A 72089-nucleotide genomic window follows, 5' to 3' on the forward strand; every position below is an offset into this window, starting at 1 on the left:
AACCAATTAAAGAATATGAAAGAGATACTACAACACAAAACCCAAAATTTTAATCAATCCCATAAATTGAATTCAAATTTTCAAATCTTCTTTAAATTAAAATAAATTCTCATCAATTGAGTTTAAAAATGAATTATCTTAATCTTTACTAATTAATATTAGCCTCAAAACTCAAAATAACAACCAAATAATATAAGATAAATAAATAAATAAAGATTTCAAAATTTGCGTCGTTACATTTTCTTCTTTTCAAAAATGTTATAGCTCATCTTTTTCTTATACCAATATAGCATGACTTTTTTTTTAATCACAATTTAGATCATATTTGAAGTTGAAATTGGGTCTTGATTATGCTATTTCCTATATTTCAATTTATATATTTATATTGTGGTATTTAAAACAATTACAAAAATAGTATACTTACAAAATTACCGGCAAATAGTAATTAGAAATATAAAAAATTGTTTTAAACGTCAAATTACTTAAAATATTTTTAAATACATTAAAATATCACAGTTTATCCGTGAAAGATACAGATAAACAATCTATCATTATATATTAATGTCTATATTAAGTGATAGATGATGATGTCTATCATTGATAGACAATGATATTTTGCTATATTTATAAATATTTTGATTCATTTTTTATATTTGAAAACAATCTAATTGAAAATCATCTATCAACAAGAATAATAATAAATAAATAGTTCTTATTAGCATAATTCAACTTAAATGGAGCATGTATTATTATCAAACCTAACTCTATCGTACAAAAGAACTGTTCTATCACCTTCTAAATTAGAAATTTGATTCTCACTTCTTGTGAATAAATTTATAGAAACAAATTAATTTGTAATTAGTTGTCTAAAAGAGGATTAACAGTTGCTTTGGATTTTGGGATCTTGTTGATATATCATATTTTTTGAGATTGTTTTTTCAGAAAGCTAGGGTTATATCAATTCAAATCCTAAATTGATAATAGTATCTATTTAAATCTAAATTTTCATAAGTGTATCAATTTAAACTCTAAATTAATAATTATATCAATTTAAACGCCTCGTTAGCTTAAATTAGTATACTTTGAAAGTTTGGGACTTAAATTGATGTAATTATTAGTTTAGAGTTTAAATTGATACTACCCAAAAATTTAGAGTTTAAATGGATACAACTATTGATTTAGAATTTATATTGATATAATTTCCAAAATTTATGGTATAAATTGATATTTGTCCTATATTTTATAATTTTATAATTTTTTATATTAGAAATGACACTTAAATAAAATATAGTATCATGTAGATAAAAATGATACTAAAATTAAAATATATTATCATGAGAATACACATATATATAATCACACGTACAATATAAACTTACAACATTTGAAGATATAGCATAATGAATCGCTGATTATTTAAGCATATTTCAATAATCATAACTTTTGTTATCATTTTATAAATTATAGTTGGATATTCCTGTTTAAAACTATAAAAAAAATTACAATTTAAAAACCTAGTAAGAATAGTTAAATTGCATGTACTCATTAAAATGACACCATCCTAAAAGTTTAAAAGTTTAAAGAGCACATATATATTTTACTTAACCTAAGTTATTAATATTAAAAATATATAAATAAAAACTAATTTTACCTTTTGAAAAGTAGAACTTTTGTTAATAAATACTTTTTGTAATATAGTTTTTTAAGAAAAAGGCATATGAGTTTTCAAATTGTACAAACATGCTTTCTTTTTTTAAAAAAAAATGTTATGAATTTAGTGAAAGAAATAAATAGTGTAATAGATAGTGTCCACGTAAACAAATTTGTGAAATTGAGAGAAGTAGGGTACATCATGATTATGTCTCCACAAAGTCAGTATCAAAATAGTTAACAGCGATACTTCATTCACTAAAGAGTTTTTAATACTACGAGAATATCTCTTTCTTCTATTCATCATTTAATACGTTATTAAAATTATAATATTTGATTTTTTTTTTTCATGTTACACTAAATATTATTGTAGGGATAAATAATACAAAAATGTGAAGGGTATGGTTTTCTTCTTTTTTTTTTTTTTTTTTTTTTTTAATATCCTCATTGGTGGGTGTGAAGAGCCATACAATAGCTCACCAAATTATAAAATTACCTTTTCTATTTTGCTATCTGATGCCACCTCCACTCACTTTCCCATTACTATAATTCTCCCATCCATAGCCACCCATTTTTAGCCTCTAAAATTTTATATTATATTGAGTTTACTTTTATGTATTTATATGCTTTTTTAATCTAAGTATGTGGACATAAAAAAATGTTGTTCATGTAAATTTAAATCTTAACAATTATGTTTCTTTTTTTTTTTTTTTTTTTATGAATCTTGCTTCAAAAGTATATATATTATTAATGAGTAAATTGTTTTGAAATTGAGAGACACAATGGGAATATAAATATGAAAAAAAATTATAATATAATAATATTTTTATATAATAATAATAAATACATTAAAACTAAAATTATAAAATTGGACAATGAAAAATTTTAGTGGAATTTGGTGTGGATTTCTCACTAATGGGTATATCATTTTAAGATCCACCAAAGTCTAATATTTATAGGCAAAGTGGTAAGTAGGATGTGGACTTACATGGACACTAAACATTAATTATTACAATGGGTACATCATTGTAATATATTACAAGTGGTAAGTAGGATGTGGACTTACATGGACACCAAACATTAATTATTACAAGGCACATGGATAACATGAATGGTGACACATGACCTTTGGGACACTAAGCAATGTGCATCTATTTTTTATTATAATATTCATAATACTCCCCATTTGATGTTCATATATATATATATATATATATATATATGAAATATGCCTCGTTAAAACCTTACTAGGAAAAATCCAATGGGAAAAAACCTGTGAAGGAAAAAGATTACATATTTCATATAATACATACTCCAAAAAGAATACAATATATTTACTCCCTTTCATGAAAACATCACTTAAGATCTCTGAGTCGCCGCATTCCAATGTTGTGTATCTATTTTTCAAAAGTCGTGGTTGGTAATGCCTTTGTAAATAAGTCTGCCAGGTTATCCTTCGAACAAATTTATTGTATAGTGTTGTCGTCATTTTCTTCAAGATCATGAGGGTAGAAAAGTTTTGGTGAAATGTGTTTTGTTCAATCTCCTTCAATATCTCCTTCTTTGATTTGGGCTATGCAAGTTGTGTTGTCTTTGTATGATATTGTTGGAAGATTTATATTAGGAGACAAGCCACACGTTTCACGAATGTGTTGAGTCATTGACCTTAGCCATACACATTCTCGATTAGCCTCGTGAATTGCAAGAATTTCAGCATGATTTGAGGAAGTGACCATTATAGTCTGTTTCACCAATCGCCATGATGTAGCAGTTCCTCCACATGTGAACAGATAATCTGTTTGAAATATAGCTTTGTGTGAATCAGATAAATATTCAAAATCTACATAACCAACTAAATCAAAATTTGATTTTTTTAAAACAAGCCCATATCGATTGTTTCTCGGAGATAACGAAGTATATGCTTAATTTTGTTCCAATGTCTTTTCGTAGGAGAAGAACTATATCTACCTAATAAATTTACTGAAAATGCAATATCTGGTCTTGTATTATTAGCAAGATACATAAATGCATCAATTGCACTAAGATATGGTACTTCATGACCAAGAAGTTCTTCATTATCTTCTAGAGGTCGAAATATATCTTTCTTTATATTCAATGAACGGACTTCTATTGGAATATTTAATGGATGTGTTTTGTCTATATAAAATCTTTTCAAATTTTTTCCAATATAAATTGACTAATGAATCAATATTCCATTTACTAAATGCTCAATTTGCAAACTAAGGAAAAATTTTGTTTTCCTGAGATCTTTCATCTCAAATTCTTTCTTAAGATATTTTATTGCATTTGAAAGCTTTCAGGAATTCTAGTTATATTCAAGCCATCAACATATACAGTTATAATAGAAAATCTTGATTGTGATTTATTTATAAAAACACAAGAATATATTGGATTGTTTTGATATTCTTCTTTCAACAAATATCTACTTAGGTGATTTTACCACATCCCTCATAATTGTTTCAATCCATATAGTAATCTCTATAACTTTATTGAATACAATTCCCGGGAATTTGATGTATATGTTTCAGGTACCTTAAATCCTTCTGGGATTCTCGTATAAATATCATTATTAAAAGATTCATATAAATATGTTGTGACTACATCTATAAGATGCATATCCAGATTTTCATACACAGTCAGGCTAATTAAATATCTTAGTGTAATTGCATCCACCACTGGAGAATATGTCTCTTCATAATCAATACTGGGTCTTTGTGAAAAATCTTGTGCAACTAGTCTTACTTTGTATCTTATGACCTCATTATTTTCATTTCTTTTTCTCACAAATACCCATTTATATCCCACAGGTTTGACATCTTCTGGTATTTGAACTATTGGTCCAAAAACCTGTCGTTTTGAAAGTGAGTTTAATTCTGCCTTGATTGCTTCTTTCCATTGAAGTCAATCGTTTCTATGTCGACATTCTTCAACAGATTTTGGTTTAGAATTCTCATTTTCAAATATAATATCAAAAGCAATATTATACGCAAAAATATTGTCAATAACTACATTAGTTCGATTCCATCATTTTAATGTCATAACATAGTTTATTGAAATCTCATTATTATCTTTAGGTATTTCACTTCCCTCACTAATCATATCGAGGATTTCTTCATAGGTATTTACATCTTCAACCAAGTTTTTTTTACTTTTAATTATTTTTTGTTTTTAAGGATTTTTATTTTTGGAACTCACTAGTCTACCACGCTTCTGGTGTGTTCAAGACTCATTAATGACAACTTGTTGTGTTGGGATATCAATTTTTTATGGAATTTTTGCAACTGGTATATGTGAATTAGTTACTTTCTTTGCATCTGCAAATGAATTATTTTATGAACTTTAAGTTCATATTGATCTGTACGGGAATCTAAATGAGATAATAACAGTGCATTTCATGTAATTTCTTTTCAACTTCTTAATTTAAATTTGTCTCATTAAAATAACAATCAGCAAATCGTACAGTAAATACATTACCCTTCAGGGGCTCAAGATATTTAATAATTGATGGGGAATCATATCCAACATATATTCCTAAACTCTTTTGAGGACTAATTTTAGTATGTTGTGGTAGAGCAATTGGAACATATACTACACATCCAAAAATTCTCAAATGAGAAATATTTGGCTTATGACCATAAGCTAATTGTAATGACGAGGACTTATGATAAGCTACTGGCCTAATGCGTACAAGTGACGTTGCATGTAAAATAGCATGTCTCCATACAGATGAAGGATGCGTAGCTCTCATAAGTAATGGTCTTGCAATTAATTGCAAACATTTTATAAATGATTCTATTAAACGATTTTGTGTATGAACATGAGCTATAGGATGTTCTCAATACTTATCCCAATTGACATACAATAATTATCAAAAACTTGGGATGCAAATTCATCAGCATTATCAAGAAGAATGGTCTTAATTGTATAATCAGGAAATTGTGCTCTTAACTTAATTATTTGAGCAAGTAATCTTGATAATGCAAGATTTTGACTTGATAATAAGAACACGTATGACCATCTGTTGGTTGCATTTATTAATACCATAAAATATCTAAATGATCCACTTGGAGGGTTAATGGGTCCACATATATCATCATGAATTTGTTCTAAAAATGCAGTTTTGTCCCCACTTTAGCTGGTGATGATCTAATTTTCAATTTTCTTTGAGAGCAATCATCATATGATAATTCATTAGATTGAAGAATCTTTTGGTACTTCAATGGGTATCTATTTGAATTCTCAATAATTCTCCTCATCATTATAGATCCTAGATGACCCAATCGGTCATGCCAAATTGTGAATATGTCTAGATTCATGAACTTTAGGTTTATTGTTGCATATGTTTCAATTACTCATATATGAGTATAATACAATCCAGAAGATAAAGCAGACAACTCTTCAATAAACACTTTCATTTGAGACAGTGGATATGATATATAGATATTCCACATTATTATTACTATCAGTCTCAATATGATAACCATTGCAACGTATATCTTTAAAACTTAGAAGATTTCTCTTTGATCAACTAGAGAATAATGCATTGTCAATTGTAAATTTTGTTCCTCTAGGAAAAATAATGTTTGCTTTTCTAAAACCTTCGATCAAGTTTACAGAACCTAATATTGTATTTATTTTTACTTTCAACATTGTCAATTTGGAAAAGTATTTTTTATTTGTAAGTATTGTGTGTGTAGTTGCACTGTCTGTCAGACATACATCTGAAAATGATCCCTGTTTCTTCATTAAAAGAAAATAATTACAATAAGAAAAATAACACTTAAAATACACAAAAGTTACTTAAAAAAAACTTGAAGATAGATAAAAGAAAATAAAAATTTAATTGTAGATATTCTCAAAATCAAAAGAAACACTTAATGTGTCACCAACTATGCCAATTTTCTCTTCAAGAGATTCAAAGAAGTCCACCACATCCAAATTTTTCGTATGAGATTGGTCAAATATGTCATTATCCTAGTATACAAAATTTGCTTCCACATTTTTCTCCTTTTCTTTCATGGGGGCTTGATAGAGGTCAACTAAATGTTTTGACGTACGATTGGTACGTGACCAATACCCAATCATTCCGCATCGGAAGCATTTATTTTCAATACTCTTTGAACTTTTATCTTGTGGAGCTTTTTCTTTGTGATCATCATTTTATGTAGTTCTTTTGAAATTTATATGATTAGAAGGACTACTGCAAAAATAATCATTTTTTCTTCCTCTGCCATGGTCACAACCTCGACTGCGACCACGACCTTGACCACGATTATTCACAGCATTTATTTCAGGGAATGGTGTTGTTTCGATTGATCGAGATTCATGTTTTTCATCAATAACTAGTTATTTTGTTCGACCACAAGAAGACACGAAATTAATGCAGAATACTGTTTAAAACCTTTCTCTCGATATTGCTGATGCAGAAGCATATTTGATACATGAAATGTAAAAAATGTCTTTTATAACATATCAACATCAATAATTTTCTCTCCGCATAATAACAATTTTGAACTAATTTTAAATAATGCGGAGTTGTAATTACTTACTGATTTGGAATCTTATAGTCTCAAGTGCAATCACTCATAACGAGCTTAAGGAAGAATAATTATTTTTTGATGATCATACCTCTCTTTCAAATTTTTTCACAAGATATGAGGATCTTTTATTGTAAGATACTCCATTTTTAATCCCTCGTGAAGATGATGACGAAGGAAGATCATAGCTTTTGCTTTGTCTTGACTGGATGTCGTATTTTCTTCTTTAATTGTTTCTACCAAGTTCATAGCATCCAAGTGAATTTCAACATCGAGCACCCATGACAAATAATTATTGTCATTAATGTCAAGGACTGCGAATTCTAATTTTGTAAGGTTTGTCATGGCAACACTATCAAAAAATATTATATTCATATTAGAAATTTAATATATATTAAATATGCAAAATAACATTTAATTTATTAATTATAACGAAAAGGGAAAAACCAACATACCTTTAGGACCTACATTTAGCGGAGAAAACAACAGGAGCTCGTGTTAATAACGTATTATGAAATTGAGGAGCACAACGGAAATACAGATATGGAAAAATATAATATAATAATACTTTTATATAATAATAATAAATAAATAAAAACTAAAATTATAAAATTGGACAATAAGAAATTTTAGTGGAATTTAGTGTGGATTTCGCACCAATGGTATATCATCTTAAAATCTACCAAAGACCACTATTTATAGGCAAAGTGACAAGTAGGATGTGAACTTACACATGGCATTTGAGACACTAAGCAATAGACATCTATTTTTTCATTGTAATATTCCTAATACAAATAAGTTTGAAAGATATTCTTTCTAGATTGCCCCTTTTTATTTTTTTAAGGTGAAAAAGACTAAATGTATCAAGATTAAAAGCAAGAATGCAAAGTGCAACTCTTCCATATATGCAAAATTTCAACTTAATTAGGTGCAATCAATTATAATAATAAATTTATATGATATGACACTTTAACCGATTAAATTGAAATTTTTTGAAGTTCAAATATTAAATAGATATTATGATATATTAAAAAATTAGATTAATCATCAAAATTTAGTATAGATATATGTTAATGTTTCTAATGTTCAAGTATTTCTCTATTATTTAAAAAAGAATTAAATGATATCTTACGTTCGAACTTTTTCAATTTTATCATTTTTATTGATGTATGATTGAAGTTGACTAATAATAAGTTTATATGATATGACACTTTAATTTTGTGAGCTTGTAGAAATTTCTGAGAAGAAATTAGGCCACCTAAAAGAAAGTGGAACTTTTTGTCAAACATTTTAACATTTTTAGGAATAAAATTTATTTATTATTTTTTTTTTTTGAGAAGGAGGAATATAAAATTTTAATCTTTCATGTGGCCTAATTTCCTTTTGGCAAATCTTTTATCAACGGGTGAGCACTAAGATATAATTAAAATAACTTTTTTTTTTCAAGTACAACCACCAATGAGGGAGGATTGGCCAAATGGAGCATGGCTCATTGGCATTCAAGTCTATCAAAAACTATGAGATTCGTGGTGAGGAGTTTATTGGGATTGATGCTCTAAATAGAGATCCTTATAATTTTATCTAGGGGCAAACTGAGATGAATTTAAATCTAATTTTATCCTTATCAACTCATTATCATGCAATCAATTAATTAGGTGCAGCAATCGGTTCCTCTAATAATGATCTCTATTTGTAAGGATTACTGGGACGAAATTGGTGTTTAATTAATTTAATATTCGTGTTTCCACTAATTTTTGAAGTGTTGTGTGTTGTTTCTTCATGCATTTTGAGATGCATGCAGATCTTCATCAATTAGAATTCATTTTAACTAGAAAAATTAAAGTTGCATGCTGAAATTTTTTGAATAAGAAAAGTTCTTCTTATCATAAAAATACTAGAAATTTCCTCATTTTCCCTAAAAATTCAACTCATTTTGGATCCCATATTCCAATTTAAGATTCTAGAGGATAGTAGGGAAGATCAAGCGGTGGTCTACAAGCATTTGGAGTAAAGATTCAAGCTGGATTTGATGATCAGAGAGTTCTTCAAAGGTATATCTTCAAAACCTTATTTTTAGTTTATGAACTTGCATGTTTCTATGCTAAAGTTGATAGAATTAGAGTGCTTAAGATCCTAATTGCTTCCATTATTTGAGCATCAAACATCAAATTAAAATCATTCAAACAGTATCTAATTGTTCAAATGCATTAAACATAAGCATGCCAAAATAATTTATGCATTCAATAAATTCAAGAACAATCAACAAAGTTTCACAATCCAAAAATTACGTCAAAACCGTAAGGACCACAAATCAATTACTCATGGAAGCAATACAAATAAAGATCGTTCATATCCTATCCAAAATATGAAGGAATAGAAAATAAAATAGGAAATAAAATGCAAGCTGACTGTCGTCAGCAAGCTCAGGGTTGCCTTTCAACAATCTTCTCAATCCAACACTCCTTTGGAAGTTTCGAGACGTCGCCTCTGTCTAGGATTCGGCTCCCCGTGGAGGCCTTGATGGACGCTCACTAAAACCCTAAAACAAGCCTCCATTTTCTAGTCGGTAGAAACGTGATATTTATAAAAACTGTCGTAGCATCACAATGCTAGAATCAACGTAATTGCGCTTGTTTTTATTATTGTAACGTAAGACACAATGTAATTACTATGATGTGTTACGCTCTTTGGATAAGGCACGTGTATTTTCTCCGTCAAAGTTCGTAGCGTAGATATGCTGTGGATAACATTATTACGCTCTTATGAACCTTCAGCTACTGCCTTGTAGCGTAACGTTGGAGTGTAAAGGTATCGTCGCGATGCTCCCCTACATGTATGATTCTACTTTTCAACGTAACGCTACGCTCGATCTATGGGTATTTTGGTCATTTTATCCTTGAAATTACTTGTTCCAGTGCAATTGCTCAATTTCCTACCATTAAACATAAAAAGCATCAAAGATAACAAATTAAGCATAAAACTAACTAAATTCTAAGCCTATAGAACACACTTTTGTAGTGCATTTCACCATCACAAACTTAGAACTTTGCTAGGCTCGAGCAAAGAAAGAACAAGACTATAGGAAAATTCAAACAAACATACAAATGACTCAAAACCTTATTTGAAATAGGCACATTAGATCCATTAGCAGAAACATTTCAGGCACCTCCTTTAAGAGATTTCAAGGTCAAATCTTATCAACCTTCATGTGTGTGTGTGTGCAAGCATTTTCAGTTAAGTCCTAATTAGCTTGCCATGATTTTAAATGAATCTCTCTAATTTTCTCCCTACTCTGGTTCAATGAAACTTATTAGAATTTTCTTTATTCGATTGTGTAGCAAGAGTGACTACTCGATCGGTAATTTATTCTTTTTTTTTTTCAAGTCAAAAGGAGAATTTCTCGTGACATGCTACTTTTGTTTTGGCTTGCCCACATGGATTTCATGAATGACATTCAATTATGAGCAAAGTCTCAATTGAAGTATCAAAGCTTACTCACTTCCTATGCTCTAACAGGAAGGAGGAGTAATCTTCTTTTAGACTATTTTCTTTCTTTTTCTATTTTATTTTCTTTTATTTTTTTCCATCAATCTAGTATCAGAACTAAATAATAAATACAGAAGTTTCTAACTCATGGCTGGACCTTTTGAGGTGACAACCTAATTAATTCAAGTAAACACGTGTTTAACTAAAAAGAACTTAATAGAAGAAAGGCTATGTGCTCAAATATGCAAGGGATTCAAAGAGAGACTTAAAGAAAACTTAATTCAGGAGTACGTTGTCCTATTTCCACAGCAGATCATCTAATATACATATACATAATAACTCGCAGGCAATCATAGTCATCGCATACTCATCAAATTCACAATTAAACACATCATATTTTGCACTCAAAATCGAAAAAGTTTATCCAAAATTTAGCCACTCAAAATATTCTGTCAACTAACATGCATAAATCATTTTTCCTAATTAACATGTGTAGCAAGATAAAAACAACAAGACAAGCAAAAGTATGCAGTATTTCCCCCACCCCAAACCTAGAAACATGCAATATCCTCAATGTAACAAAAATAAAATAGTACAAGGAGCGAGAGAAAGTGGCCTGATTAATGAAGTAATCTACATATATCAGGTTTATGAACCATTACTTTATTTGAGGGCTCCTATAAAGCAGAGACTAGAAAATGATGAGATTGGATACCATAAGAGCTGAATAAAATTTAAAAAAATAAATTAAAACAACTGAAAGCAAATAAAACTTGGGTTGCCTCCTAAGAAGCATTGGGCTTAACATCTTCAGCTAGACGACATAGGAGACTATACGTCAAGGCATGTAAAAATTCTCATTTTTCAGACCCTTTCTTGCTCGAATAAATATAACCTACAAAGTCTTGTGGGCTTACCATCTTTTCTTGGACATCTGAAAGTAGAAAATTATTTTTGGTATTTCTAATATAGAAAAACTAAAAGAGGAAAAATTAAATGCAGATTCATATTTACAAAACTCATAAGAAAGATAAAATAAAGAATGGGAGGACTCTCAAGACATGGACAATAAGACTCTTCAACCTCAACCTTAATCACTTGAGCTTCCTCATCCAAATTAAGAACAATTTCTCTCTCAATTTCACCAACCTACTCTTAGGTTGACTCTAATGCTTCCAACTCATCCTCACCATGAGAGTCTAAAATAATAGACCTCCATATCTTAGTGACATTAGAAAAATTCTCCTTATGCAAGGCTCTAAATACATCAACAATTAGACTAAGTATATCTCTTATACGTTTAAATACTACCTCATTCACTACTACTTGAGCTTCTATCCTATCCAACCTCTCCATCTCAGACACATAAAACCTCCTAAGCTTGGACTCTAGAATATACTCTTTTAACTGGTCCTCTAATGAAGGTTTATCCTCTATTAGGATTGGATGAACATAATAACTCCTATGGTCATGGGAAGGATAACTGATGGGATAAAGGTATGGGTTAAAAGGTATTGGTGGTGGTGGTGGACCTATGCTAAGTTGGTAAAACCCATAAGGCCATCCAAAATTATTGTAAGACGTGATAAAGCAAATACCACAAAGAATCAACCAAGAGAATACTCAAATAAAACAAAAATAAAAACTAATTTAAACCCTAAAATAAAATTAGTCAAATCTCTTGAATATTAAAAAAGTCAAAACACAATTCCCCGACAATGGCGCCAAAAACTTGATGGGTGCAAGTGCACGCATCGATTTTATAATATAGTAAAATGGTGAGAGACTGAGTATCATCCTCTGAAAAATTGGTTTGACTCTTCTAGCTATCCAGAGATCCTTCTATTTTATCTAAGGGACCGAAATGAGATGAATTTAAAACTAATTTTATCCTAAAAGTGAATAAAAGATAATACTGAGACGAAACTAGATAAAGACACGTCTTAGGGTGATGATCTCATTGATGGATCAACTAAATTAATTATTTAGACCTTGAATTCATTTTATGCTAACCATAAACTTAAGAGTCTTTTATCCAAGTATCTTCTATCGAGCTCAACCATTTCTCGCATCTAATTATCAACACATTCTCATGCAATTAATTAATTAAGTGCAACACTAGGTTTCTCTAATAACAATCTCTATTAACCTCTTATCATTCTCATGCATAGTTGATTAATAGTTCGACTTGCTAGTCCTAATCTAAAGCTCTCTCTCAAACACGACATCAAATTAAAATCATTCAAATAATAGCTAATTGTTCAAATGAATTAAACATAAGCATGCCAAAATAGTTTATGCATTCAATAAATTTAAGAACAATCAACAAAGTTTTTGTTGGGGTTAATGTCCTAAATCTCATGGTCTTGTAGTTTGTAATTGTATTTGAACAGACATATTATTTATCTAATATAGTTTCATTGACAAAAAAAATAATAATAATCAATTAACTAAGATCTAAAGTTATTAAATGTAATTTAAACATGTATGTGGAGACATACAGGTGGATCATGTTTAAGTAATAACCTAAACGATGATATTGTCCACTTTGGGCATAAACCCTCATGACTTATATTTTTTGTTTCACCCCAAAAGGCATCATACCAATGGAGATAGTCATCCTCACTTATATACCCATGATCATCCTCTTATCTAACCAACGTAGGACTTTGGTCGCATTCCCAACACGATCTGTAGTAGTTGGATAAGGTTGGGTACTTTATCCTAGTGACACTAAGGATACTGCCTACTTTATAATTGTTATAATTATTGTAAAGTGATACAAATGATATAATCCTGATCATTCATGTGGAGACATGTAAGCAGGGTATCCTATATAAAGAGTTTGTATAAGATGAGATCACGAAATGAATAGTTTCAATTTATAACACCGTTGCTAGAAGAGACTTACATTTCACCAGGATGACCACACTTGACCTTAATCCTGACTGAGTTGTGAACTTCTGCTTATGAGGGCAGCCTTTGATTTGAATGGGTAAGAGTGATCAGTTTCGCCAACTCAATATGTCTACCATTTTGGGGATTCGTCTAATTGGGGAGTTGGGAACACAACTACACAATAAGAAATTCACTCTTTCCCTATTGTTAGGGTTAGTAGATAAATTGCTCCCTTAAGAGCTCATTTCGGGTCTTGAACAATGTGGTGCCACACCATTTCCTAGCCCAAGAGAGGTTCGGTTATAGTTGGAATATGACTGATTGTTCATTAGATAGATCAGTGGTACATAAAAAGTTAGATGTAACTGCACGAGTAAAATGGTAATTTTTACCCAAATGTACTTACGAGCAATTTGTGAAAGGTCAACGCACTATTGGTTGGTTATATCCAATGGACACATAAATATATCTATAGTACAAAGAGTGCAGCTGCAGGTCTTTAATGGAGTGATCGACAGTTAATGAAGGTTGATTAATTCAATTAAAGAGTTTAATTAATTAATCATATATCATTGGAGCTTCAATCTATAGATCTATAAGGTCCACTTGTTAGCTTAATAAGGATTGATAAGAATCAAATTAATTTTGGATTAATTTGAATTGTTCAAATTAATTAAAGAGAATTAATTCTATAAGATGCAATTAATATAATTTATATGATACATAATAATATAAAGTTTTAATAAGAGAAATAAATATTTGATTATGATTCAAATTTTAATTATATGAATGTGATTCATATAAAAATTATAGGTTAAAATTAATATGAATATGATTCATATTAATATTATAGGTTATATTGTGATAAAATATAAATTATAGGCTATATGTTAGATGTGATATAACATATATTTTAATATATATATATATATATATGTATGTATGTATGTATGTATGTATGTATGTATGTATGTATATGTATATATGTATGTATGTATATATATTAAGAATAACGAGAAAGAACTTTTGGTGGTATTCGTTCTGGGCTACTGTCGTGCCGTTAACTTCCATTCGAGTTTAGGAGAAGAAGTTCCATACGTGACACTTGGCTGTGGAGAGGAAACATGAAGAGTTAAGTCTTCAAGAATGAGTTTTCCTTTCTTCTCGGTATAATTCTCAATAGAAGAAACATGCTTAGTTGTTTTATGTCTATCGTTATTTTCGTCAACTCTACATTTATTGTTTTGTAAAACAAAATGATAGACACACATTCAATTGCTTCCGCTTCAGGGTATTCCAAACCCTTCAGTTTCATAACCCAAAAATTACGTCAAAACCCCAAGCACTACAAACCAGTTAATGAGTATAAAAAATATAAAAAAAATAATTATAAAATATTTACATTTTTTAAATATAATTTAGTTGTATATATATATATATAATGAACTAAAATATAAGAAATAATTATAAAACATTTACATTTTTTCGAAATAAAGCATTTACATAATTGAATACACATAAGTCCTTATGCAAGATTAATATGTCATTCATATGTTGCTAAAATTTTACATACAATATTATTTTTCACTAAAGTCATTTGTCTCATGTGGACTCAAATTCAACTTAATTATATTATTGGGTAAATATTTGGTTGTAAAATATTAAAAAATTAAAATAAATGTCTAAGTAAACAAAATTTATACATTATAAAATTTAACTTGTTTTGAATGTACAAATATATAAACATGCATTATGCATATTCAAAATTTGAAATTTTAAAATTCAAAATTAAAAAAGAATTAAATATATATTGACGATTTAAAATTTGAAAACTAAAATAATATATAAATCTGAACATTCAAAAATATAAAATTCAAAATTAAAGTAACTTATAAATTAAAAAAAATTAAGAAAAAAAGAAAAAAGAAAAAAATATAGCACAATTATTATAGAAAAAAAAATAATAAAAGTTGATTTACATTTGATTAAAGTACAGGACTGTGAAGACAAAGGATGCCCGAGGCGCACCCATCAATTTTTAATTTAAAGAAGAAACGAGAAAGTATAAAATAGAAATAAAATTACTTCTTAAATTTGACCTCAAACTTATAAACGTTTCTCAAATTTCTCGAAATAGAGAACTTTATCAAATAAATCTATTTATTAAAAAATGAGAAATAGAAACATAGAAACATTGAACGTTATTAAACAAGTCCTAAGGGATCTCACTCTGTTTAAGATAGATGAGTTACTCCTCCTATTACCAATTGGTTTAAAAATAGACTCTCATACTTTCAAATAACTTTAACTTAGCCAATTTAATTGCTTAAAGTTTATTTGATTTAACTTTTCAAGTGTTTAATTTTGAAAATAAAACATTTTAGAAAAAATTGAAATATTTGACAATTGCTCAAATTTTTTTTTAAATGATTAAAAGGCATATTTAAAAGTGATTCTAAAAATGAGTTTTTTAAAATGTAATATAAATAAATAATGATAAGAATATAGTGAATTATCTTCTATTCCCAAAAATAAAGTAGGCAAATCGTGAACTACCATGTCCACGAGTTAATAAATAAATAGTGGATTCCGTACACGATTTTGGCCTAAATCGTGGATCTCGTACACAATTTACCTATGTCATAAATTTTAAATATTGAAAATATTTTAAATAATATTCCCTAATTTACCTTATTTCGTACATGCAAATTGAAATTTTTCACTTCAAATAAAGAAGAAAATTGCCACACTAAATTTGCAAAACGCCGAAATCTTCCCAAATCTATTTGCAAAAATATTTCCAAATTTTAGCAATTCAATTTACCTAAAATATTCACATGTTTGAATTTTGAAATTTTATTTTTATGCATAAACATTCTTCAACATTTGAATAGGATTTCACCATTTTCAACAATAATATTAAGAATTTTGTGTAGCAATCTACATTTGTAAAAGATTGAATAAGAAATACATATCTAATATATATGTTAGATTGTATGAATAAAATAATATCACTTCTATATAATTGTGTATATTTCAAATTAAGATTAAAAAAAATAGGTATATGTGACAACAATGAGGAAAAAAAATTCAAGGTGAAGGAACATAAAGGGTAAAAGAGAACTAGAGAATTGATAGAAATATAGAATTTTTTAAAAACCCTATTTTTAATAATTATTAACAAAAATAGGGTTTAGTGAAAATTATTGATAAAAATAGGTGTTTAAATCGTGTACCCGGTATACGACTTCCTGTGACCTGGCACTGCCACATGGATAGTCATGTAATGTTGACCAGGTAATCGTGGTACCGACTTAGTGGTCCCTTAAATCACCCTGTGGCCCCTTCTCCTTCCTCCCATTCGAAAGCTCTCTCCCTTTCTTCCTCCTCACTATCGTCGGTCGTCAACTCCGCCACCATCTGCCATCTAAAATCTTGTTGCTACTGTCGCCATGAGCCGATCTACATCCTGTTGTCTCCAATTTTTGTCGCCGTCCACCTTAGGTAAAGTTTTTTTATTATTTTTTTCTAATATATGAATTTGTTCATAAAAAATAAAGATTGTTTCATAGATCTATCATTTTGTTTTCATTTGGGCTTATCTAAATGTATGATTTATGGATATACTATTTTGTTTTTATTTGGGCTGATTTAAATGTATACTTTATAGATCTTAGATTTGGGTTTTTTTTTTTTTTTTTTTTTTTTTTTTTGTAATTGGACTGTTGAATTTATATATTGAATTTATAAATTGGATTTTGTTGGGATGTTTTTTTTAGTGATTTTGTTGGACTACTTGTTGGGTTGATTTAAGAAAATATTTGGATTTTTTAAAAAAGAAGAAACAATTTTTTTGGTAGTATTAACATATTTTTTTTTTGTCAACTATAACCGTTCAAAAATTTGAATAAATATGTTGATGCATCCTAAAGATTTAGTCCTTCTTGAACCTGGAAATGATGGAGATAGTGATATTTATGTTGAACTTGATGAAGATAGAAGTGGGGAGCATGATCTTGAGTTGGTATCGTCAGATATGCTTACCCAAATAGATTGAAAAATTACTAATTCAACATGTGAACGAGGGTCAACTTTGGAGGAAAGGAATATATGTAGATAATTCTAATTTAATACAGAAAAAAATGTTATTTAATACTAAAAAAGATTTACAACTTGGTGTAAAAAAATAGACAAAACACTATGAGAATATTGTAGTGGAATCAAATCAAGATATTTGGTATGTGTGATGCAAATAGTGGAAGGATGGTTGTGATTGGAAGTTAAGGGCATGTCGGCGTAAACTTCATGGGATGTTTGAAATCACCAAACTTAGAGGGGAACACTCATGTTTGTATTCATAATTGACACAAGATCATTCACGACTTGATTCAAATTTTATGTGTATCGAAATCCAAAATTTGGTTAGAGCTAATCCTAGGATACCTGTGGCCATAAAGCAATTAAAAAACAATACGACTATAATGTTTATTATAGACGGGTGTGACAAGTCAAGATAAAAGCATTGATTGTTGTGTTTGATGATTAGGAGAAATCATATTCAGAGGTTCCGTATTGGTTGAGTGCTTTTGTTCATTACAATCTAGGAACACGATCGGATTGGTATTTTGATGTACTAAGTACGATTATTTTTTGTTGAGTTTTCTTGTCCTTCGATCCTGTAAGAGAAGGGGTCAAATATTGTAGACCATTAATCGAAGTCATCTCTATGGAAAGTATAAGGGAATTATTGACCGCCTTTTCTATTGATACAAATAGGCATATATTTCCCCTTGCTTTTGCTATTAGTGAAGGTGAAAATTCGTCCAGTTGGTCATGATTTTTGTGGATATTGCGTGAATATGTTATCCAACAAATGATATTTGCTTGATTTTTGATAGACATAAAGACATTTTGTTGCAATTAATAATGAGAAAAGTGGTTGGAGTGAACCTAGAGCATACCATTGATATTGTCTTCGTCATGTTGCTAGTAATTTCAATATGAAATATAAATCAAAGCAACTAAAAGATTTGGTGTTTAAAGTAGAAAATCAACACTAAAAGCGCAAATTCATTCGGTGCATGAAAGAGCTGAAACAATTAAACCCTGAATGTCTTGAATATTTTTTTAATATTGACTTAAAAAAATGGACCCAATAAAAAACAGTTAAATCAATTAAAAAAAATCGTGGACCGGGTCCACGATTATAGAAATGTGGATCCAGTCCATGAGTACGTCCTTGACCAACGGTGACGTGGTGCTGACTAGATTAAAATTTAATCGTGTATGGAGTGCACGATTTCCCTTCCCAAAAAGCTACCTTATTTTTGTCAATATTTTCCATTCTCACCTATTTTTAAAAATTCTTTCCCATATATCCCATTTTTTCTCATTAATTTAAAAATGCACTATATTCTTGAACTTAGTCCAAAAATATATTAGAAAGAATTAGTTAAACAAAAAAAAAAAAGTTAAATTAATACAATAAATATGGAGAGAGAATACCAACTATGTGGAAAATTAGGAAAGAATAATACATTAATTGGCCGAGTCAAATTAACACAATAATTGCTAAAAGATGCTATGTAGAGAATTAGGAAAGAATAGTGGAAGGGATTTTTTTTTTTCCTCTTAGACAACACTAATTTTTTTTAAAAAAAATAAAAAATAAAAACCTAATTCGTGACACACGAGTTGGATTGTTTATTATTTAAATGAATCTGTCACTATTCTATTTTTTTCATTTTTATAAAAAAAATCACATTATTCTTGAAATCAACCCTAAAAACGATAAAAGTATTTTAACTTTTTTCGGAGGAAAAACTCAACTGATGTAGGTGACACATTTAAATTCTAATTTCGCATATTGCTAAAATAATAATAATAAACAAATAAATAATTTATTGAGAAATATATAAGAAGAAAAGTTTAATTCCTCATTTTTCATGTTTTTGAAACTTAAAGGAAAAAAAAAAAAAAAAAGGTTGGTAAAGAATACTTTAGCCTATTTAGTCTAGATATGGAAAAGGAATCCACTTGTCTTGTCCATTTGGAGTTCAATAAAATACCTTCCTTTCATTAATATAGAATTTGCTGACACAAATTTCTTTTTCCCTTTTTCTTTTTTTCTTTTTTCTTTTTTCTTTTTTCATTTTTTTATTTTTTTTCATTTTTTTTCCTTTTCTCTCTCTCATGTGATGTGTGTCATTCTTGTTCAACCTATAAGAATCTCCTCTTTCGGTCGCCACCCTCTATTTTATTTTATGTCCACTAATTTTTTTTTAAAAAAAATTAAATTATCGTTTCTTTTTTGTTGTTTTCATGAGTCTTTGATTCATCTACTCGATTAGATTACTAACTCTTTTTATTTTCTAAATTTTAAATGATGTATTGTTTGTTGTATTCTTTTCTCTCAGTAATTAGTATTAATGACAGTGATTTAATATAAATTTAATTTATATGTTAACGATCACGTAATTAAAAAAAATTCGAGTTAATCAACTAAGTAAAAATGTATATTACTATACAAATGAGATTTGTAAAATTTAATAGTAAGAAACATCTATATGATTCTCTTGAATCTTTTATACGACTTAGAAAAATTGATAGATGCAATTATATTTATATTATTTTAAAAAGTGATTGACTGTGATAAAACGATTGAATAGTCAAATTTAATTACAAACTCATATTCAAAGTTTGGATATATAGAATTAAGGATGGTTTTTTTTTTTTTTAATGGAAAAGACGTTATTGCAAATCAACTATGCTAATAATATTTATCAAGGTGTTTTTTAGATTAAATGAATTACGTTTTTACAATATGTGAAATGGGATCGGACATTCGACTTTAAAATTTAATAATATAAATTTATGTCAATTGAATTAAAATTAAAATTAAGGGAATAATATTTTCTTTATCCTTAGGTTTTGGCTCTAGTTTCTATTTGGCTTCTAAGTTTTAAAATGGTACACATTTAGTCTTTAAGTTTTGAGTTTTGTTTCAATTTAGTCTCTAAGTTTCAAAATGTTATAATTTTACTCTTGGGATTTGAATTTTGTTTCAATTTGGTCCATGAATTTCAAGATTTTATATATTGACTTTAAATTTTCATTAAATACTTACTTTCAATCATTGACGTCAATTTCTATTAATTAATTAAAAGTAATTAGAAGTGAAATTTTAAAAGTGATAAAAATAGTAAAATTTAATTGATTATAATTATTTTAACAATTTTTAATTTATTAACATAAATTAACTAAAAAAAACGAAAAGTAAGTATTTAGTGAAAAATTGAGGTTAAAAATGTAAACTTCAAGACATAGGGACCAAATTGAAGCAAAATTCAAATGTCAAGTATAAAATTGTAGCATTTTAAAATCTATGGACTAAATTAAAACCAAACTCAAAATTGAAGGACTAAATGTGTAACATTTTGAAATAAAGACTAAATAGAAACTAGATCCAAAATTTAGGAACCGAACAAGTATTTTTCCTTAAAATTAACCAAAGTTTTTGTCATTTGTAGTTTAGTTTCTCTTTTTTTTTTTATCCTCATGGTGGAGAAAAAATCATGTGTGTGTGTGTTTTTTTTATTTAGAAAGGAAAAAGGTAATTTGTTTTATACTTATTATTTATTAATCGATCATTTTTTAAAAAATAAAGTTAATCTGATTGTGCTCTTGTTTTGAAAGAAAATAATTAATTAATTGTGCTCATCTGACCTTTACCAGAAAGACACCATTAATTAGTCCACTAATATTATATTATAGGGAAAAAAAATACTCTTTATTTTAATTTGCATTTCATCTCTAAATTTCAGAAAATCACACTTTTACCCTTAAGTTTTAAGTTTATCTTCTATTTAGTCTTTAAATTTTAGAATTTTACATTTTGATCCTTAAATCTTGAATTTAGTTTTTATTTGATCCTTAAATTTCAATATTTTACACTTTTGCCTATGAATTTTATTAATGCTCACATTAGTCTTTAGGCGGTGATCTTCAATTAACAAATCTAAAATAATTTTGAAGTGAAGTTTTAACATTAATTTTTATGTTGATAGAAAATTAGTTTAAAATGTAAATTTTGAATTCTAATCACTAAGTGAAAGCAAACTCAAAGCTTAAGGATAAAAATGCAAAAGTTTAAAACCTAAAAATAAAATGAAAATTAGACTCAAAACTTAAGACAAAAAAGAAATATCCTTATATTATATAAAACAGGTTAGGCTATTGTTAATATGAGCATATTTTAATAGATAAAGCACTCACTCTCTACGATAGTTAAGCTAAAAAAAACATGGCATTGAACAGAAATTTGATCAATATTGATTTTTTTTTTAAAATATCAAATATGCCCCTAAACTTTAGGGGTATACCAATGAAAATTCTAAACTAATAATTTTTGCGATTTAAGCAGTAAACTTTTGTTAGAAAATATTGCGTGAAACTTATCAATATTATCACTTAAACTCCTAAACTATCATAAGTGAATTAATTCACTCTTTATATTAAGATTACATTAGAAGAAAATCGTTAATACATCAATTCTTATACGTATGTAGACTTCTTCAAATGTCAGATTAATTGTAAAATGAACCATTATAATTGATGTATGAAATTTTAGAGGTTTAATTATAAAAAAATTATAAAATTCACATAATATCAATATGAAAGAAACGTAATTAAGGGTATAAAATTTAGGAAAAATTTCAACTTCTATCGGTTTCTAGTTTCTATTACCAGTAGGCACTGATAGATTTTTATCGACCTCTATCACAGAAGATTAAAATTTTTCTATTTTGTGTAAATAATTTCTCTTATTTTTCTATTTTTAAAAATCCCATAAATTTATACCCCTTCAAAAATACAAAGACTTTAATTCTTAGAATCTTAAGAGTTTTACTCGTGTAAATTGATATTTTTCTTTTTTTGTTTTTTATTTAATGATGAATGCGACGTTTATAAAATTAAGACACTAATTTAATGCAATTTGAAGGAAGATCAAATTTTAGATTTCAAATGCGGTTCATTTTTGTGTTAAATTATTGATGGAAAAGTACTGGTAATAATTAACTATTTTTAATGTCAAATTTAATAAATAAAATAGTTTTTTTTTTTTTTTTTTTACTAAATCATTTAAAAATTCAGAAAACCTAACAAAAAAAATGTGTGAACAACTAATTTATTTGATATGTTAATTGGGGTAGGTAGGAATTCAACGTTAAAACAAATTATTTGATAATATGATATAGATAAGCTCTATAATATAGAATCAAATTATTATAATGTTATTTATTACATTAATTATTCAAAGTTATACTTGTTATGGAGAGTGGTTTGTTTTTTTTACAGACTTTGATGTGCACGTTAAAGTTATTTCATTCATGAGAATTTTCAAAACTCTTGAAGTTGGCATAACCTTTTCTATGTTGAAACAGATTCTTTTATCATTTGAAATCTTCTAACAGTAAAAGTTAGATATCGTGAATGAAGTTCAAACGTTCGTTGATTCTATCCGTGATTTGATATGGTGTATATATATATATAGTTCGGTCTTTGAACTATAAATTTGTGTAAAAAAGATTTCGAACTTTAAAATGTATTTAATAAGTTCTAAAAGTTTCAACTTTATGTCTAATAGATCTCTTAATTTTAATAATGTCTAATCCATGTTCTCGGATTTTCAACTTTATGCCTAATGAGTTCTTTGACATGTTAAAACTTTGTAAAAATTATTGACACCTAAATGTGCAATATTGCGTCTAGTTGATATGTGAATTTTAAAAAATATATAATACGTTGTTAGTGATATATTAGACAACAAAATTGAGAATTCATGAAGCTATTTTAACATAAATGTAAAAGTTTATGGATAAATATATTAAATACTTTTAAAACTTCATGAACCTGTTATTATTTGTTGTATTCTAGTTTCATTTCATTCAATTTTTTATATGAGATTTAAATATGAATGAAATTTGAGAACAAATCTATATGGCTTGAACTTGAATCATTTATTAAATATTTGGAATAAAGTTTAGAATTTGTCCAAAATTTAATTCAAGTAAATGTTGGATTCTATCTTTCTTTTTTTGGGGGATCAAATTCTTTTTATTAAAATTTAAACAATTTGTATATTAAAATCTGGAAAGAAATCTTAATTTGATAAGATTCCAATGTAAGTTTGTTTATTTATTTATTTATTTTTGGCAAATTTCAATTTATATCCTTTAAGCTTTGCTATATCAATTAAAACTCTAAACTGGTAATTGGATTTATTTAAATTTTGAACTTTCATTAATATATTTACACCTTCCTCTAGATTGTTAACTAATATCACGTGGAACTTATAATTTCAATCCATTAAACTTCTAATTTTTCATAAGTCACTCAATTTAGATCATTCAATATGATAACATTTAGAAATCATCCATACATTGATTCTCAAATGTCTATAGATTTCTTTAAATACCGGTTTTACAAAATAAACAATTAGAATAAATGCATGAACTTAACATGCTAAATTGATTCAATTATGAAAGTTTAAGAGCTTTTTGATACAATTATAAGTTTCATGTGTGATTTTTCCAAACGAAATGTAATGAAATATCTAAATTGATACACTCACAAAAGTTCATGATTTAAACTGATATATTAATAATTTAGAGTTTAAATTGATACAACCTATAAAGATTAGAGATAAAAATTGATATTTTATTATTATTTTTTTCAATATTAGTGTTTTTTTTTTTTTTTGGAATTATTGGAAACATTAAAGGGAGGAAAATAATGAAAGATGAGAAAATAAAGTTTCTTGATAAATATGTGTTCTTTAATGAGCAATACTTAGATGCAACCTAGATTGCACCTAAATTCCATACTCCATTTCTTATAGCTACACAAAAAATATATTTTTTTAATTATTTAAAAAATTTGACACATCAATTTTTAATTGGGTACAACATCATTACACTTGAGTTTTTTCCTTCTTTAATATTAAACAGGAACACTCTGAAGTTAGTGGAGTGAAGTTACTTAATAACATTAAATTATGTGAACAGAAACATTTTAACCAACTCAACTAAAATTAATTGACCAAATATTCCATTCATTTTTTTAAAATTTATAGATCAAATAGACACAAAGTTTCGAACCAAACTAAAGTTGTAATTTAATAAGGAAAAAAACTAATAATAATAGGGAAATTATATTGTATGACAAATACATTTAAGAAACCAAAACTGGTGACTTCAACTTTTTTGTAATTGCAGGTGTGACAACCACATAACAATCATATAACAATTACATAGAAATCAGATAACAACCAAATAATAATCACATAAAAATCAGATAATAATCAATTTTTTTATGCAGAAGTTATTTGCCATATTTGCAAAAAAAAGTAAAACTTAGGAACACGCATCGAATTTATCTTTTATTAAAGTTGCAATTGCCCCATAATTATAATTAAATCTCTCTCTCTAAATATCTCTCTATATAAGTTACAACACTTGGGCGTTGGTTTTATGTTCTTTAATCTCTCTCTCTAACTCTCTCTCTCTTCACGGTGGTGGTTCGACTCGAGATCAGGAGGCGGCGGCGGCTGTTACATATGATCATAATCGGAGAAATGGTCCGGCGAGTTCGAGAGATAATATCGATGATTTTCTTTGCAGTATTTTCGAGTACCACCGGACTGACGCCGCCGTACTGGAGTCGAGGAGGCGGAGCGAGCTGCAGTCCCTGCCTGAGCTGGCGGCTGGCTGCGGAGGTGAACAATGTTGAGCCGTGGAGGACGGTGCCGGCGCATTGCTTCAGCTGCATCGGAGCTTACATTACCGGCGGGCAGTACCAGCACGATCTCCGATTTGTGGTGGAACAAATTCTGAGCTACGTGGATGGAATTCCGGTGGCCGGCGACGGATTTGATGCTTGGATTCTTGATGTGGATGATACTTGCATCTCCAATGTTGAATATTATAAAGTTAAGAGATATGGGTAAGCTTTTTCTACTCTTATTTTGGGCCAATGGAAAATTTTGGCCATTCATATGTTTTTTTTTTTAAAAAAAAAAAGAAATATTTTTTTTAAATTTTAATGTTAATCCGAACATAATTTAACTAGTTAAAATACGCTTTATTATTTACTAAAAAATTAAGATTTAAATTTATAACCAACTTATTTAAATGAGTTTGAAATTAAGAAGTGTTTCGATTTAAACAAGGATAACATTAGTCTTTTTCTTTTTATAAACTATAAATTAGTGGAGCTCGTGATTAATGAATTGAGTTTTATGATTTTGAGTTTAATTTCAAATTAGTTTTTTTTTTCACGGGTTGCAAAGTTTTTCTAATATAAAAATTCAAATTATGTGTTGGTGGTTGAAAAATTTTATTTTATTTTTTTTTCTCCAAGCATTTAAATTAGAAAAGTAACATAGAAAGGACAAAAATAATGAGGTTTTTTCATTAGATATTAAAATCAATATTTTTAAAGTTTAAAGACTAAAATGGATATTTTGAAAATCTAGAAGCTTAAGATAAGAGAAACTTGAAAGTTTAAGAATTAAAATGAGATTTTAGACTAATTTTAAATTTTTAACTATATTTTAGGCTTATTTTTAAGTTAATTTTTCGTTGTTTAATACAATAGTGACAATTTGGTCCATATAGTTTAACTTTTTTAATTTTCTTTTTTAAAAAAGAAAGTTCCATATAGTCTAAGCTTTTACTTTCGGTTTGATTTTATAGTTTTAATATTTTCAATTTAGTATTTATAGTTTAAGTTTAATTAAGTAAGTTGCATTTTTGTTCATATTATATAGTTAAATCTATTTTCAGTTTAGTCTCATAGTTTTAAAAGTTTCATTTAGTTCATGCCGTCTTAAATTTTAAATACCAATAAATAAATAAAACATGTCAAGTAGACAGTGGAAATTTGTAATTACAAGAATGGTTTGTAATTTTTTTTTTATCAAAGAAAGTAAATGAACATTACAATCACAAAAACAAAAGTGAAATTTGACCTAAACCATAAGTGAACATAATTAGTAATATAACTTCAATGTACAAAACTCACAAAATTATATTTTAAAAAATCTAAATCCAACAATGAAAATATTCAAACCTAATCATAAAATAAGTAACAAATTAACCTATGATATATATTAATTTTGTCATAGGGTCTAATTTAATGGCATTGAAAATTGAAAGTTATATTTGACTTTAAAAAATATTTAAATTACAAATTTGGTCATCAAAATTAGAAAGTTCGTATCCATCTTAAAAGTTCATGACCAAATAATGTTAGCATTAAAAATTATATCTTTAAAATTTAAGCCTATTTTGACAACCACTTTTTTTTTTTTTTCTTTTCTTCTTCTTCTTTTCTTTTTCCTAATTTGTTCTATTTTATTTTTATCAATTTATAGATTTTTAAAAAAAAGTGAGTATAGCTCAACTGACATAAAGTATATGTTAGCAACCGGTTTGTACTAAAAGACCTCTATGACTTATTTTTACCTTAAATTTATGTTATTATTTACAAATATAGAAAAATAAACCAAAATATTTATAAGATATAGCAAATTTTAGAACTATTAATGATAGACGCTGATAGTCTATAAGTATTTATAGACACTGATAGAAGATTGATAGACACTGCATCTATCATTGATAGTTATGAAATTTTGTTATATCTTCTAAATATTTTAAATATTTTCAAGAGTTTTACTATTTGAAATAATTTCTTTTTTTAAAAAGTAAAAAAACTGTAGGAAAGTAAAAGCAAAATAATTCAAATAAGAGGAGAAAAAATTATTGGAACAGGTGCGACCCATACGATCCGGTAGCATTTAGGTCATGGGCGATGGAAGGAGCATGTCCGGCAATCCAGTCGGTGGCGGAGCTCTTCACAAAGCTCATCGAAAGTGGCTTCAAAGTCTTCCTTATCACCGGCAGAGACGAAGAGACTTTCAGCCAAGTAACCGTCGAGAATCTCCACCGTGAGGGCTTCGTCGGCTATGAACGCCTAATCTTAAGGTATAATCAAAATCACAGTGTTCCTTCTCACACTACACAGCCATTCCATTCACCTACTGGAAATTTTCTTCTTAGGTCTGCGGCGGAAAGAGGGCGAAGCGCGGTGGAGTTCAAGACGGAGATGCGGCGGCGACTGGTAGAGCAAGGGTATCGGATTTGGGGCAATGTTGGAGATCAATGGAGCGATCTTCAAGGTAAATTTGTGGGAAATCGTACCTTTAAGCTGCCTAATCCTATGTATTTCGTTCCTTAAAATCTCAACTAAATTATGGATGGATATGTCGAAAGAAAATATCGACATTTATCCATTAAATTATTTATCGATGTAAATTTATAGAGATGTCGATAAAATATCTATATATCGTATGAATCAAAGCACTTATATGAACATTGTTTTAATTGATAAATAAATGTTATATACACTTTCAACCGGTTGTGCTATAAATTTAGTATCTATGTATAGTTTCGACATTGTTTTAAATTAGTTTTTATGGGTTTAGAATTTTCAATTTAATTCCAATGATTTTAGCTTCGTTTTAGTAAACTAACTATATGATTTAAAATGTTTCAATTTGATGTCTATGATTTCTGTCTGTTATTATATTAACTTTTTTTTTTTTTACCAGATATTAGTTTGATAATTTTTATTAGGTTAATTGTGGCATTAAGGTTTAGGATTGTGTTAAAAATGGAAGAAAATAAATTAGTTTTTGAAGTGGGGAAGATAATCTATAGATGATTTAGATGAGGTTTATAGACATCAAATTAAAATTAAGTTGAAGGCATAAGATCTAAGCTAAAAATGTAATAACAATTAAGACCAAATTGATTATTGTAACTACTCAAACTTTTCAAGGACTCAATTAGGGCTATTACCTAATTTATGCAAATTTAAAATCATAGCAAAACGATCATAGTGCATAAATATGTTTAAAATAAATATGACAACTTCGAAACTATTTACAAAGAGCGAGATTAACTCGAACCAAAATTCATAATTCAAGGTCCTCTAAAATCATTCATGACAAATAAATAAAAGTAATATTTAAAACTTTATTTAACGTCGAGTTGTTCAAAACATTAAATAATAGAAAACATATAAACTAAGCGGAAGTGTTGAAATCAAGTCCCAATGGCACAACAAACGAATTCCTCCCCTCATTCGCCAGCTTATATTTGCCCTTATCTGAAAAACATAACATAAGAAAGGGTGAGTATAATACTCAATATGTAACTCCATTTCCAAGGTTTGTCTGTGCATTCATGTCCAATAAATGCAAACATGTTGGTGGGACACACATATTTGATACCACTCTTAGGTAACACGAAGTTGTAATATGGTGTGGACCCATCGGTCCACGGAGATGTAACATAATGGTTGTGAACTTGTCAATTCACGGAGCTGTAATGTAGTTGTGAATTCGCCAGTTCAAGGAGCTGTAATATAGTTGTGAACCCATCGGTTTATGGAACTCTAATATAGTTGTGAACTCGTCAATTCACAGAGTTGTATTGTAGTTGTGAACCCATCGATTTATGAAGTTGTATTATTATGGTGTTAGGAGGGTAATCGAGACTTGCATTACATGGCAGTTTCATAGCATCAATAATATCCACAACATAAAAACATAGTACGTGTCTCAGGATCCTACACATATTCATATTGATCACATACAAAAGGCATCATGCTTCTAGAATTTACTTTATACTCATAACATATGATGCATCTCAATAAAATCCATTCAAAATTGACATCGTCATGTTATCTATGTCTTCGAGCTTAGAGACAATTTCAGTAGTAAGATTACTTACCTCAATTTATGTCCAAGCAAAATGAAATCCAAACTGTTCTTTATCCTTGAGTAAAATTCCTTGTACCAATCCCTAGAAACAAATTGAAGTTGACTTAAATTTTTAGGGCTTTTACCAAACATAAAACTCATGACCCCAAGAGAAACTTACCCAAACGTAGCTTGATACCACGTAAATTCCAAACTTTAATCAATAATTCAAAGCAAAATTCACCAAGAACGAATTCCAAATCCGATGGATGGCACTTTAACACCTCCAAAACTGGAATTCAAGACCAAAATATTATGGGTAAACATTAAATCTGCACTAAATTTAACGAGTAGTCCAGGTTAAACAAAACCCCAACAAATAAAATTCGCCAACACTCACAAAATACTCCCAAATCTTGCTAGACAGCAAGTTAATCCACCTTCAAAACCTCCAATATGCAGTCGACACGTGAAAGATTCAAGGATTTTAACTAAATATTAATGGGTCACCCTACAACTCATCCAAAAAAAAAAAAAAAACCCAAATCTCAAACTAAACAAGAACCCTACGTGCTCCTCAAACAAATCGGTGGCAGCAGCGGTGAAGGAACTCTTATTTAAGAGAACCTGCGAGCGGAAGCAAGATCTTTCCAAGCCCATTGTGAAAGAATAAATGCATTCACAAACATACAGAATAGTTATGCATATTCAAGAAAATTACAACATGCTTTCTTAATCAAATACAAAAGGAATTGGTAGACATACCCTTGAAGAACTCTTCTTCTGGAAATCTCTTGCTCTCGTGAGAATCGTCCGACAATATCTCGCTTTCGTGAACAACGTCTAGCAACCTCTCGCTGTTGTTACAATCAGGAATAGTCTGCTCCTAGAACAGCAACCCTTCGAAACTACCACTCGGCAACCTTGGTATTCTCAGAGTGAGAATCCAGGAGGTGTGGGCTCTATGTGAATTTGGTAGAGGGAAGGAGGAAGAAAATGATTGAACTACATGATCAAGTAAGTGGGAGAAAGGTTCTGTCTATCGCATAGACTGAGAATACTTGATCATTTAGTAATCTCTCGCTCTCGTGAGAATCGTCTAGCCAATCATCTAGCAATATCTCACTCTCGTGAGAATCGTCTAGTCAATTGTCTAGTAATATCTCGCTCTCCTGAAAATCGTTTAGCCAATCATTTAGTCTCTCGCTCAATCGTTTACACGATCGTCTAGCAAATCTCGCTCAATTGTTTACACGATCGTCTAGCAAATCTCGATTGATCCTTTAGTCTCTCGTGAGGACTATCGTATAATCGTTTAGTAAACGATTAGTGAAGCAATTAATGAAGCGATCGTTCATAAAATGGAAACTCTTTTCATTTTATCCTTCAATTCTTCAAAACTGAAATTAACCTCCCACTTGCACGGTTAATTGAGAAAGAAATAACCAACAAACAATTATCTTATAATTTTTTTTTTGTAAATAAATATAATAACTAACTTATCATATTATATTTATAACCTATAGTTTTAATATCACATCATATGTAACATTTAAACCATAGTGCTTTTCTCCTTTCTTTAATATAAATCATATTTATATAATTTCCTCCAATTAATGTATCTAATACATCAAATCAATTATATCACATATAATTGAACCAATTTAATTATATCATATATAATCAAATTCCCTCTTGTTAATTTGAATACTTCAAACTAACCTAAAAACTGATTCTCGACTTGAATCCATTGAGCAACCAAGGGGACCTTATGGACCTGTAGCTTGAAGCTCCAACGGTACGTGAATAACTGACTAAACTCTTTGGTCATGAGATCCACCATCCGTTAACTATTGGTCACTCCACTAAAGACCGACAGCTACACTCTTCGTACTACAAATATATTTCTGTATCCATATAACTAATAAACAGTGCGATGACCCTTCACAAATCGCTCATAAGTACAATTGGGCAAATTTATCGTTTTAGCCTTATAGCTACATCTAACTCCTTAAGTACCACTGATTCTTCTAATGAACAATATGTCATAGTCCTACTATGACTGAGTCCTTTCTTCCAAAGTGGTCACTATATTCAAGACTTCGAATCAACCCTTAAGGGAGCAATTTATCTACTTACCCCTACTTCGTGGAAGAAGTGAATTCCATCTTGTGTAGCTGAGTTCCTAGCTCTCCAATCAAACGAATCCCCAAAATGGTAGACTTGTTGAGTTGGCAATCTGGCCACTCTCACCCATACTAATCAAATGACCGCCCTCATAGGCAGGAGTTCCCAACTCACTCAGGATTAAGGTCATGTCATCTATGCTCATTTTAGTGAAATGTAATTCTCAATTATCAACGATGTTATATAAAGAAACTAATCATTTCATGATCCGGTCTTATACAAACTCTTTATATAGGATCTCCCGCTTGCATGTCTCCATATGAATGGTCAGGATCAGACCATTTGTAGCACTTTACAACACTTGTACCATCTACAAAGTGGGTCGTATCCGAAGTGTCACCAGGAGAAGGTATCCCTCCTTTATCCTTATACTACAGACCGTTTAAGTTATTACTTAAGGCATGATCCACTTATATGTCTCACATACATGGTTAAGTTACATGAAATAACCACGGATCTTCATTTATTGGATTTGAGTAAATGCATATAAAATAACATTTATTTTATCAATAACAATATGTGTACAAAATTTTTACAAACTATGAGACCATCGGGAGAATTAGGACACCAATCCCAATAATCTCCCACTTGTCTAATGCCTCGGGAGACCAATGTACAATATATAAAAACAGTACAATATACAATAAACAAGGGCATACTCTATACCCCAGTATCATCTCCCACTTGCCCTAGACAAGGTGCCGCATGTTCCGTAGACCCAGACTCTCCAGATGACCCTCGAACATTTTAGCCGTGAGAGCCTTTGTAAACGAATCAGCAACCTTCTGGTTCGACGCGATCTTCGTGACTATCACATCACCGCGATGCACAATCTCTCTGATCAATTGATACTTTCGTTCAATATGCTTCCCTCTTCGGTGACTTCGAGGTTCCTTAGAATTTTCCACAGCCCCACTGTTATCACAAAAGAGAGTGATTGGCAAAGACATATTTGGAACAACTTCCAAATCGGTAAGGAACTTCCTAAGCCAAACAGCCTCTTTAGCAGATTCACAAGCGGCTATGTATTTGGTTTCCATAGTGGAGTCTGCGATGCATCCTTGCTTGATGCTTTGCCAAACTACAACCCCTTCATTTAGAGTGAACAAAAAGGAAAATTGTACTACATAGCAACATTTTAGGTTGCATTTTGAAGATTGGCAAAAGAGAGTAATTTTCATAATAATAGCAAACTATATCATATCCATATGATCCCAGTTTTCAAAAATCCGAAAATGACCTCAATGATATTTGAACATACAGAGTCTGTGTATCTTGTAAGGATCAAATTCTTATCTCCATACACGAGCATATAGTCCTTCATTCTCTGAAGATACTTGATAATCGTTTTGATCGCCATCCAATGATCTAATCCTGGATTAGACTGATATCGACTGACAATCCCTACTGCGTAACAAATGTCAGGTCTAGTACACAACATTGCATACATGAGGCTTCCAACAGCCGAAACATAGGGAATCCGTCTCATTTCCTCAACCTCTTAAGGTGTCTTAGGACATTGTTCCTTGAACAAAACAATTCCATGCCTGAAGGGTAAAAAACCACTCTTGGAATTCTGCATCGAGTACCTGATCAACATCTTGTCAATGTACGATGTCTGAGACAAGGCCAACCTCTTGTTCTTACGATCATGAATGATCAGAATCTCTAGAACAAACTGTACCTCTCCCAAATCTTTCATTTGAAATTGGGCGGCTAGCCACGTTTTAATGTCAGTTAGAAACCCTACATCATTCCCAATGAGTAGGATATCATCCACATACAGCACCAGGAAAGCAACTGAGCTGTTGATGATTTTTTTGTAAACACAAGGCTCATCAACATTTTGATCAATGCCAAATGATTTAATCGCACTATATATCTAATGTTCCACGATCTAGATGCTTGTTTCAACCCATAAATGGACCTATTAAGCTTGTGAACTCTTTGCTCTTGATCTGGAACAATGAATCACTTTAATTGAGCCATGTAAATGGCTTCCTTAAGATTATCATTTAGAAAGGCAGTCTTGACGTCCATTTGCCATATCTCATAATCATAAAATATGGCTATGGACAGGAGAATCTTAATAGACTTCAACATGACAACAAGTGAGAAAGTTTCCTCATAGTTCACTCCTTCGACCTGGGTATAACCCTTTACCACGAGTCTAGCCTTAAAGATCTACACCTTTCCATCTACACCTCGTTTTCTCTCGTAGATCCATTTACATGCTATAGGTTTTACCCCGTCAAGTTGATCCACAAGTTCCCAGACGGAATTGAAGTACATAGACTCCATTTCCTAATTTATGGCTTTAGTCTACTCATCATTGTCAACATCTCTATTACTTGCTTATAGGACAATGGATCCTCAACTTCATCATCAGACATGATGTTTTGGGCTACAGTCAAAACCATGTAGCATTCTGGTGGGTTTGCAACCCTCCCACTATATCGAAGCAGTCTCAACTCTTGAGATGGTTGACTAGATAAACCGACATAAAATACTCTTATTGATCTATCAGTCTGTTCAACAACTCTTGTTGAACTCTCAGTAGTCTCATTATAAATCTCATTTAAAACAAGCTTTCTTCGTGGTTTATGATCCCTGATATGGTCTTCTTCCAAGAAGATAGCATTTGTCGACACAAACACCTTATTCTAACTTGGATCATAGAAGTATCTACCCCTTGTTTCTTTGGGGTAGCCTACAAAGAGGCAAATTTTCGAACACGATTCCAACCTTTTAGGGTTAGCCACAAGCACGTGGGTTGAACATCCCCAAATCCGGAAGTGGCATAAACTACCTTTACGACCTCTCTATAGCTCAAAAGGTGTTTCAAAAACATTCTTTGAGGGAATATTGTTCAAAATATAACATGCAGTCTCCACTATAAATCCTCAAAACGAGTCTGGAAGATGAGCATAACTCATCATAGATCGAACCATGTCCAACAGTGTTCTGTTTCTCCTTTCTAATACACCATTATGCTGAGGTGTACCTGGGGCCGAGAGTTGGGATGTGATTCCATGTTCTATCATATAGTTTTGGAATTCTAAGTCCATATACTCTCCACTACGATCAGATCATAGTGTTTTTATCTTCTTACCTAACAAGTTTTCAACTTCAGCCTTATACTCCTTTTAACTTTTCAAGAGCGTCAGACTTATATTGCATTAGGTATAGATACCCATATCTTGAATAATCATCTATGAAAGATATGAAATATTCATACCCACCTCGAGCTCAAACACTCATCGGACCACAGAGGTCTGAATATATAAGCTCCAAGGTTTCCTTGGCTCTATAACATTTTCTAGTAAAAGGTCGTTTGATCATTTTGCCTTCAAGGCATGATTCACATACCGACAATGAGTTTTCTTCTAAACCATTTAGAAGACCACATTTCACCAACTTCTCAATCCTATTGAGGTTGATGTGACCTAACCTTAGATGCCAAAGATGGGTGTTTTCCTTAGGAAAAACCTTGTCTTCTGGCAGTTGTCGCTGTTCTAAACATTTTAGTATAAGCAAGGCTTTTATGACTAACGACATTAGTACATACAAGTTATTTTCCATTGAACCAAAACCAATTTTCATACCATTCTTGAAAATAAACACTTTATTCTCAGAAAAGGAGACAGTATAACCTTGTTCAATCAGACAAGAAATTGAAATTAGGTTCCTCTTGATATGATGAACTACATAAACATTATCCGGTAACAGATAACGTTTCTTGTCCAAAAATAACTTCAGCCCACCTACAACAATAGCTGAAAGAACCTCACCAGTACCGATTCGAAGAGTCAACTCTCTATCTTCCAATGTTTTCCATAAATTAAATCCTTGGTAGGAAGAACTTATGTGATTAGTAACACCTAAATCAAATATCCAGGCAGAATCATCATTCTCTACTAAACACGTCTCCAAGACAAATAAATCACATTTACTGTCTTTAGACTTCTTCCTTTTCTGAAGAGTAGTGGGATCAGTATATATATCTTTTCCTCCCACTGAATATTTTATAACCTAGGGTTTAGTTTACTTAGAAAAAACACAGATAATGATTTTAACTAAGTGACTGTTTAGGTTTGCCCAAAAGTAACTCTTACTTTGGAAAGTTAAACACTTTTGATCATCATCATTAAACTCTTTAACGAAGTCTTTGACCAACTGTTGCATGCTTGCAGTAAATCTATCTAATTTATCTTTCCAGGTAGGTTCCCAGGCAAGGGTGTTCCATTCCCGTCAACTTAAATATCCCAGCCTAGCCAGAACCCACCTTAGACAAAAGGTTCTTTATAGATAGATTTTTTACAAAATTAATCTTTAATGGAAATCAATTTAATCATATTAAATCGATTTAAAAGATTAAACTTAGGTTTTTAACCTCATTAGAACCATGAATTTAGGTCTATCTCAATCAAATTTTAAAACCCTTTTAAAACATGAGTTCATCTAAGTTTGCATGCAACTCTTTCTTATTGATTTTAGTTCTAATTTCCATTATAACAGTTATAACAGGAAATAACTAAAACCAACCACAATACAAAGCAACACATACAAGACATTCATAACTCTTATAAATAAGCCTAAGTGTCATGCTCCCTACTTTTATATAACTCTTATATAATTAAAGTAATGAACCAAGCATACATGCTCTCATACACCCTTATACTATAACACTTATAATATGAAGATGATGCATGAATATGCTTAATGCATGCATAAATATAACTCTTATATTATATGATGCATGAACATGCTCTTATGTAATTTAATCGTTCAAACTACTATATCATAACTCTTACAATATAGAGATGATGCATGACAAATGCATAACCTATGGTAGGATTTAAAACTATATGACATATTCTATGACATATAATAAAAACATACATCTTATGTACATTCACCAAAATTAATGGACCGGGATGATTAGCCTAAAAAATTGGAAATAAATCTATCTATTACATTAAACTATCGAGTAAACCAGTTCAACAAGCGAATCGGGTCTTGAACCACCCAAGTGAAGCCTTCTTTGTGAGTTTAGTGAATCAATTGGAGGAACTCTTATTCAAGAGAACCAATAAGTGGAAGCAAGACCTTTCCAAGCCCATTGTGAAAGAATAAATGCATTCACAAAATACTCTTGAAGAACTCTTCTTCTGGAAATCTCTCGCTCTCGTGAGAATCGTCCGACAAAATCTCGATCTCGTGAGCAACGTCTAGCAACCTCTCACTATCATTACAATCACGAACAGTCTGTTCCTAGAACAACAACCCTTCGACACTACCACTCGGTAACCTTGGTATTCTCGGAGTGAGAATCCAGGAGGTGTGGACTCTGTGTGAATTTGGTAGAGGGAAGGAGGAAGAAAACGATCGAACTACACGCTCAAGTAATTGGGAGAAAGGTTCTGTCTATCACATAGACTGAGAGTACTTGATCGTTTAGTAATCTCTTGCTCTCGTGAGAATCGTCTAGCCGATCGTTTAGTCGTTCGCTTAATCGTTTACATGATCATCTAGCAAATCTCGCTCAATCGTTTACACGATCGTCTAGCAAATCTTGCTCGATCATTTAATCTCTCATGAGGGCTATCGCGTAGTCTCTCGTGAGTAAACGATTAGTGAAGCAATTAATAAAGCGATCGTTCATAAAATGAAAACTCTTTTCATTTTATCCTTTAGTTATTCAAAACTAAAATTAACCTCCCACTTGCACGGTTAATTGAGAAAAGAAATAACCAATAAACAATTATCTTATAATTGTTTTTATTATAATAAATAAATATAATAACTAACTTATCGTATTATATTTATAAACTGTAGTTTAATATCACATCATATGTAATATTTAAACCATAGTTCTTTTTTTTTTTTTAATATAAATCATATTTATATTAATTCCTCCAATTAATGTATCTAATACATCAAATTAATTATATCACATATAATTGAACCAATTTAATTATATCATATATAATCAAATCCCCTCTTTGTTAATTTGACCACTTCAAACTAACCCAAAAAACTTATTCTCAACTTGAGTCCATTGAGCTACTAAGGAGACATTGTGGACCTGTAACTTGAAGCTCCAACGCTATATGAATAACTGACTAAACTCTTTATTCACGAGATCCACCATCCGTTAACTGTTGGTCACTCCACTAAAAACCAACAACTGCACTCTTCGCACTACAAATATATTTCTGTGTCCATATAACCAATCAATAGTGCGATGACCCTTCACAAATCGCTCGTAAGTACAACTGGACCTATTTACTGTTTTGCCCCTGTGGTTACATCTAACTTCTTAAGTACCACTGATTCTTCTAATGAACAATATGTCATAGTCCTACTATGCTGAGTCCTCTCTTCCAAAGAGAAGGTGTGGTCATTATATTCAAGATTCAGAATTAGCCCTTAAGGGAGCAATTTATCTACTTACCCCTGCTTCGGGGGTGAATTCTGTCTTGTATAGTTGAGTTCCCAACTCCCCAATCAGACGAATCCGCAAAAAGGTAGGCTTGTTGAGTTGGCAATTTGGTCACTCTCACCCATATTAATCAAAAAACCGCTCTCATAGGTAGGAGTTCCCAACTCACTCAAGATTAAAGTTATGTCACCTATGGTCATTTTAGTGAAATGTAAGTCTCAATTATCAACGACATTATATAAAGAGACTAATCATTTCATGGACCGGTATTATACAAACTCTTTGTATAGGATACCCCACTGATATTTCTCCACATGAATAATCGGGATCAGACCATTTGTAGCACTTTACAACACTTGTAACATCTACAAAGCGGGTTGTATCCGCATGATCCACTTATATATCTCACATACATGTTTAAGTTACATGAAAGAACCACGGTTCTTAGTTTATTGGATTTGAGTAAATGCATATAAAATAACATTTGTTTTATTAATAACAATGTGTGTACAAAATGTTCGTGTACAAAATGTTTACAACGATCAACAAGCGGGACGCAGACTGAAGAGTGGTGGACAGCAGTGCTAAAAACCACACAACGATCGACAGATGGAACGATAGACAAATCTGTGGTGGACAACAGTGCTAAAAACCACACAACGATCGACAGATGGAACGATAGACAAATTTGTGGTGGCGGCGCATCTGCGACAGTCACCATGAAGATTGGCGGACTCTCTCTATGCTTGAACATCAATGATCGAATGACGATCGGTGGAGTTTCAATCGGACAGACCTAGTGGCTACGATGATCGAAGGCAGCGGGTAGGACTCTTCCAAAGGGAAAGAAGCTCCTCCCAAAAGCCTAGAGCGCATTCCAATTGATGAACGCACAGACTACCCTCCCCCTTTGACAATTATCCCTCAAGTCCTCTTGCTCCTTTGTCGCCTCTTCCCGAAGCCTTCACTAACCTCCTCCTCCTGCCTGATTCCGATCATCAGTCTCTAGAAACTTCACCTCACCAATCACCGCAACTCCATCCATCTTTGCCTCGCTCGCCCCATGTTGATGACCCACACGATTCGTATGCTGGTCCGTCTCATCAACCCCAAACCGAAGCTGGCGAGACATCTGGGGCATCACCGCATCATCAACCTCCACCATCCACAGTTGCTGTTATGATGAGCTTCGAGCTCTCCTTAGCCATGATCTTTTCGTCTTCCGTCAATCGCTCGCGGAGCTGCACTCTCACAATGCCACGCTGCGCCAAGCTCTGGTGAATGAGTAGCGCAACATATTCACCATCCGCCAGAATCAATGCCAACAGGCTGAGCATAACCACGAGTACTTTAATTTCTTAACTACATACTTACATGGCCCCGTGGTTCCTCCTCATTTGCGCCAGCCTCTATTCTTCCAAGAGCCGCTAGCCACTACACCACAAGCTCCTTCCCATGATGCGCCGCTAGCCCCTCCCAACAATGATTATCGACCACCAATGTAAATTTTGGGGTGTGTTTTGAAAGTTGTTCTCTAAATCTCTTCATTTTCTTTTACTTGTAATTTAGTTTGTGTTTGTTTTAAGTGTACCTTACGCCATATCGTTTTTACTTCTTAAATTCCAGTGGATATGTGTTTTTCTTTCCTTCCCTGTATTTCTTTGCCTTATGTACTACTCGCTTATCCTTTTGAAATTCATTCCTTTCAATCATCTTTTTGCGTTGTTAGCTTAGCAGCTACGGTGATATATATGCAATTACTTAATGCATCTCAGTTACATCACATGCTTCTTTTTACTCTAGAACCTTCTTCAATGCTTATCCATACAAAGCCTATGCTCAAGCCTCTTTTTCGAAATTTTTGAACAAGTTTGTTTCCTTTTTTTTACAAGTGCAATGAGGACCTTGCACCTCTGAAATTTGGGGGGTGGGAGAGGTTTGGGCAGATGCATTCACCTTTGAATTTTCCATCTTAAAAAAAAATTAATAAACTCCACTATCAGTGCAAAGGAAAATCCTAACCTGATAAGAGTTAAGTTGAGAAAAAAACATGCCCAAGTTGGATACTTCGCATGATACTCGTGCAGGTAAGCCAAAACGAAAGTAGGTTACTAAGATCAATGCAATTCATATATAATGAAATAAAGTCAACTCCACTGTATGGAAGGAGTAAAAACTTAGCCAAGATAAGAGCTGAGTTAAGCTTGGAACACAACTGTAGTTAGATTTTCACATGATACCCGTGGGGCAAGCCAAAACGAAAAGTGTGATCAAGTTCAGCGTCTTGAGCACAAAATAAATAATCGAACGCAAATTGTACCCCTCTGCAAGAAACGCGTGTTGTTTTATAAAAAAACAAAAAAATGGGGGACACAAAAATTGTTTAAATCTAGAAAAATACTTTTGAGCAAAAATTTGTTGAATCTAAGACTAAGAAAAGATTTCCCTGAAGAAACGACCAAGAGTTAAAAGAAACAAAGGATTTCAAAGAGATTATATAAAGCTAAAGCATTTTGAGCAACTAGTTGGTGTAATGCGATGAGTTAAGTTGAGTTTGAATTTCCTCAGTATAAGATGTGCTTGAGAACAAGCATTATTCTAAATTTGGGGGTATGATAACGTATAGAAATACAAGTTATTTGTGCCTCTTTCCTATAATATACGATAACGAGAAGGAAGAAAATGAGCCAATCATGAGTAAATTTATGTGAAAAAATCAAAGTTGCGTTAAGGTACTTAAACACACCCACTGACCACATTTCATGGGCAAAGTGTGCCAAAGCTTGTATTTTGCAGGAAAACTTAGAAACATCGCATGCGCTGATCCTTTAAGAAGTATGCAGTGGACGCATGCCTTAGGATTTCTCAGTTGATACTCTGACAAATTTCCTAACCATTGACCATGATACATCATTGACATTCTACCAAAATAGCGCAAGGCTCTATAAATGGAAAATCAGCACTAGAAGAAAAGAGGAGAGCCGAAGGTCGAGAGTTGCAGAAAACATTCCACTTTCACTCCCACCCCATTTCATCATCGAAGGATCATCAAAGAAAGATTCTAAGATTCGCCACTTCATCCACTACATCAAAGCCAGTAGTCTTTACCATTATCTATTGCTATCAAGAGATTGATATCAACTGTGAATTCATTTCATTTTTCTGCTATTTACGTGTCGTAGTACTTGCTTAACTAGGACATTAGACAACTTGTATTCGAATTCTTCTACTAGCTTAATATCATTATCATGATCATCTTTATCTCGTTTCACATTTGTTCATTTGTCATTACCTTTCCCATGAATCATTAAACTCTATAGGGCAAGAGGAAGGTCACTCTCACGATTTAAATGATGTTTCAAGGTTCTATCATGATCGCTCAACATATTTTGAAGTTACACTTTCCTGTGAAAGTAGAGATAAGTAACATAACCAATGTCTCGAGAGAGAAATGGTAATAGAACTTGTTAAATGAAGAAAAAAATGTTTATGGAGGTAGAAACAATCTTACATTCTAAGTACTCCTTCTTATGTGTCATAGAATTATGACCAGTGGAGACAATCACCGACAAGTGTGCGCCAATCAGGATTATGGACCATGATAGCATCTTCAATAAGATTTATTGAGTCGGTAGTCACCTTCCCTCGAGGCCTTTCATATCTATATATTTCCCTCGTTTAGTATACGACATCACACATTTACTCACTTGTGACTCTTATCAGGTTTTTGGTTACTTAGAATTTCCTTATCGCATTTTATTTAGCTTTAACATAAACAAATTGCATCTTTTAATTCCTTTGCATGAATCATTGTTTTTCAACGCAATCACTTCAAATCCCTGTGCTCGACCTTAGGTTATCCTAAGACACTCATGATCAGGTTTCACTAGGTCGATGAATGAGAAAACTTGTGGTTGGTGTATGTTCACTAAGTTTATCGCATAGACTCATTATCACATAGCAATTTTGAGCTACGAAATCATCACAGCTTTTATTCACAAGTTTTTTGCGTCGTTGCGGGGAAAATGCGGTCAGTGGGTATGTCTTAAGTATCTTAACGCAACTTTTATTTTTTCACATAAATTCACTCATGATTGGCTCATTTTATTCCTTTTTGTTACTGCATATTCTAAGAAAGAGGCATAAATAACTTTATTTCTACACGTTATCATCAAACAACTTCTACAAATGGTTCTTGAGTTCTTTCAATTCTGCTGGAGCCATTCTATATGGTGCTTTAGAGATAGGATGGTGTCTAGCTCTAACTCGATCGTAAAATCAATTTCTCTGTGTGGCGACAAACCTGAAAGATCCTCCGAAAACACATTCCGATATTCTCTCACAACTGGTTCTAATATCAAGACAATCTCAGCTTTCGTATGAGAGTTAAAAATCACCTCCTTATGAGGGCAATCTATATTAGCATGGTTAGCAGCCAACCACAATCTATGCCTAATATTACGTCGAAATCTTGAACGTCTAAAACTATTAAGGTCACATCCAGTGTATGACTTACTATTTCAATCTGACATGCTTTTATCTTTTCATTTGCTAACATAGTTTCTCAAGACGGAGTAGGAACTGGTAAGACATCATGTAATGACTCTAATTCTAAAATGGCATACTTTACAAATAATGAAGATATAAACAAATGGGATGAGCCAAAATCAAATGATGCCAATGCATAGTGTCTCAAGATTGGGAGCATACCTATCACCATTGTTCCTGCTTTATATGCCTCTCAACAGGTCGTAGTGTTGTTTCCTGTTCAAATCCTCCTAATTAGACCTTGAAGGCTGGCCTTACCACCTGACGTGCTCCTGGTAGGACATTTGTCAATCGTATGCCTCTCCTCTTTACAAAGATAACAAACCCCGCTTCCAGCCAAACAATGCCCCCCAGTGGCGTCTCTCACAGGAACCACAAACAAGCTTGCTCATCTCCATCAGGCTAGACGTAGACATTTGCTGCTTAAAGTGCCGTAATGACTCGGCTAAACTCGAACTTTTTTGCGGAGGCTTGAAAGCTTAAAGGTCCTAACCCTTGTGACTTTATGTGTTCCCTCTCTGACTAGGAGTCCATCTCTACAGCCAAACGAAGTGTGCCTCTGCATGGGTGGTCGGCTAGAAAGCCCGCATGAAACCACGTATCTCACTCTTTAAGCCCTGGATAAATCTCTCTGCTCTCTTAACCTCTGCGACGACCAATTCAGGAGCAAAGCATGACAATCTTTCATAGTTCTGGTCATATTCTTCAACCCTCATTTGGCCTTGTTTCAGGTTTAAGAACTCTTGTTGTTTAGCATTCCTCGGGCTAGTAAAGAAATATTTTGTGTAAAAGCGTTCCTTCAACTGCTTCCATGTTATTGATCCAACATCAGCATCTATCATCCTTTCAGCAGATTGCCACCAAAATTGCAGCATTATTGGTGAGCAAGAATACTGCATGTTGTACCTTTTAATCGTCTAGGCATTTCATGTAACATAAGATTGTCTCTCTAAAAGATAACCACAATTTTGCCTTGGTAGGGTCCTTCTAGGCACTTCATGTAACGGAAGATCATCTCTATAGAAGATAACCACAATTCTTCCTTGGTAGGGTCCTTCAGTAACCTTTTAAACGTTCGAGGATTATACTTCCCAAAATCCCTCAAATGCTTGGTTTCGACGGACATATCCTACAGATTCTATTGTGAAAAGAGCCTTGAGAGCAGAAACCTCCTGAGGCGGTGCCCGCTGGGTTAACATCTCTTCTAATATACTCTTAAATATCTCTTCCAACTGGATTGTCATTGTAGTAAGTTCAATCTAGGTGACAGATGCATCAAAGGGTGGGTATACTGTCGTCTATCCTTCATTCTCGACAACATCTTCAATGGGTGGGTGACATCCACCCCTTGTACCAGTTCTCCCTCTTTGACCATTTCTTCTTGCACTTCGACGTGGCAACATTTCCTAACATTCACAGTCAACCTCTTTCAATTCTCAGTCAAGAAAATGGTCGAATATTACCTTTAAAGAAAACAGGCGAAGTTATACACATATAATTTTAGACATCTGATGACGAGCAGAAATGCACGTCATTATAGGCCTTTTATTTAGAATTATGAGGGCTGTTAAGTAGAAGATGTGGCGATTAAGAATTCATGAGAAAACGAGCTTGTGTCGATCGACATTAAGAATCTTAGCTAACCCACTATTATACGTTATTATGCGTTCAATTGTTTATTTGTGAGCAAACACAGGAATCAATTGCATGCGGTGAATCTCGCCATCGCAGAGGCGTCACATACGCTCGACGCATGGATATTGCGGCCATTAACTGCATGCGCCCATCGCATAAAGGTTGCGGCTACAGAGTATAATCATAATAAAGGGATGACCACAAAGGTGGTGGAATGCGGTGATACTCCGGAAACCAAGCATGAACGCATGCCTCAGAAGTATCAAAAGATGATGTTGACATTTCACCTGCCACGCTGTTAGCAGCAGAGATTCAGAGCAGGTCCACCACGCCGTTAGCAGCAAAATTTCAGAGAAGGACCATTAATGTTGTCGGCGATCAAGGTCTATAAATAAAAGCCTTAGAGCCTAACTTCGGATCATCCAAAGTTCCCCGCCTGAAGGTATCCCAGGCTCCCTGCCTTCGGGCAGATCTTTGTGATCCAGACAAAAGCGCGAGAAGATAGCCTTGAGAATTCTTCATTCCTTCATTCATTCCGAGTGACGACCGGAGCCTTCGCCGGAGCCTACTCCATGGCACCACCGGCAGCCTTGACACACATCTGATGGAAGCAAGATATTGCTTCCATCTGGCCCTCCATATCTCTTTTATCCTTGTATTGTATTACATTGTGGCTTAAGAGATTAATACATTTTATGATCAATGCATTTCTATATTTTCCTTCGATTCCATCTCCATCTTCATTTACTAGCATCCTTTACTTTCATTGCATCCCTAAGTAAGACCACTAGAGTATCGCATACTTAATCATGCGGCATAGACATATGAAGCATGTAACAAACCACCGAGAGGTGTGTGTTGCGCAAGTGTTGTGAGAAAATCCTATTTGCTTAGTGTGAAGCTGTAGCAACACTTGTCTATAAGCAGAAGCAATGCTTGTCTATGAGTAGAATCAACAGCAGCCAACTGCCCAGGAGGGTAAGTAATTGATCGCATTAAGAAAAATAAGCGAGTGTTCACTAGAGATAGGAATAATCTTACGTCAACCATGTTTATGTGATTACCTTGTCTTATGAGCGCATCATTCATCATTAAGGCATACTTAGGAGAGTAGTCTAAAAACCAAATCTAAACTCGGGAGAGCAGATTGGATCGCATAAGCAAGAATGAGGACTTAGGAATAAGCTCCGTTTGCTAATCCACAGCGTATGCACCATTTAAGTAGGATATGGTGGTATACGGTCATCTTGCTTATATGTGAGAGCACGTAAGCGGGAATAGAGACTTAGAAATAAGGCCTCTCAACACTATCGCATATACATCGCATACGTCTTCGTCAAGTGTGTATAACATGATCACATAACTTGCATTAGCTGGGGTTACCCTTGCGGTCTAGCTTAGTGTTGCGGTGAAGACATCCCCGCCATTTTATCTATTTTTCCCATACATCTTATTACGCGTTAACAATTGTCGTGTCTCTACCTCTCAGTCATACTTCCACTACTTTATCTGTTAGTTAGGAGTAGGAGTAGAACATAGCCCATAACCCACAACATTCTTTTATTCTTCACCGCAAACACACTACCGCATAACATTTAGCTACAAGTTCCTGAGTTCGACATCAGATCACCCGAGAAACTTGCGATCTCCTTATACTTGGCGAGAGAGCAAGAAAACTTATGATAGGAACACGTGGTCATTGCACATGAGATTAACACTTACTTTCCATTCCAACGCATGACCACCGATGCATGAGAACAAACGCATAGCCTAAGACATGCATCATAATATGCGTTCCCAAATTTTTATCATCAACATCTTATTAAGAGACATACTTGGCGAGAACGCAAGATCTGTGAATGGCCATAGGGGACATACATTCTGGACTTACATTGTAAGTCCGACTACAAAACCTAAAACTTAAGCTCTGATACCAACGGTAACGACTCGACTTTTCAAGGAATCAACTAGGGTCATTAGCTCATGTATGCAAATTTAAAATCATAGCAAAACAAACATAGTGCACAAATGTGTTTAAAATAAATATGGCAAAACTATTAATAAAGAGAGAAATTAACTCAAACCAAAATCCATAACTTGAGGTCCACTAAAAACATTCATGAGAAATAAATAAAGGCAATATTTAAAATTTTGTTTAACATCGAGATCTTATTCAAAACATTAAATAGTAGAAAACATATAACATGAGCAAAAGCATTGAAATCAAGTCCCAGTGGCACAGCTCATGGATTCCTCCTATCGTTTGCCAACTAATCTTTACCTTTACCTTAAAAACATAACATAAGAAAGGGTGAGTATAAAGCTCAGTAACTAACCTCATACGGTGTGAATGCATTGATCCACAGAGCTATAACATAATGGTTGTGAACCCATTAGTTCACGGAGTTGTAATGTAGTTGTGAACTCGTCAATTCACAAAGTTGTAATGTAGTTGTGAACCCATCGATTCATGGAGCTGTAATATAGTTGTGCATTCGTCAATTCATGGAGCTGTAATATAGTTGTGCATTCGTCAATTCATGGAGCTGTAGTGTAGTTGTGAACCCATAGGTATACAGAACTGTATTATAATGGCATTAGAAAGGTAATGGTCACGTGCATTACATGGAAGTTCCATAGCATCAATAAGATCCACAATATAAAAACATAGTACGTGTCTCAAGGTCCCATATGAGGTTATCTATGTCACGGGGCTCGAAAGCAGGTTCCAGTAGCAAGATTACTTACCTCAATTTATGCCCAAGTAAACTAGCAATCCAAACTCTTCTTTATCGTCAAGTAAAAGGAAAATTGACAAAAATCGCCCTTTTTAAATTTTAGTTTTCAATTTTAGACCATTTTTAAAACGATTATTTTTTTTACCCCACAATTTTGAAAACTAAATAAAATTACCCTAATGCCCTTCACATTTCAAAAATGACTCAAACCCTCCAAATCCCCACTCTCACTATTTTCCCTTGACATTTTCGGTCATCATCATTTCCCCCTATCATTTCCTAAATCTCACTCCATTTATCTCCATTTCCATTGCCATTTTCCTTTTCATTGAAGATTATTTGAGATTTTTCAACTAATCAGGTATGGGTTTTCATTTTTTTCACTCAATGTTACTTTATCTTAGATGCTATAAAATGATTGTTTGAAATCTATGTTAGATCTATGTTGAATGTTATTTTTTTTTCCTAAAAACATCATTTACAACGTTTTTTGAATAATTTTGGGCCTAAAAATGAGTTTCCAGAAATCGGTCTTACCCGACCGGGCTTCATATGATGGTGACCGAATATGTGATCGGGCGAAGAAGATTGGGAAAGATTTGGGGAAGATTTGAGGAAGTTTGGTGCTCGGTGCTAGACCGGCCGGGCCCCTATGTATATTTTGACCAAGTATGGGCGGGAAAGAGAGGAAAGGATAAAAGGGAGGGGGGCAAAACCAGGTAGGGGTAGGTGGCACTCGATCGGGCTTCATACGAAGATGACCGGGTATGTAACCGGCAGAGAAGATTGGGGAAGATTTGAGGAAGATTGGCACCCGGTGCTAGACTAGCCAGGCCCATGTATAATTTGATCGGGTATGGGCAGGAAAGAGAGAAAAGGAGGAGGAGGAAGGGGGGAAAATTGGGTAAGGGTAAGGGTAAGGGGCACCCGGCTGGGCTGCATACGAGGGTGGTCGGGCTTAATACGAGGGTGACCGAGCGAGGAAGATTGATATGTGGCCCGGTCCGGAGCCCGACCGGGTATTGGACCGAGCCAAAATCCAGAAGTGAGGACTCCCCATGAAGGCTCGACCGGGACAGGTAGAAGGAGTGGAAAATTGGTATATGACCCGGTCCTGAGCCCGACCGGCTATTAGACCGGGCCAAAATCCAGAAGGGAACTCCCCGTGAAGGCTCAACCAGGACCGGATAAGGGGAACGAAATGGGTAGACTCGATCGGGACCGAGTAAAGGTAGGTGTAGGAATGTATCAGCAACAACGGAAGCAATCATTAAAACACTCTAACTCATTAATTTTGGCAAAATATAAAGCATGTTCTTGCAGAAAAAAAATGAGTTTCAAGACCTACCTCTTGTAGAACTTCTTCAAAGCTTGTTCTCCAACTGCAATCTTCTCCAAATCTTGTTGCAGACTACCTTAAGATCTTCCTCACTATTCTCTTAGTGCTCTAGATTGAGTTGTGGGACTTAAAACAAGCTTGAATAAAGAGATGAAGGAGAATAGCTCACATCAGCAATCTTGTTGAAGAACCCTTTCTTCAGCCCGAATTTTCTCAAAAATTCTCTCTTGATTGCATGCCCATAATTCACTCCAAACTCTTCAATATATTGTAGATCAACATGTAAGGGAGAGAGTTGCATGAGTTGCAGCTCATGCTTGGAGTAACACAAGGCAAACTTGATGGCTTTTTTGTGAGCAAGTAAAAAGATGGATAATGGAAAACATGGTTTTTCCATTTTGTGTTTTGTTTTTTCAAATTTTCAATTTTGTCACAAAATCAAATTTTGATTTTAAAAACTGAAAAATAAAAGTAATTTCATAAATAAAATTTTAAATTAAACTTAATTAATTTAATATCAAATATTGAATTAATTTTAACACATATCCATATTTATATATTTAAATCATATTTAAATATAGATTCTTCTATTCCGTTTAATTCTCAAATTAAACACATAATGATATCTCATATAATTATTAATTCTCCTATTTCTAATTTGAACGTTTCAAATTAACTTATCATGCTATTCTAGCGATATTCCATTATGAGCTAATAAGGGGACCTCGCAGACCTACAAATCATGGGCTCCAACGAGATTAATTGGCTAAACTCATTAGACCAAATTAATCCCCATTCGTTAACTAATGGGTCACCCAACTAAAGCCCATAGTTGCACTCCTCACTGTAGATATCAGCAAGTCGACCCTTTACATGTTGTTCATAATAACGGCTGGGTCAAATATCTATTTTAGCCCCACGATTACGTCTTATTCCTCAAATCCCTACTGATCCTCTAATGAACAACTGGTTGTGATATTCCATTATGAGCTAATAAGGGGACCTCGCAGACCTACAAATCATGGGCTCCAACGAGATTAATTGGCTAAACTCATTAGACCAAATTAATCCCCATTCGTTAACTAATGGGTTACCCAACTAAAGCCCATAGTTGCACTCCTCACTGTAGATATCAGCAAGTCGACCCTTTACATGTTGTTCATAATAACGGCTGGGTCAAATATCTTTTTTAGCCCCACGATTACGTCTTATTCCTCAAATCCCTACTGATCCTCTAATGAACAACTGGTTGTGATCTAATCACTAAACCAAAGTCTCTCAGCCCAGTGAGAGAGTGGGACCCCTTGTTCAAAACCTGGATTCAATAGAGAACAATCTTTCTCCTATCCCTAAATCGGGTAGGCGTGAACTCTATCTTGCACCCCATGTCCCCAGCTATCTATTAGGTCTTACCCCTAAAATGATAATCTTATTGAGTCGGCGTTGTTGAGCCAACCCTCACCTATGCAAATCTAAGGGTAATCCCGAATAAGCAGAGTTCATAGTTAGCTCCGGATTAAGATCGAGTTACCTAGGTCATCTAGGTGAAATAGTCAGTCTTATACAGTAAACAACGTTATAAAGTAAGGGTGACTTATTTCTTAGTCAAATCTTATGTAAACTCATTGCATAGGATGCCCTCACTCCTCATGTCATAATATGTACGAATTAGGATCACATCGTATGTAGCACTTTACAACTCTTTGTAACAACTACAGAGTAAGTCGCATCCAATGGTGTTATCAGAATAAGGTACCCAATCTTATTCATGTATCATAGATCATTTTGACTATTTACTCGAACCTGATCCACTTTTATGTCTCCACATAAAGTTCAAGTACCCATGCAATAGTCCTGAGTCTTAGTTTTTTGGATTTAAACTTTCATACAATTTACGAAATCAATAATAAGTATATTGATTATAGAAAATGTTTATCATTTTACAAACTGTGAGTTTTAGGACATAAAACCCAACAGTAGGGGGCGCTCGGCCGAAAGGGTACGGCCGGGCCGGGAGTTTCACCTATCGCTTCTAGTTTTTGGCCCGGTCTTGGACCCGGTCGGGTATAGGACCGAGCCAAAATTCAGAAGCGAAGGGGACGGGTGGTCTAGAGCAGGAAAAGGGCAAGCGAGACCGGGTAGGGGTAGGCAATCACTACTGGTTTTTGGCTCAGTCCCGTACCCGACCGAGTATAAGCCGTGCCAATTTTTTTCTTTATATTTATATATAATTTTTGTTCTTTTAAGTACTCATTGATGTTTAATGTGTTGTCTTCTAATTTATCTATTTCATGAAAAACATAGGTTATAATGGAACTAGATATGAATGTTCATCTTAATGACCATTTTCCTACAACCCTTTCATGTTGTTCCCACATAGAAAAGACTATCCCTAAAATTAAGAAAAACATGTTTTGGTCCTCTCCTTGACATAAACATCATCTTCAATAGACCACTAATTCATTATAATTTTCTTCGAGAGGTAAAGGAATCTAGGAGCGATGTTATTAGCTTTAATCTTAATCTTATGGGGAATAAAGTATCCTTCAACCAAGTAGAGTTTAACCTTATTACAAGACTAAAACATCAAACTAGAACTGTGAGGGGAGAAAAATCTTTTGTTAGACTTAGAGCTAAGTATCTAAATGATAATGAGGGCATGAAGGCATACAAGTAACTTGAAATATTTATATTCCTGCAGGTCATATTTAAATGCTGAACCAGGATTTTCAATTTGTAAGACTTCAAATTTAGGTAACTTCTTGTATGATTCTTCTAGTGACCCCCAAATAAGCACTAATGTTTCTTCCCTTGCCCTCCATGCCTTGTCGTAACTTAAACGCACATCATACTTTTGTTTTATATCCTTCACAATGTCCTTCGGTCTATAGGAACGACTAACATCTTTAAACTTCGACGAAATTAAATGTTCGAGAACCCAACTAGAAGCTTGTCTATGATCGTTAGTCAATATTTCATTTCTACATGTATGGACATTGTCATGCTTAGAGAAATTAAATATCTCACAAATTTTCAATTTAACGACTCGAAGTCTTCATTTGCATTCTTCAACTAAGTATATAACTTTGTATAATGTTGTGGTCGACTTCTTCACCCTAAACTGAAAATTACCTCTAATTGCTAACATAGATAACCACATTTTTAAATCATTCTTAGATATAAATATGTCACCAACTTGCATATCTTCAGAAGAATAAGACTGACCTGACATAGTGATTGTGCTACTAGAAGGATGTGATAAGTCATGACCTGTTACATGTGACGAGCCTCTGTAGTCTTCGATTGTTCGTTCTTCTGTATGAGGTGTATGGTGGGTATTAGTCTTGGGTTCCTCTCCATCATCCTTCTCCCTCCAAAACTAATCATTGAAATATTGACATTGGTCTACATCATCCCAAAGTTATGAGTCGTCAAATTACTAGGCGACGAAGTAAGTGATGGGTTAAAATATGTGAGAGAAAATGGATTATCCGACTCCATCTTCCAATGTAGTGGCCTAGATGTTGAAGGGATTTCTTCAGTTCGTCGAACATGAATTTTTTGGATGAAATCTTTGATTTGTTGAATGATACGTAAAGAGGTATTAGGTCAGGAATTCATTATAGGTCGTGTCCAACTCAATGTCAAACCCCCACAACTCTCCTCTATCGTAATTCACTCTCCTCCATCGTAATTCTTTTTTCTTTCATTCCAAACACCACCGAAACAAATCCAAATACGAGACATTTCCTACAATTTATATAAAAAATGTATTGATATAATATAGTTAAAGAAAAAGCAAAATTTAAAAAAAAAAACAAGAAGACAAGCAAAATAAAAAAAAAAACTAAAATAATAATAATAAAATGATTCTATTTTTTGGCCCGGTCGTTCACCCGGGCCAAAAAAACAAAATCATGTTTTTTTGTGCGCCCAATCGGGCTAGGGTTGACTCTACCAGGCCCGGACCCGAGAAAAACCCAATGAAGCCCGGTCGGATCACCGGTGAGGGGTCAATCACTTTGTTCCATTCTCGCGAATCAAACTTATTCCAACATTTATTTTGCTCCCAGTGAAGCCCGACCGGGTTCGGGCAATTTGAACTCATTTTCTTTCTACCCGGTGAATACTCGGTGAGACCTAGTCGGTATCAAACTTATTCTAATATTTAAGTAAAATTCCTTGAACCAATCCATAGAAACAAAATGGAGTTAACAGGACTTTAACCAAACATAAAACTCACGACTCCAAAAGAAACTTACCCAGGCGTGGCTTGATCCGAGATAAATTCCAAACTTTACTCAATAATCCGAACCAAAATTCACTAAGAACGAATTCCAACACCCGATGGACGACACTTTTAACACCTCCAAAACCAGAATCCAAAACCCAAATATCATGGGTAAATATTAAATCCGCACTAAAATTAATGGGTATTCCAGATTGAACAAAACCCCAACGAATAAAATTCGCCAACACTCACCAAACACTCCCGAATCTTGCTAGGCAGCGAGTTAACCCACCTTCAAAACCTCCCATCTACAGTCAACACATGAGGGATTCAAGGATTTTAACTAAATATTAATGGGTCACCCCATAACTCATCTAAAAAACCAAAATCTCTAACTAAACAAAAACCCTACCTGCTTCTCAAACAAATCGACTGCGGCGGCGCAACGCAGACCAGAGCGTGGTGGACGGCAGTGCCCGCGACCGCACAACGAGCGACGGACGGAACCACCGACAGATCTGCAGTGGCGCGATCTGCGACAGCCACCGTGAAGACCAGCGGATTCCCTCTGCTCCTGAATGCCGGTGATCGAACGACGACCGACGGAGCTTCAATTGGACGGACCTAGCGGCTGGGGCTCGGCGACGGCGGGTTTCTTCTTCTTCCTTTTTTTTTTTTTTTTTTTGCACGCTTCTCCAGGCATTTTAATATATATTTATATAATGACTTTAATTTCCTTTTTTAATCCTAACCCTAATAAATGTATATCTTTATATATTTTCCTTTTTCGGCACAAATCCATAAATTAAATATTGAAATCTCCCCTTAAATCATTTAATTCAAATCAATATTCCCAAATCCTTTTCAAAATCCTAAATCTTCGATCTTTTAGGATTAAGGAAAAAAATTTGAATTAATATGACCACAAAGTATAAATATAACTTCATTTTATTCAAAACAATTAAATTAGAATTACCTTAGCAAATTAATTAAATTTTTAAATCTCCAAATTTTAGAATGCATCCAAATAATTGAGATAATTAAATTAAAATTATTAAAAAATTGAGATGTCACAATTATGCCCCCAAACAATAGAACTAAAAGCTTGTTTAACCACATGAATAAAGTGCATATACGTGCACCTTTTGGCAACATGAATATAGTTCAACTTACATAAAACATGTATCATGATTAAGAGGTGAGGTCAAAGGTTGAATCTCTCATCTCATGAAAATTTATGAACCTATTAGATAATTTTAAAAGTCTAACCAAATATAACACAAGTCTAAAAGTTCAAGGCTTAAACTTCTAATTTAACCTAAAACGTATGTAGTATGTCTTTGGATTTTGAAATTTGTATCTAATAGATCACTAAACGTTATAAATGTTAATTTCTAAGGTCTTATTTGATACCTATTTGACTTTTGGTTTTTTAATTTTGAAAATTAAGTTTACAAATGTTACTTCCATTCATTGAATTCTTTGTTTCATTTCCTACTTTTTAGTAGTATTTTCAAAGTCCCAACAAGTTCTGAAAAATAAAAAAATAGTTTGTTTAAAAACTAGAATTCAAATGTTTACTTACAAACGATGAAACGATGGTAAGGAAATTGTGACAAAACAAGCACCATTTTAAAAAGCCAAAAACTAAATACTTATTAAATGGGGCTTAGACTTTCAATTTTGTTTCGAATGTCTTTGACATAATCAATAATTTTCAAAATGAATGGATCTAAATTAAACTTTGTATGTAATATATCATTAAACTTTTGATTTTGTGTCAGTAGGTTTGTGAGTTTGAGGATTTGGTAAAAACTATTATATACAAAACTTAAAGTTCAAAGACCTATTAGGCAACTCTTAAAATAGAGAAATCCTATTTGACACAAAGTTGGTTATTGATTTAAATATAAAATCAAAAACAAGAGATTTAATAAAAGATGGTTATATTTTATGTTTTCAATATTTTCAAGTATGTGTTTGGTCGTGGATTTGACCATTGGGTTCTTGTTAAAAAAATGTTCATAATATACAGACATACTTACGTATACATGTATATATATACAAGAAATAATGGTTACGATAGCTAACAAAAAAAAAGTGCTATAAAAGACGTTTTATAATCTTTCTGTAGAGCTATAATGGATGTTATAGTAGAGTACGAAGATATATCATGTATATATGGCTATGAAAACATTCAATAGCATTAGTCATTAAAGTTATCTTTAACATATAATAGCTTGACTTATTGCTCTCTTAACTATATAATAATCTTTTCTTAATGCTTTCTTTGACATATGGTAACTTTCTTTAAGGCTATTGTATCATATATATATAGCTTTAATCTTATGCTATAACAAACTGTTGGGCTTGATAGACTTAATAGGTTGTGTGAAAACACTGTCTTCTTGAAGAAAAATTAATTAGGCTTAGTTGAAAGCCTGGCCCAATCAGAGAAACCAAATACCACTGATGGAAAGCACTTGAACAAAAACACTGTGCTAAAAGCACAATCCACGTAAAGAATGATCTTCACTCTACACTTTGATGGCTGAGATTAACTTCAAGCACTCAGGAAAAAACAAACACTTCAATGACTAACCCTTTCTTTTCTTTGTTGCAGAAGGAAACCGAGAAAGAATAGAGGGAGAACCAGAGGGAAATGCTATTGGTCTTCGTCTAGACGATTCTCACCTTCATCGCCTAGACGATGAAGGTGAGAATCGTCTAGACGATGAGGTAAGATTCGTCTAGACGATGAGGTAAGATTCGTCTAGACGATAAAGGTTTTGCCAAGGATCGTCTAGACGATGGAGGTTACTGCCGAGGATCATCTAGACGTAGGGTTGCTGCCAAGTGAGAGACTAAACGATATGAGTGTCGATGTACACGATAGAATTAAAGAAGATGAGGGAGAAGAAGAACACCAAGAATTTTACATGGTTCGGCTAAAGGTAGCCTACGTCCACGGAGAAGCTGATGATTTCTAATAGGGGAGTTACAACAAGAACTTTACAAGATAAGTTGTTAGCTATCTTGATCTCATGGATTTTTTTTTCTACTCTCCTACTTGTACCAGAAAATATAGATGTATATAAAGACAGTTTGTATAACTAATTCTTAACAACCTTGAAGTTATTTTTCATTATTTGTAATAACACAAACAACATTGAAGTTATGCCTATTTACATTACAAGCACTTATTTTTAACTAAATAAACACACGAAATACTTAATAATGTATGTATGAAATACAATGACTTCTTTTCATTATTGAAATTTAGTAATCAATTACATTAGAACTAAATAAATTATCCAATTATTACAAGAAATATATCAAGTGCAATTTGCAACTATATAATGTTCAAAAATACATAATTCATCAAATGTTGAGGATTATAGTATCATGGAATTGAGCTTTCCATCTTTGATCTTTCCACATGTAAAGGTATCATTTCATACACCTACATAAAAAATGAATTAGCATCGGTTAGGCTTTCAAAACGACTTGAAAAGTGTCTAAGTATAACTTCTCAAAACGACATAAAACGTGTATAATTGTCATTTTAACTCTTAAAATAACTTTAAAATGTGTGTTTCATTAAGAATCGACAAATTTACCATAGAAATAATATATTAATAGACTAAATAACAAATAAGTGGTAAGACAAAAAAAAAAAAAAAAATCTGAACCAACTTCCACTTTAAAGAGCCTTATAGCCTTTTTTTTTTCCTGCTCATTGTTATATTATCATAAAATTTTAAAAAAAATACCAAATTAATAGTTGATATGAACTTCCATCTCTAGAATTCAACTCTACTCCATGTTCTTAAACACCCTTAAACCCTTAAATAACTTAAAACAAGGGATTGATGTGTATCAAACACTTATGACCAAAATGCAAGGAGTATAATCTCGAACAATAGTCGAACAATGAAGGGAAAAAAAGCATGCACACATTTAACAAAGTTTTCTTTTTAAGATGTATATATAATTTCGCCATTAATTAATAGCAGAGATTCGTAAATTCTGATTTAAAACAACTAATCTATCACTTGATTATGTTCATCAACCTACAACAAATCTTTTTACAAGTTTGAAGAACCCATTTTTATCTTCTACTATGCTACTTCTTCTACCTACAACATTTGGGGGCTCACATTTTTCATTATAAGGAAAAAGCACAAACAACTCAAGTTATCTATGTGTAACTAATCACTCTTTGACCGCCATCAATACATTACACCATGTAATACTTAACATGAGAATGGATCTTATAGTCTTGATTAGAGAAAAATTCACTAATTATTGTAAGAGACATGATAACTAACAAGTAAGTTGGAATAAATATATGTTAATAGTTTTTCTTTCTAACAAGAAATAAATTTGTTGAAATGCCTTGAATCTGTTTGTTGGCACTTCGAATAACCAAGTACGGGGTCAACGAGTCAGAGTCTAGGGGTGGCGCGCTCTGTTGGGGGTTCGGGAGCAACGCTCTCGAAACCTATTCAGATTTCGTATTCAACATATTTATTTATTTGTAGTTATTTACGATTTTGATCCTAGGGTTTAAAGTAGTGCGTTATATAAACTCTCTAACCCTAGAGACGCTGTTTTTTATATAATTTCTGAAAACATTCTCTCAAACAACATTGTTCTCCCTCTGCCCGTGGACGTAGCTAATACACAGTTAGTGAACCACGTATATCTGTGTGTCGATCTTCTCTATCTCTACGTTCTTTTTTGTGTCCTTTAATTGTTGATTTCCAACAAAATTTAACTTCATGAACTCAACCAAACCAAACCAAACCAAATTTACCTAAAAATAAAAGACAATGTGGAAATTGAACTTCATGAATTAAACCAAACTACTAGAATATCGTTAACTGGGATGTTATTTCGTTTTCACTCGAGCAATAGTCATCCCTCATGATCCATAGCCTTAAATGCCTCCACAAGTGTTGTTGTGAATGGCTTATCAATATGATTAACTTCTCCAGAGGTAAAAATTCCCCTAAAACAGAAAACAAACTTATCACGGTAAAAGCTAGAAATCAACTATATAGAGACACGAAAGTAGGAAAATTTTGTAATTGTAAAACAAACTTCTACCTCTCCTGTGAAACTCTAGATTCAACAGATAGTGCAACCTTTACCTCTCCATGCTTATAAGGCTTTGAATTCCAGTGCAGCTATTATGGCCAATGGCCAAAATATTCTCAACCTTGAGCATAAAACTAGTTCTCTTTAAGAGAAATAATTTCATCCTCTTATGTGGGTAACTAGAGATTATAAAGATCAAATCCGACTGGAAGAAGAGTGTGTGCACTATAAATTCAAGGGTTGCATTGGTTTCGGTTGGTCCATTCTATTACACTAAAGAAAATTGCAAATAAAACTTTGAATATTTGAACAATACTTCATATCTCCCATGGCGGAACAATGTTTGCTACATTACGAACCATGAAAGCTTCTTCAGATTGAAATCCAAGGATACATATTGTCTAAGTATCAAGTAACACTCACTCCAAAATTTATGATGTGAAGAAAAATGTTAAGCAATCATAGAAATCCAATGCTTTCATTTTCTTCTCATATGTCAAACTAGTTACATTGTGAACCTAAACATTTAAATTTCAAAACCACACAATAAATTTGTGGAGCTATAAATTAAAAAATGCAATCTTTTTCAGCTTCTTCAGCAGAAATACTATCAAACATTTTTATATACAAGCGAATTTCAAAGCAATATGATTGATACATAAAGCATTATATCCTTGCTATGGGCTTAAGGCATTTAAAATGGAATATGTTACTTGAATTCCTTCAGCAAAATGGGTTAAAGTGACTACAACAATACATGTATAAATTAAAACTTTATGCTAAAAACCATTGCATGCAGTTATCCATAAGTGCTCAATACTATACTTAGCATTGTAACATAAGAACAAACCTAAAGTAGCTGGCACATTGACCATATTGGAACAGGAGTCGAAGAGAAACCCATTTGCTTCTCATTCACAAAGACACTAACTCGCCAATTTTTCCAGCTCTCCTCAGCATTCTCATACCAGTAGAAAAATACTACAACAATACATGTATAAATTAAAACTTTATGTTATAAACCATTGCAGGTGTATGCATAGAATTAAGTGAAGTATCTTTGTTTTAAAATATATTTTTAAAAAAAAAGACCAAGAAAAGCCAATGTTCATTGCAAAATTTTCTCTAATCGCTACTAATTATAAAAGGCCTATAACAACGTCCGTGTTTACGTACTCAAATTGATACACAGGGGTGTTCATGGACTAGAATAGATGCAATATTTCATTTTGTCTTTGTAGATCACCTATTTTACATGGATCATTAAACTTTTGTTACTAAAAGTGATTTTTCTTGCACTATGTAAAATGTGTGTTTGGAGCAAAAAGATAAATATAATGGAAAGAAAAGAAACAAACGATCGATCAAAGAGTGGAGTGTTTTTGCTGGAATGAACGCCAGATGAGATACTGTAACGAATGACTATGGAGAAATGCTCTGTAACGAACGTGCATGGGAGATGCTGGAACGAGCACACCTATGAAGATGTTGAAACAATCGAACGAAAAAGGGAAGTGAGCGATCTGTGTAAAGGAGAAGGGGACGAGAGAAATCTGTGTGAAGGAGTGAGTGAGAGAGAAATTCATGAAAGAGGAACGAGTATCCGAATAAACGCGTGTGACAGAGATTTAGTCAAGTTATTTTCGGGCAGGCAAGTAAATTTTCGTTCCCGGTTTTTTTTTTTTTTTTTTTTTTTCTATTTTCAATAGCTCTCTCTTAAAAAGGTTATCCTCAAAGGCTATTAAAAGGGGCAATTCTTGTAGTATATATATTGTTAAAGTACTACTTTTATCTTTATACTTTGAAGTTTTGTATCCTTGTACTTTCAATTGTCCAATCTTTATCTTTGTGTTTCTAGTTTATTGTTGATTTCTTTTAAAACATTTTGTTATCTATTAACATTTCTACTATGAATTTTGAAAACATATTCACACTACAAGAAAAACTACTTAGTGCAGCAATTTATGTGACCTTTAGCAACGGTTTGAAACCGTAATTTTAAAAATGCTTGGAAAGATGGTGTTGAGACCTTAATCATGACCGTTTTTAAAACCTCTAGAATCAAAAGACAAAATCATTGCAATAGCGCCTTCAATAACAACAATCCAAAGCAACTTATTGCAATATTTTTAAAACTGTTGCACGGGAAATAGCAATCCATTTGGAATCGTTGGAATAAAATCAGAAACCAGATCAATATCTGCTTTAGTTGTTGGGGTTGATGCCCTAAATCTCGTAGGATCCTATAGTTTGTAATCATTGTATGAACAAACTCTTATGTGATTAATAATATATGATATTTTATTCACTTTGTCTATAAAATATGTGAACATGTATGGGTAACGTACGGGTGGATCATGTTCAAGTGATAGCCTAAATAGGCTGTAGTAGATGGATAAAGTTGCGTACCTTATCTTGATGACACTACGAGTATGGCTCACTTTGTAGGTGTTACAATTGTTGTAAAGTGCTACAAATGATCTGATCCTGATCATTCATGTATTAGACATGCGAGCGGGATATTCTATACAAAGAAGTTTGTATAAGACCAAACCACGAAATGTTTAGTCTCATTATATAACACCGTTCATAATAGAGACCTACATTTCACCAGGATGACCATAGGTAACATAACCAAAATCCTGACTGAGTTGTGAACTCCTACCTATGAGGGTGGTCCTTTGATTTGTATGGGTGAGAGTGACCAGATCGCCGACTCAGCAAACCTACCATTTTGGGGATTCGTCTGATTGGGGAGTTGAGAACACAACTACACAAGATGGAATTTACTCCTTCCTTAAAGGTTGATTCCGAGTCATGAACAATGTGGTGCCACACCCTCTCCTGGCCCGAGAAGGGTTTAGTCATAGTGGAACTATGATCTATTGTTTATTAGAGGGATCAGTGATACTTAAGGAGTTAGATGTAACTATAGGGCCAAAACGGTAATTTAGCCCAGCTGTACTTACGAGAAATTTGTGAAGGGCCATTGTACTGTTGATTAGTTATATCCAATGGACACAGATACATATCTGTAGTGCAAAGAGTGCAGCTGTCAGTCTTTAGTGGAGTGCCCAACAGTTACGGATGGTGGATAATGTAATTAAAGACTTTAATTAATTATTCATGTACCGTTGGAGCTTCAAGCTACATGTCTATAAGGTCCCCTTGGTAGCTCAAAAGGATTTAGTTGAGAATCAATTTTTGGGTTAATTTGAATTGTTCAAATTAATAAGAGAGATTTAATTATATATGGTATAATTGTCATAATGTATTTGATACATTATTGTTTAATGGGAGGAAATAAATATTTGAATGAGATTCAAATATTTTTATTTGAATATAAAAATTTAAAATAAGAACCTTATTTAAAATTTATTGTAAAATAAATTTCTTGCTCTTCGGGAATGTGAATGAATTTCTTACTCCCGAGACTTCCCTTTCGGTCTTGTCTCGTCTTTCTCCCGAATTTTCTCTAAAATGTCTTTTCAGACCAGCCTCCTTCTTTGGAATTGATATAGCTATTTATAGACCTTAGCACCTCCTTCATCAGTGGTCTCGCTCTGAAAAGCTGCTTTTTCTGCCACGGCTTGGTGAAAATGTCCGCTTTGCTCCACATTCAATTTGTCAAATCGTACAATAGAAAAGCTGTACAATTTTAGAAATCCCCGCGAATGCGTCGCTCTTTTCATCTACAATTGATCGCCGCATGCAGTGCAAATGCGTTGGTCTTTTTATTGAGGATCGATCGCCACATGCGGTGCAATTGTGTTGCTCGTTTGCGTCCATGATCGTTCGTCGCATTCGGTACGAATGCGTTGCTCTTTTGCATCCACGATCGTCCGTCGCATTCGGTGCGAATGCATTGCTCTTTTGCGTCCACGATCGATCGTCACATTCGGTGCGAATGCATTGCTCTTTTTGTCCTCGAGCGATCGTCGCATGCTATGACCTATTTCCTGCAAAACAAAGACTTGGACATTCCATTTTGCTATCGCAATGGGATTAGTGGGTGTGCTTCTGACCTTTACAACTTTTGCGTTTCTAAGCCAATTTCTATACGTTCAACGCAACTTTTTCCTTCTTTTTGCTACATATTCTAAATAAGATGGTATAAATAACTTGTTATCAATCACTGCAAAAGCTATTTTGATTTTGATTAACATGATCTTGAAATTTCTTCTATCAAATTTAAATAACAATATTTAAAAATTAAAAAAATAAAAAGTATTAAGTTTATTGATAAACATACAATTATTGCAGCAACCTCATCATTTATGAAAGTGTCATTTTTTTGCATATGAGACGATATGAACAATTCAACCATTGCAGGATCTCGTCTGAGTGCTTCTTTCTATCATGATATAAGAACTTATTAATAATATTAAATATAAATAATTTTGTAAGAAAGAAAATATGTTTACCATCCCATTTGCTCTGTGAGCTAAACTTTTTCTACCACATGAAGGAGTGAACTTTTGTTTCTTTCTTATTTCTGTATTTCTAACATTTCTTTTCTATCATATAAATTACAAAAGATGAAAAAAGTTAGTTTCATGAAAAGTTGCTAATTGCTAACTTGAACTTGAAGTAAAAGACTTACCATTCCTTAAACTGAATACCAAAAAGATACTAAACTAGTCCACTGATCTCTTGGGATATTATCTAGCTTATATCGTAGACATTGATCCTTAGAGTCATATTTGGTCACAAACTGCCCTCTTAAATTGCATTTATAACCTCCCCATTTTCTCGACAATAATGATAAACACCATTTCTTATATTTCTCACCAAGTGTATGTTTGGCTTTATATCCTAAAACTCGTAGTTGTAAACAATAAACATATTCTGCTAATCAATATAGATGTTATTGAAGTTTGATTCAATAAAGTTGTTATTGAATGTTTGAATTGTTCATTTCGTTTTAGAAATAACCTAAATCTAATAAACAAAAACTCATGACTATTACATGAGTACTTGAACTTTATGTGGAGACATAAGAGTGGATCAAGTTCGAGTAAATAGCCAAAATGGTCTATAGGATACGAATAAGGATGGGTACCCTATTATGGGGACACGATCGGATGCGGTCCACTTTGTAGATATTACAATTATTGTAAAGTGCTACAAACGAAATGATCCTGATTCGTTCATGTGAAAACATGCGAGTGGGGGCGTCCTATGCAAAAAAATTGTATAAGACCAGACCAAGAAATTTTTGGGTTGTATGTCCTAAAACTCGCAGTTTGTAATGTTAAACATATTCTATTATCAATAAAAATGTTATTGACGTTTATTCAATAAAACTATTATTGAATATGTAAATTGCACTTATAAAGACTAACACCAATCAACTAAAGATCCATGGATATTATTCAAATACATGAACTTTATGTGGAGACATAAGAGTGGATCAAGTTCAGTAAATAGTCAAAACGGTCTATAGTATATGAATAAGGCTGGGTACCTTATTCTGGTAACACTATCGAATGTGGCCCACTCTATAATTGTTACAATTTGTTGTAAAGTGCTACAAATGAAGTGATCCTGATGCGTTCATGTATTGACATGAGGAGTGGGGGTGTTCTATGCAATAAGTTTGCATAAGATTAGACCAAGAATTAAGTCACTCTTACTTTATAACGTTGTTTACTGTTTAAGACTGACTATTTCAAAACGATGACCTAGGTAACTTGACCTTAATCCTGAGCTAACTATGAACTCCTATTTATTCAGGATTATACTTAGATTTATATGGGTGAGGGTTGGCTCAACAACGTCGGCTCAATAAGGCTCCCATTTCAAGTAAGACCGGGTAGATAGCTGAAGACATAGGGTGCAAGACGAAATTCACTCCTACCTACTTTTAGGGATAGTAGAGAGGTTGTTCCCTTAAGTGCTGACTCTGGGTCTTGAAAAAGGGGCCCCACCCTCTCATTGGCCCGAGAAGGACTCGGTTTAGTGATTGGATCACAAACCAATTGTTCATTAGAGGATTAGTGGGACTTAAGAAGTAAGATGTAATCTCGGGAATAAAACAACTTTTGATCCAACCATTATTACGAACAACCTATGAATGGTTAACTTACTAATCATGGTTATATCGAGTGGACTTAATATATAGGGTTGGCAACGAGGCCGGGCTGGGGCGGGGGGACGTCCCCCGTCCTCAGCCCCGTGAGGGAAATTATCCCCCATCCCTGCCCCCATCCCCACCATTTGAAGGCGGGGACGGAGGCGGGGATTCCCCGTTAGGGAAACGGGGTCCCCGCGGGGCCCCATTCTCCATTTCCCCGAGGATGGAGTGGAGAGGGCCTGTTCTAAAAGAAGTGGAGAGGGTCGGAGGGATTTGGGCGAGAGAGGAGGGATGCAGAGACTGAGAGCGAAAGGGGAGGGATGAGTAAGAGAGGAGGGATGAGTGAAAGTGAGAGGGGAGGGATGAGCAAGAGGGGAGGGATGAGTGAGAGCGAGAGGGGAGGGATGAGTGAGAGCGAGAGGGGAGGGATGAGCGAGAGCGATAAAGGAGGGATGTTGCAGATTGTAGAGAGCGAGAGGGGACTGAGGAGGGGATAAAAATATATATATAAATTCGGGGTCGGGGTCGGGACAGGGACCCCGCCCCATCCCTGAACGGGGGCTCGAATAAATTCTCCGGTTTGACCCCATCCCCGGTCAAACCCTAATAATATATCTACAGTGAGGGGAATGCAACTACTGGGCTTTAATAGGTTGACCCGATAGTTAACGAATGGTGGTTAATTAGGTTAAAGAGTTTAGCTAGTTAATCGCGGATCATTGGAGCCCATAATCTATAGGTCCGTGAGGTCCCCCTACTAGCTCATATCAGACTAAACCTTAGAACAGTGTGACGAACGAATTTGAAGTGTTTAAATTTGGTTTTTGGAGCAAAGTGTTAAATACATATGATATATTTAACCTTTTGTTTAATTGTGAATTAAGCATAAAGAGAGAGAAAATAGGAGATATTTAAATAAGATTTAAATATCAAGATTATGAATAAGGATTCATATAAATCGGGATAAGTGTTGGATTTAATATTAAATTAAATTAATTAAATTATTTAATTAATTATTTACTATTAATTTAATTTTAAAATTGATTATTAGAATTAATTTTGAAATTAAATGGAATTGGTCAAAATTGCATTAAAAGTTAAATTGATTACTAGGTAAAAAAAAAAATGTAATAGAAGTCAACTTGTTGACTTTTAACTTTTTACTTTGAAAGTCAAAAAGTCAAATTTGTTGACTTTGGACTTTGGGAGTCAAACTTTGATCAAGTTAGTGGAAAGATCCAACATTTATGTGTGGAAAATGCTAACTTTTGCATGACTTAGTGTTGTCTTCATTTGAAAACACTTGTCCCACTAAATCCCACTTTGAGTTAGTGGATTTTTTAGTGTCAAATTCTCATCAAACTCAAAGTTGCATGTTTGCATGTAATAGTTTTTAAAAGAGAGTGTTTATTATTTTTGAAGAACTCTTGGCCATAGTAGATTTTGATGAGATTATGTGATAATCTCATCCTTTTTTCTCTCAAAACTCTAGCATTTTTCCTCTCCAAATTAGTCATCCACCGGATTTCACCATCCCATTCTGAGGCCGGGGAATAGTCAGGAAGACTCTTGTGGTGGTGTACGAACTGTTCGTAAAGAGATTGGAACTGATTTGGAGAAAATTCACAGACAACAAAGGTTGTATTCTTTTCCCATTTTACTTGTTTTATTGCATGCGTGCTTATCTTTGTAATTAATCTAATTAAAGTAATTTAGATCCGGTTTTCTTCCATTGCACATATGTTCGTTCCATCAGAAATAAGCCACTCTTAATTTATAAAGTTGTTTACTGTTTAAGACGGACTAATTCAAATGATGACCTAGGTAACTTGACCTTAATTCTAAGCTAACTATGAACTCCTGTTTATTCCGAATTATTCTTAGATTTGTATGGATGAGGGTTGGCTCAACAACGCCAGCTCAATAAACCTCCCATTTCAGGGGTAAGACGGGTAGATAGTTGGGAACATATGGTGTAAGATGAAATTCTCTCCTACTCACTTTTAGGGATAATAAAGAGGTTGTTCCTTTAAGTGCTGACTCAAGATCTTGAACAAGGGGCCCCACTCTCTCATTGGTCCAAGATAAACTCGATTTAGTGATTAGATCACAAACCAATTGTTCATTAGAGAATCAGTGGGACTTAAAGAACAAGATGTAATCCTAGGGGTAAGACAACTTTTGACTCAACTGTTATTACGAACAACACATGAAGGGTCGACTTACTGATTATGGTTAAATCAAGTGGACAAAAATATATCTACAGTGAGGGGAGTGCAATTACTAGGTTTTAGTGGAGTGACCTCGTAGTTAACGAATATTGGTTAACTAGGTTAAAGAGTTTAGTCGGTTAATCTCGGATCGTTGAAGCCCATGACTTGTAGGTCCACTATGTCCCCCACTAACTAACAAACAGATTAAACCTTATAACAGAGTGATGAAAGAATTTGAAATGTTCAAATTCAAATTGAGGGAATCAGTAATTATATACGATATAATTACACGTTTAATTATCAAATTAAACGAAATTGGATAATTGGATAATATTTAAATATGTTTTAAATATTAAAATTACATGAATGAGGATTCATGTTTGTGGAATTGGTGATTAAATAATTTAATATTAGATATTAAATTATATTAATTGATTAATTGAATAATTGAATTTTTGAATTTTATGAAAATTCAAATTAAATCAATTTTGATTTAATTTAAATTAAAATTTAAAAATTTATTTTACAATGAAAATTGACTTGTCTAAATTAATTTTGAAAATGAGTTTCAACATTAAAAGGAAAATTATTTTTCATTTTGAAAAATTCAATTTTTGGAAAATTCCACTAAGTGCAATTATCTCACTTTTAAATACCTTCCAACTCACAAATCCACTTTACATTTGAAGTAGGTGTTGTCATCTTCATGGCATTGATATTGCATGAATAAAGTGGTTAAAAACAACTTCATTTTGCTGAGAAATGATCATGCATTCTGGTTTTTAGAGCTAAATTGCTAAAAAAAAGTTTTTCACACTTCAAGCTAAAAACCAGTCATTTTCCTCAAAGATTCCTCAAAATTAGAACTCATTTTGGATCCCACAATCCAATCTTAGGTTTAAGAGAATAGTAGGGAAGGTCAAGTGGTGGTCTACATCATATCGGAGTGAAGATTGGAGCTGAATTCGTGGATTGAAGAAGGTCTTCAAAGGTATATCTTCAAACCCAATTTTTTCTGTTATGAACATTTTTTCTTAATTGCTAAAATTGTTGAATTAGAGTGCTTAATGATTCTTTTTGCTTTCGATATTGCATGCTTATTCCAACAATTGGTATAAGAATGATTGAAGCACTTAATTCGTGGTAATTTTAGTTTGGTGGGTGATTTTCTTAGGTTGTATGAAAATTGTGGCTGATATGGATGCTTTCAGTTTTGGCATTAAAATTCTCTTCAATTAAGTGTTAATTTTTATAATTGGCTCTTTGTTTATGAGCCTTAATGTGTGATTAAGAGTTTGTAAATTTGTTAGAGTCAATAGAGTTGTAATAAGGCTATGCTGCCCACAGAGCATTGCAATGTTATTCTTCTTCAACCCGAGGCGTTGCAACGCTGGGATGGAGTGTTGCAACATTGTTCATCTCAACCCAGAAAGCACATGCGACACCCGACCAACGGTTCAAGTGAACCGATTCAGTCGATTTGGGTCTAGAAGGTCCAGTTCAACCCCATTTTGGTCGGTTCAAACCATTTTGGTGCTTTGGAGATCTAGTTCGAGTCGATTCATAAAGACCAGAAGCCCAGTGAAGGAGTTTTTAATTACTATTGTAATAATTTAGGCCTTTTACTTGTTCGAAACGCCAAAATTGGTTCATATCAGTGCGTGTTTAATTATTTATGCATTGTGAATGTATGTTATAATTAAATAAATCTTGTATTTGCATATAGTATGCCATGTAAATTTAAAATCCCACCATAGGAAGCATGTAGTATGCATTGAAAGTATGTCATAAAGAGTTATAATATATAGTATGCATGTTTAGGGTTTCAAGTATTTAATATAAAGTGTTATATTAAATCCCGTAATGCTTGATGAATGTTATAGATGATCAGCATGTCTATTGTTTTATAATTATTATAAAAGCGAAATAGACATTTAAAATCCATAATAAATATAAGAAGCATGCTCACCTAGGTCAAGAAATAACCACTTGTTTTAATAGTTAAAATAGGTCGTTATCTTGTAAAATTTTATTACAAACTCAACTCGTCTATAGTCTTGTCTAAGGCTGGAAGTATTTAAGTTAATAGTTTACGGAACACCCCCTACCTAGGGATCCTAATAATTGAGTGTTGTTAACCCGATTTTATGAGCATGCCTAAGCGATGTAAGGTTTTAAAACTAGTTTATCACCTAGACATCGTAGGTTAAATCAAAATATAAATGTTATACTTGGATAAAAACCTAGACTTAGGTTGTTTTATTAGTCGAAATATACCTAAGTAAATGTTTACCCAAAACAAATAGAACACTTTAGTTGGAGATTATTAACATATACAATATGTTGTTCTTAGCTCTCACATCCCTAAGAGTTCACACCGTGAGATTCATGCTCGGCTTCGTGTTACCCTAGGAGTGACCTCCATTCGGAAAGTGTTTGCATGGGTCAATAGCAAGGTGAATAGGGGAAGTAGTTCATAGTAAGTGGGTGAAGGATATGTATCAACGTGTCTCGCGGTCTCTTCCATTAGTTTGGACCGTGAGATTCTTATGTTGCGCCTGCTTATCGACTTTATGCGACCTACGCTAGTCGTTTTACAACGGTTATCCCCTTGGAGGGTTGTAACATAGGATTTGGAACAACTCAAACTCCAGAAATGGATAGGATTTCTTAGGTCGATTCGTAACCTTGACTCTCCAATTCGATAGCATCGTTGAGGCCAACCTCTGAGATCTAAAAATGGCGAGTTACACTTACAAGAATTACTAAGTATTAGTAAGTTCTTGACCCAAAACGGCAACTAAATGACTATAGAATATGAGTTATTCTGGAATTAGTATTTAGTCAATAATGTCTTGTTTTAGTGAAGGAGTATTTGACTTCCCCTTGGTAGCATCTATTCAGACTCATTAAAGTACCGTTGCAAATAAAATAATGAAATTTGGGTACATTATTACTTTGCTAAAACATGATTGGTTTTAAAAACAATTCACTAATAGAATTTGGTTATACTTTCAGAGATGACTAGCTCATTAATACAGTTATTGGCTTTTGAGAAACTTAATAGGGACAATTTGGTGTGTTCTATTTGAACTGCGCGCTAAGTCATATCGCGCCCAAATTAAATTCCATGACTTACACACTAAATATAGCAAGGGAAGTATAGAGTCGATCCCATAGAGAGTCGATTTAGATTTCTCAAGTTTGAAGCTTATAGGATGTAACTAGGGGGGTTTTGTGAAAATTGTGAAAGAAAATTGCACAAAAATTGAAAATGTAAGTGTGAAAGTATGTGTAGAAATATCAATTGAACAAAACACTTAGCTTGGATTATTTCAATTTATTTCATTCCTTTTCAATTCTATCATTGACTTATTCTAAAGATTGTGCGAGAAATTCCAATTAACACTTAGCCTACTCATTTAGAATCCTAACTGGTAGTCCATAAGATCAAATTAATTTAAGGAAAGGCGAGAATACTCAACTAACCAATAAATCAACAGGTATTAAGATTAAAGGCAAAGCTAAGCCAAACAATCGATTTCCATCATCTAGTCAATTGTTTGAGCAAAATTTATCTAGGTTAGAAAGTAATGCTTATTAAATGGAATCTTAATTTAACTTCACAAACTTTACTTAACCCTTGCTTCTAGGTGACGACTACTTAACAATTATAAATTAGGGTCAATCAAAGTAATCAATTATACAAACGTAACCAATTTGTCAGATTATCCCATGCAAGACAATTGAAAATAAGTTCAAGATAAATTTCATAAGTTCAAAATTGTCTCAACAAAATTACAAAGCAAGTCTCAAGAACGAAACAAAATGAAATCAAACTATGAAACCCAAGCTAAGTACTTACCCCTTAGCTACAAATCATCATCTAATTGAATCCTCAAAATCTATGAGCATCAAAGGGGCAAGAAAAATCAAGAAATTGGATAGAAGAGAGGGAGAAATCGAGCAGGAACAGTGTGACGGCCAAATGGTCGGAATTGGTTAGCTAAACTCAGAAAAATCGACTATTTATATAATTTGTAGCATCGTGACGCTGCCCTGTTCTACAAGAATTGGGTAGCTACTGCCTTTTAGCATCACACAATGCTCGATTTAGCATTGCGACGCTCTCTTTTCTTCACGTAATTGGTAGCTACTGTCTTTCAGCATCGCACAACACTTGATTTAGCGTTGCGACGCTTCGGTCAGGCATAATCTTCAATTTCCTTGGCCTACTTTCTTCTTTTGTGCACTTTAGCTCCTAACTTGGTCATTTAATTGTCTTTTTGTCTTAAACATTTCATTCAACCTCTTCCACTCAAATCCTACAAAACAATTAATTTGAATACATTAAATAGCATAACAATCCCGAATTAAGTAGAGGAGGATGGCACATTTTTTGTGCTATCACAATTATGCTACATGGAAATCAAACATGAATATAATACTGGTAATAGATGATCTGAGCTTCGTTTTTAACTGAGGAATGTCCTCCTAACCCTGGCTCAAATGCAAACCAAACTGTTCGGAAAGCAGATGACAAGTGGACTAGGGCAAATGAAAAAGCCTGAGCCTATATTCTTGCCAGCATATCTAATGTTTTGGAAAAGAAACACGATCGCATGCATACTGTAAAAAAGATTATGAATCTTTGCGGGTAATGTTTGGATAGTTGTCCTTCTCCCTTAGACATAGCGCCATCAACACGTTTATAACTATCATATGAAATAAAGGACCTCAGTTAGAGAACATGTCCTGGACATGATGATCTATTTCAATATAGCAGAAGTAAACAGAGCTATCATAGACGAAAAAAGTCAGGTTATTCTAGAATCTCTTCCGAAGAGCTTCTTACAGTTTCGCACAAACATGATGATGAACAAGATAGAATATAACTTGACCACTCTTCTGTTGAGCTACACAGTTATCAGTCCCTTTTCAAAACTAAGGGATAGGAAGTAAAGGTAAATGTTGCCACTGCAGATAAAAGAGAACCGTCTTCTAAGGTAAAGTCTTATTCTTCTTTTTCTAAGAACAAAAGTGTTCAGATGAAAAAGAGTAAGGGAAAAAGGAAGGCTCCTATTGACTGCAAAGGTAAGGCTAAAGTTATAGACAAAGGAAAGTGTTTCTAGTGTAACGAAGACAGGCACTGGAAAAGAAACTAAAGTACCTTATAGAGAAAAAAGCAAAAAAAGAAAAATAAGAAAATTAGTTTCTGAAGAATGCTTGCAGAAAAATAGATAAAACTCTCAGGGTTGTGAACAACGGATGCTATCTCAGAAAAATCAGTGGGAATTCCAGAAGTTGTGTTCAAAAGATAGATCCATTATATTAGATAATGTACTTTTTTCTAATGTAATGAAAAGTCTTGTATCTGTATTTTATAAGAACATTTGTATAAAATTATCTTTTGACCTAAATGAAATGTTCATTAGCAAAAGAAGTATTTTTATATGTTCTATTATGAAACAACTTTTATGTTAAAACCGACCAAAACATAAACCATTTCAAATATTCAGATATTTAAAACAGTTGAAAACAAAAGGCAAAGGTTTCTTCAAATACTTATCTTTGGCAATTAAAGAATTGATCACATAAATCTTAATACGATTAAGAATGGTTAAAAGTGGTCATCTAAATCAGTTAAAAGACAACCTTTTAACATTATGTAAGTCTTGTCTTGAAGATAAAGCAATCTTTTATAAGAAAATATGTTAGAGTTAAAGAACCCTTAGAGCTTGCACATTCAGACCTATATGGTCCGATGAATGTCAAGGCACGAGGAGAGTACAAGTATTTCATCAGTTTTATTGATGATTATTCTAAGTATGGTTATATTTACCTAACTTGATCATAAGTCTAAAATACTTGAAAAGTTCAAGGTGTATGCAAACTTGTTAGGTAAAACAATTAAGACACTTCAATTAGATCGAGGTGGAGAGTAAATAAAATCTGAGATTTCCATAACTATTTGATAGAACATGGAAATCAGTCACAATTCTCTACACCTAGCGTCTCAGCAAAATGGTGTATAAGGAAGAAAAGCAAAACCCTATTAGACATGGTTCAGTTGAAAGATGAGTTATGCTCAGTTGCCTAAATTGTTTTTGGAATATATAGTAGTGACCGTTATATACTTTTTTAACATCATTCCGT

At 32.9% G+C, this 72089-nt stretch overlaps 1 protein-coding gene and 1 long non-coding RNA gene across 6 annotated transcripts; one reads left to right on the plus strand and one right to left on the minus strand.

Moving 5' to 3' along the window:
* Positions 1-25071: 25071 nt before the first annotated feature.
* Positions 25072-28066, plus strand: LOC120074050 (HAD superfamily, subfamily IIIB acid phosphatase). The gene is made up of 3 exons (XM_039027028.2): positions 25072-25595; positions 27425-27637; positions 27713-28066. Exons 1-3 carry the CDS (start codon positions 25210-25212, stop codon positions 27888-27890), a joined length of 777 nt encoding a protein of 258 aa, XP_038882956.1. The 5' UTR covers positions 25072-25209; the 3' UTR covers positions 27891-28066.
* A 485-nt stretch (positions 28067-28551) lies between these two features.
* LOC120074051 (uncharacterized) lies at positions 28552-53273 on the minus strand. Of its 5 annotated transcripts, none has more exons than XR_005480874.2 (5): positions 52954-53257; positions 46570-46779; positions 29600-29710; positions 29450-29521; positions 28552-28823 (listed from the first exon to the last, which is right to left on the minus strand). It is a non-coding gene; the product is annotated as an uncharacterized LOC120074051 (long non-coding RNA). The 5 variants fall into 5 exon arrangements; XR_016528571.1 differs by having other exon boundaries at positions 46570-46744; positions 52954-53256; XR_005480876.2 differs by lacking the exon at positions 29600-29710 and having other exon boundaries at positions 52954-53256.
* Positions 53274-72089: the final 18816 nt, after the last annotated feature.

Source organism: Benincasa hispida, chromosome 3, assembly GCF_027475165.1.
Source record: "Benincasa hispida cultivar pf3 chromosome 3, pf3_genome.v1.1, whole genome shotgun sequence".
Classification (NCBI taxonomy): Eukaryota; Viridiplantae; Streptophyta; class Magnoliopsida; order Cucurbitales; family Cucurbitaceae; genus Benincasa; species Benincasa hispida.

Coding starts and splice junctions, on each gene's coding strand:
- LOC120074050 (XM_039027028.2), top strand. CDS start 25,210: ATGATCATAATCGGAGAAATGGTCCGGCGAGTTCGAGAGATAATATCG. Junction 25,596..27,424: donor TATAAAGTTAAGAGATATGG/GTAAGCTTTTTC, acceptor TTATTGGAACAG/GTGCGACCCATACGATCCGG. Junction 27,638..27,712: donor TATGAACGCCTAATCTTAAG/GTATAATCAAAA, acceptor TTTTCTTCTTAG/GTCTGCGGCGGAAAGAGGGC.